This window comes from Plecotus auritus, assembly GCF_963455305.1.
Source record: "Plecotus auritus genome assembly, chromosome: 8".
In the NCBI taxonomy this organism is placed as follows: Eukaryota; Metazoa; Chordata; class Mammalia; order Chiroptera; family Vespertilionidae; genus Plecotus; species Plecotus auritus.
This window is the reverse complement of record NC_137782.1, coordinates 71,454,203-71,526,291: the sequence shown is the minus strand read 5'-3', so window position 1 is coordinate 71,526,291 and position 72,089 is coordinate 71,454,203. Positions and strand designations below refer to the sequence as shown.

General features: G+C 40.3%; 1 protein-coding gene across 1 annotated transcript; it reads left to right on the top strand.

Moving 5' to 3' along the window:
- The first annotated feature begins 16,806 nt into the window (after positions 1-16,806).
- Positions 16,807-63,011, top strand: TMX4 (thioredoxin related transmembrane protein 4). Its single transcript, XM_080685588.1, has 8 exons — positions 16,807-17,177; positions 31,068-31,183; positions 38,867-38,912; positions 40,481-40,609; positions 42,833-42,878; positions 54,776-54,877; positions 57,953-58,016; positions 60,898-63,011. Exons 1-8 carry the CDS (start codon positions 16,990-16,992, stop codon positions 61,248-61,250), a joined length of 1,044 nt encoding a protein of 347 aa, XP_080541714.1. The 5' UTR covers positions 16,807-16,989; the 3' UTR covers positions 61,251-63,011.
- Positions 63,012-72,089: the final 9,078 nt, after the last annotated feature.

Here is a 72,089-nt window from a genome sequence, read left to right as displayed (position 1 = left end):
GGTGTTTCCTCAAAATTTGAAAATGGAACTGCCCTTTGACCCACTTCTGGGAATAGATCCTAAGACTCTGGAAATACCAATCAGAAAGAATATATGCACACCTATGTTCATAGCGATATTGTTTACAATAGCTAAGATCTGGAAGCAGCCAAGTGCCCATCAGTAGTAGAGTGGATAAAAAAGCTGTGTACAAAGTGGAATACTATGCAGCTGTGAAAAAGAAGGAATACTTACCCATTGCAACAGCATGGATGGACCTGGAGATTATTATGCTAAGATAAGTAAGCCAGTCAGAGAAAGACAAATACTTTATAATCTCACTTAGATGTAGAATTTAATGAGCAAAATAAACTGACAAGGAAAATAGAACCTGAAACATGGAGCATTAGAACAGATTGAAGGATGTCAGAAGGGAGGAGGGTGGGAGGGACTGGATAAAAGAAGCTGAAGAGATTAGCCAAATAACATACATGCATGCATAGCCCATGGTCATAGAAAACAGTGTGTTGAAGGCCAGGGGAGGGGGTGCACAGGGGCTGGGAGTAGGTGGGCAAGGGGGTGAATGGGAGACATCTGTAATAGAGTCAACAATAAAAATAATGTTTTTAAAAGCAATAGCAAATATTGGAGAAGATGTCATCCAACAGGGAATTTCATAAACTGCTAATAGAAATAAAAATTTTTATAACCATTTTGGAAAAGAATTTAGTACTATCTAGTAAGTTAAAAAATACACATACCCTTGGATTTGGTATTATAAGCCTATGCTTAGATAAACTGGTAGACATGTGACCAGAAGTTAATGTACAAGATTGGTCATAGCAGCATTGCCTGGGGTAGTCTCAAGCTAGAACAGTGGAAATACTGACCTACATTAGGTTGGCTAATTAAGTCATGTTTTGTTCATACAATGTAATAGTATATAGCAAGTTAAAGGAAGAGACCACAGCTACCTTACACAAAATGCATAAACTTCATAGACATAATGTTCGATAAGAGAAGTAAAATGTAGAAGAATACCTAATGAAGGTACAAAATTCATATAAAAATTGTATTCCTATAAAATTCAAAACAAGCCAAACTCATCTCTAATGTTTAGTGATACATATGTAGATAGGAAAACAATAATGCTAGACAAGAAAATAAATGCCGCATAAGTTGAGATAGAAGTTACCACTGGAGGGCATTGGGGTGTCATGATTGGGGATGGGCATGTTGGGGGTTTCAGTGGTGCTGATGTTCCATTTCTTCACCCGTGTGCATTTACATGTCTATAAATGTTTGGGTATAGTGAAAGGTTTCCATGGACATTTTGGGTGTTTATCATGGGAGGCTGGCCTGTGCATTGTAGATTTAGCAGCATCCCTGATCTCTACCCACTATGCAAGTAACATCCTCCCAAGAGGTGAGGACCAAAATGTCTCCAGACGTTGCCAAATGTCACCTGGAGAACAAAGTCACCCCCCATCCTCTATCAAGAACCACTGATAACATAATTTTCTAATGAAAATCGCCACTATTACAAGAATGGTGGTTACATTTTCATGATGGCCACCAGATTTTCACTTGAGCCTACCACCTTTTTAATGTAAGTAAAAAATGGTGAGTGTCTTTCCCATGAGGAATGTTTTCTGTTGCTCATCCTAATCCTGAGTTTGAGATTGCTTCTATTTTCTACTTTCTTTATCCTGTGAGAGTTGCAGGGGACAGCATTTTTTAGAGAGGACTTTTAAATTATCTTCAAGGATGTGATGAAAACTCTTTTGTGTGGCACAGAATAAGGTTAATGGAGAAAGTGCTTATCCTTTAAAATTAAACATCGGAAAATAAAACTAGGCTAATATTTCTGGCCCTTTATGTGTGAAAAACAACTGTTTTTAAAGTATTACTTAGACTTATTTTCATTTTTACTGGTTAAAAAAATGATAGAAGGTGAAAACTTGACAACACTGCATGCTTTGTGTTACAGGTGTTTTAAAGTACGGTTTATTTTATTTTAAGTGCATGTTGAGAAAGAAACTAGTGTTGTAATTCATTAGGTTTTAGGCAGTGTAAGAATCTGTTGCGGGATGCAGGAAAAGTGTCATTTAGTTATGTTGGGAAGGGGAGTATTGCTACAGCCCAGCCACCTGTACTAAATTGAGTCACTTAAAAACTCAAGGGTGTGTGCCTATGCACGTGCACTCACCCACAGACACAAGCAGTAACTCTACAGCGGTTACATTTACATCTAAAAATGCACTTAAAATACATGTTTTCTTTGGTCATGGTTAAACAAACTTTGAAAGAAATTAAATTAATGCCTAAAAGCATAGGATTGAATTAAGTAAGCATTTTAACTTTATTAAGGTGCAAAGCAGATATACACACACACATATATTCATACATTTTTAAAAGTATTTTGTTTTGTTTTTTTTTTACATGTTTTTATCGATTTTAAATATATATATATATATATATATATATATAGAGAGAGAGAGAGAGAGAGAGAGAGAGAGAGAGAGATTGGTTGCCCCCCAAACGTGCCCTGACTGGGGCGATCTGGGTATGTGCCCTGACCAGGAATTGAACCTGAAATCTTTTGGTGCATTGGATGATGCTCCAACCAACTAAGCCACACTGGCCAGGGTTTAGAGGTGTTAAATCCACTTGTTTAGTATTTGGAATAATAAGGAAAGAGTGAGCATATTATTAGTGGTAGTATAGTATTATCAGTGCTTGCAGTGTGATGCTGGAGTCATCTTGCACCAGATTGTAAGAGCCAATTGAGAAATTTTCAGGAATCTGGCTAGTATGTGGACATCAAGTTGGTAGTTAGAAATCAGATGTGGTGGGATTACTTAAAGCACAGAAATCAAACAAACTCAACAAATCAGAATTCTCGGCCTCAGGGATGTGCGTTGTTAAATGTTTACCAGTATGCTGCTGATTGTTGGGCTACATGGTGTTAAATACAATCGATCCTACTACATTTATATTTTTCAATTACTATTTTATGCTTTAGTAGCCAATTGTAGTACTGATTTATGTGAACTATGGACTTTTGTTTTGGTTACGTTTTAGTTATGTTTTCTCTTACAGAGCATACCTTAACTCTCCCAGCTTCTACCAGGGAACATAAAACTTCCTGCCAGGCAATTACCCCAAAGTATTTTCTTAGGTAAAATACAAGAAGTTGAATTCTTGGCCTGCATTATCTAATATTTTAATGCTTCTCTGTACCTAATTTTGGATTTCAAAATTTTATTTTATTTTTTTTAAAAAAGTCTTTTTTAAAATTGATTTTAGAGAGAGGGAGAGAGAAATAGAAACGTTGATGAGAGAGAGCTACATCCCATTGAACCTGCAACCTGGCAACCTGGGTATGCATCCTGACCCAGAATCGAATTGGTGACCTTTTGGTGCATGGGATGACCCACAACCAACTAAGCCACACTGGCCAGAGCAGGATTTCAAAGTTTTCTTTGATGACAAAGGGAGAGAAGCTTGAAATAAGGACAAAGATTATAATTAAGTGTCTTAAATTTTATATTTGTAACTTTTATAAGTGTATTAAATTTTTATAAGTGAAAAATTGTTTTCTACTTTCACTGAAATGTAAACAAAACAATTTAAAAAAATATATTTTATTGATTTTTTACAGAGAGGAAGGGAGAGGGATAGAGAGTTAGAAACACCGATGAGAGAGAAACATCGATCAGCTGCCTCCTGCACACCCCCTACTGGGGATGTGCCCACAACCAAGGTACATGCCCTTGACAGGAATCGAACCTGGGACCGTTCAGTCCACAGGCCAACACTCTACCACTGAGCCAAACCGGTTAGGGCAACAAAACAAATTTTAATGCAGATTGTAAGTATCTTGAGAAATATTTGGTTCAAATATCAAGGATATTTACTAAAATGAACGCTGTAAGTTCCTCTGTAGAACTGATATTTTAGTTACTTGTTTTATTTCCTTAGAGCAAAGTAATAAACTCAATGGACATCTTTGTTCCTTTCCAGTTTCTTCTCCACAATATAAAAATAAATCATGATTAAAAGTATTACGTGCACAACAACAGTTCCTGATTTCCCATCCTTCAAATTCCAAAAGACAACAAATACTTGTTAATAATAAATGTAGTTTCATTCTTGTTTTAAGGTTAAGAGCTACACTTAGAGATTCTTATAGTTTTATGTTATCTTGTCACTTTGTCTGGAATTTTCTCTGTCCCTCTTCTTCATCTATTCTCTTCCTACCTTCATGTCAGAGTTGATCTAAAGTTCAGTATTTTCCATGGCATACTCTCAGCCTCCCTATTCTGAAATGCTCTTGACCATCACTTAACTTTTATTATTTAATGCATTGTCAATTAATGCCTTGCTCATGAAGAACAGATACGCATGCTTCTGTGGCTCTACAGAATCTAAGACAAAATCTGCACACACTATACAGAATAGGCTCTATAAAATGTGCTGAAGGAAGTGAAGACACCAGTTGGTATGCTCAACTATCCAAGGCCTGTTATTTACTAGAGATCACCAAACATTATAGGCAATTTTTATACTTGGATTCATTGAAGTAGTTTTTCTCTTCATTATGCACAATTTTCCAGATTTGAGACACACAATTGTTATAGAATAAAATTTGTGACTTCCTCATTTCCAGTTTCCATTTAATTCTACTTTAAAATTGACACACAAAGACAAGGTTCCCAAATATCATGTAATCGGAGAATATAATAAAAAAGCACTAGGGGCAAGAAATTATAGAAGGGGAACTTGAGGATTTTGTAATATTGGGGTGATTTGTCCTAATAATGGTTGGTTAAACATAGGAAATCATCAAATTAACTGTACAGTATCCCGTATCCCCCCTTATCTATGGGAGATATGTTCCAAGACCTCCAGTGGATGCCTGAAACCCTGAATAGTACCAAACACTTTATATACTACTAGAGGCCCGGTGTACGAAATTCATGTACTCGGGGGGGGGGGGGGTCCCTCAGCCCAGCCTGTGCCCTTTCACATCTTGGAGGATGTCCAACTGATGGCTTAGGCCCGCTCCCCACAGGAGAGCGGGCCTAAGCCGGCAGTCAGACATCCTTAGTGCTGCCACACAGGCGGGAGAGGCTCTGAGCCTAGCTGTGAGCCTAGCTTCTGGCTGAGGGGCACTCCCCCTGTGGGAGCTCACTGACCCCCTGGGGGAAGCTCTGGTGTTGAGCGTCTGCCCCCTGGTGGTCAGTGCGTGTCATAGTGACTGGTCATTCCACCATCAGGCTGAAACTGGCTCTCCAACATCCCCCATGGGGTCCCAGATTGTGAGAGAGTGCAGGCCAGGCTGAGGGACTCCACCAGTGCACAGTTGGGGCCAGGGAGGGACGCAGGAGGTTGGCCAGCCAGGGAGAGACTGCGGGAGGGCTCCAGGGCATGTCCAGCGCATCTTGCTTAGTCCCGATCAGCCGAACCCAAGCAGCAAGCTAACCTACTGGTTGGAGTGTCTGCCCCCTGGTGGTCAGTGCACGTCATAGAGAGGAGTTGAGTGGCCTTAGCATATCATTAACATATTACACATTGATTGGTTGAACGGCCAACGGGACAACCAGACACTTAACATATTAGGCTTTTATTATATAGGACTAGTGGCCTGGTGCACAGATTTGTGCACATTGAAAGGAAATTAATTAGAAGGTGGCTGGCAGGGTGGGACTGGGCAAGATTGGCCAGACATGCCCTGGAGTCAACCTCCCATGGTCCTTCTTCGGCCTGCTGCACCTCGGGCGACTCCGCGGCTTGAAGGGTGTCTGCGGAATGAGCAGCGTCCCTCTGGCAAGTGGGGTCCCTCAGCCTGGCCTATGGGGATCAGGCTGAAACTGGATCTCTGACATCCCCCAAGGGATTCCAGAGTGCAAGAGGACACTCTGCAAAGTTGCTGTCACTTAGCAGCTCCTGTGTTGAGCATCTGCCCCCTGGTGGTCAGTGTGTGTCATACCTACTGGTCTGCTGGTTGCTTAACCTTTTATATATATATAGATGCTTTTCCTTTACATTCATACCTATGTTAAAGTTTAATTACTAAATTAGACACGAGAGATTAACAATAACTAATAATAAAATGAAATTATTATAACCATACACTGTAATAAAAGTTGTGTAAATGTGGTCTCTCTCTCTCAAAACATTCTACTGTACTGTCTGTACTCACCTTTTCACTTAAAAAAAAGGAGGTGTTGTACGTCTTCTCTTTGGCATATCTGAATCACCAGCGTCACTACTCATGCACATTGGGCCATTGTTAAGTAAAATAAGGGTTATTTGAACACAATCACTGTGATATGTGATACTCTATCTGATAACCAAGATGGCTACTAAGTGACTAACAGGTGGAGGGGTATATACAACATGGAAATGCTGGACAAAGGGATGATGCATGTCCTGGGCAGGGCCCTGTGAGATTTCATCATGCTACTCAGAAGGACTTGCAATTTAAGAGTTGAGTTGTTTATTTCTGAATTTTTTCCATTTAATATTTTCGGCTTGTGCCTGACTTCACATAACTGAAATCTCAGAGAGCAAAACTGCAGCATTGGAGGGAGTACAATATTAGCAACTATAAAATGTATTTTTTCCTTTCTTTAAAATTATTTTATTGTTATTATTTTTAACTTTTTCAATTACAGTTTACATTTAATATTATTTTGTATTAGTTTTAGGTGTACAACATAGTGGTGGCTAGAGAGGCAGGGGTTTGGGGGGCTGGTTGAAAAAGGCGAAGAAATTGAGAAGTATGGATTGGTAGTTATAAAATAGTCATGGAGTGTAAAGTAAAACATAAGAAATATAGTCAATAATCCTATATAATAAAGAGCTAATATGCTACTTAGACTGAACAGCAGAATGACTGTCTGGACGACCTTCTGGACGAAGCCGGGCCTGTGAGCCCCAGCTAAGGCTGGGAGGTGCTGTGAGGGCTGGCTGGGGCTGTGAGGGCTGAGCCCCTCACAGAATTTCATCCACTGGGCCTCTAGTATATATATAAAAGCCTAATATGCAAATTGTCCCCTTGGGAGTTTGACTGAGAGACCCAGAGTTCGATCCCTTGCTATGATGTATGCTAACCACCAGGGGGTGGCGTGAAATGAAGGGCCGGGTCGGCCCTGATTGCTGGCCAGAGTTAGGGACCCTACCCGTGCACTGGGCCTCTAGTATTGTAAGAACTAAGTATGGTGCCAGTCAGATACTGGAAGTATCAGGGGAACACTTCGTAAAGTATATTATTGTCCAACCACTAAAAAGTACTTTATTGATCAGCAGTGTGCACAAGCAACTTTTTATATTCTGCTGCCATTTGCATTTCTTCTTCTATGGTTATTTATAATCTTTTCTATTTTCCTATTGGGTTGTATGTCTATTTATTAATTATTTGTAGGACTTTTTAAATTTCAGACATATTAAACCTTTGTCTTGTGTATATTTCAGATCATTTTGCTGGGCTTGGCTTTACTTAGAAATCAAAGTATATATAGATATATTTTTTTTCTTGATATAAAGGAAATTGCCCTAACACTACGGTGAATTAGTGCAATTTCTCCCACTGACTTGATATACCATCATGGATGCTATTACTACACATCAGAATTAAGTTCCCATGGACAAACACCCTTCCTATAAGTTAGGCAGTCTTATTAGTTCTAGCTAGCGGACTATGAGCTGTGTGTGCTGCTTCTGGACTAAGAAAGCCAAAGTTCATTTTACTTTCTCCTTCCACGTGATGATCGCGGAGGAGGCTTCACATTGAGCTGGTAGATCTACAGGATTGAAGCAGCTATATTGTGAAGATCCTGCCCCACTCTCAGCTCCCCGGAGAGTCTCTGAGATCCAAGGTAATTATTGCACGTAGAGAAGTGAGCTCTGTGAGTCAGACCTCTGAGATTTTGTGGGCTGTTTAACTGCAGCCTAAGTCTACTTTACCCTAACACATCTACCACCTTTGACATAGGTAAATATCCATATAGTTTTGTTTCTTGAGTCTTTACTCTAATCCATTTACCTATTTGCTTCTTACATGAATACTCGTTTTATTGTAACTTGATAGCAAAGTTTAATATTTGAGAGGGCAAGACCTATATCATTGTTCTTTTTCAAAATCCAGTTGGCTGGTCTTTTTTTAATTGAATTTATTGGGGTGACATTTGTTAATAAAATGATACTGGTTTCAGATATACAGTTCTACAATATATCATCTGTATATTGTCTTGTGTGTTTACCACCCCAAGTCAAGTCTCCTTACATCATCATTTATCCCCTCTTTACCTTCTTCTACCTCCCCCCACCTCCCTTCCCTCTGGCAATTATCATATTGTTGTCTGTGTCCAAGAATCTTTCTTTTTTTTTCTTTGCTCAATCTTCTCACCCTTCTGCCAACCCCTCCTCTCTGACAGCTGTCAGTCTGTTCTCTATCTGTTGGCTAGTCTTAAGCATTACTTTTTACGATAGATTTTTGGAATTCTATAAAATTCAACTTTGCTGGAATTTTAAATCATATTGCATCAGATTTACAGATTTAGAAAAATTGATATATCTATCACATAAAGTCTTTTAGCTGTTGTTTTTTTCATATGTTTTGCTTGTTTCTTTAGGGTTTTTTTTTTAAAAATAGGTTTTGCTGCTCTTGATGAGATATTTGCCAACATTACATTTTTAAAATTAATTCTTACTGATATATAGGAAGAGAATTGTATATATTTTTCTTATATTCAGCTTTTCCTGAGCTCACTTATTAGTTTTGAGAAAAAATTAGTGATTCTCTTTAATCAAGAGGTGGTCACAGGGTTGCTGTTTCTTAGAAACTTATCAAGGCTCCTTCTGGATTTGTTTCTAGTCACTAGCCCGAGACAGTTCAGTGCATTTTCATCCTTATGGTTTCTCCTACCATCTGTTCTAGGAAATGTCCTATTTAAATTCCCTCTCCATCTTTTGTTCCTGTAAGGCATTTAGCAAATCTGTTTGTGTAATTAAATTCCTGTACTATTATTACTTGTGAACTAATTTAAAGCATTGTGTAGCTTATTTAACATTTCTATACCTCTTTCACCATCCTCAATAGGAAAACAATTGTTTATTATTTCTATACTTTATTATTACGGAGTTTGTAATCTTAATACAATCCTTTTATCTCTCATTGATTATCCTCTTACTATCAAGTTCTAAGTTACCAATTTTATCAAGGTCTATTTTTGTTACTATATTATATTAAAAGTTTCTACCATGGGAATATATGCTCTTATCTGACTTGGCAAATCATTTTCTCACATCCATTATTCAATGTTTAAAAAGGGTTCAGGATGCAAAAGAATGATATTTTATCCATATGAGTCTATTTATACAAATCTTACCAAATTCTTTTGGGTCTTATTGGAAGAAGTGTAACAAAAATCCTGTGAAGTCCTATGAGTACCTACATACCATGATGCCAAGCATGTGACTGCCCAAAGGCTTGAAAACCATTCTTCCCAATACATTTTGGCCAAACGGGCACCTCACGGGGGAGAGGGGGGAGTGCCCACAAAAGATAAAAGGGGAGAGGTAGTTCCTATTCTGCTTTCTGGAAATATCACTCATATCCACAAACTTCCCTAAGCTACTCATGACTAAGTCATCCAAGGAAGATAGTGAGTTAATCAGAACAGTGTAGGTCATGCTTCAGTGGCAAACAATTCCAACTTCTCAGAGTGGCTTTTTTAATAGGTGAAAGATGGATACAATTTATTTTGCTGCTTCTTCTTAAGGATTAAAGTCTAATTCCCCTTCCCTTTAATCTGGACTGGCCATTAGTGATTTGACCAATAGAATGTGGTAGAAGTGACGCTCTTAGATTTCTGAAGCAAGATCTTAAGAAACACTGCAGCTTCCTCCAGGGCCTCTGGGAATTCTTGCTCAAGAGAAAGGAAGTCGGACAGCCCTCCAACTGCCATGCTGAAGGAAGCCCAAGTAGCCACATGGAGAGGCTGCTTGGATAAGAGAGGTGTTTCATCAGTGCCCAGCTGTTCCAGCCATCCTGTATCAGGTGCTAGACACGTGAGCACAAAAGACTTCAAATAACTCTAGTCTTAGTTTCAAGTGTCTGACACCCTATGAAGGAATTCAGGGGAAAACAGCCCCGCTGAGCCTATCAATTCCCAGAACCATGAGATATAATATTGGGGTGATTAGCTATGAAGCAATAACAAAGTAAGTAAGCTTACCATAATGAAAACTTATTTCTTGCCAATTCAGAGTTCATTAAGAATAATGATTTTTTTTTTTAAAGAATACAGTTCATTAAGAATGCAGCTGCATGCCCTAGCCAGTTTGGCTCAGTGGATAGAGCGTCGGCCTGTGGACTGAAGGGTCCCAGGTTTGATTCCGGCCAAGGGCACATGCCTGGCTTGCGGACTTGATCCCCAGTAGAGGGTGTGCAGGAGGCAGCTGATTGATGTTTCTAACTCTCTATCCCTCTCCCTTCCTCTCTGTAAAAAAAAAAAAAAAAAAAAAAATCAATAAAATATATTTAAAAAAAAAGAATGCAGCTGCAAAAAAGAAGGATCTCTTACCATTTGAGACAGCATGGAGGGACCTGGAGAATATTATGTTAAGTGAAATAAGCCAGTCAGAGAAAGACAAGTGTCACATGATCTCACTCATATGTGGAATCTAATGAACAAAATAAACTGATGAACAAAATAGGTCCAGAGACATAGAAGCATGCAATAGACTGACAAATCTCAAAGGGAAGGCAGGGGTTAGGGGTGGGGGCTGGGAAGTGGAGATTAACCAAATAATTTATATATATATATATATATATATATATATATATATATATATATATATATATAGAACTTACATGTAAGGGTTATGACCCATCTCAAAAATTCAGGCTTCTCTGGTCTTGTAGACTCCTAGATCATGATCCTTCCTCTAAAAGTTCCACAGCAGGAGAAGGGAACACTAGTGCAAGTGATACATTCACATCCCTCTTGCTTGCCGACCATTGGCTAAAACTGTTACAATGGTAGGCCTAACTTCAAAGAGGGTGTGGAAGCAGACTGCTCTGCAGGCTGGGAAAGAGAAGAGAATTAAATACACTGAGTGGCCAGATTATTATGATCTCTGAATGCATAATAATCTGGCCACTCAGTGTATATCCTATATAATAAAAGGCTAATATGTAAATTGTCCCCTCGACCAGGAGTTCGACCAGCAGGCGGGCCGGCCAACTGCCCATGTCCCCTCCCCCTGGCCAGGCTGGCTGGACCCCACCCATGCATGAATTCATGCACCGGGCCTCTAATACACACACACACACACACACACACACACACACACACTGAGTGGCCAGATTATTATGCGTTCAGAGATCATAATAATCTGGCCACTCAGTGTATACATCCACCACATTCTTCCTCTCTTTCCTGTCAGTCCATCAGCTCATCAGAGAACAAGGTATTTTTTGCTACCAATGGAAACTACATACTCTAGGGACAAAAGCTCTTTCTCCCAGTACCAGGTATCAATCTTCTTAAAACTGTAATTCCCTTCTTTAAACGCTTTCCATTCTTTAAATGCTTTCCATCCTTTAAACACATAAAGGATTGAGCCCTGACCTATTTACCTGCATAACAAATTACCCCAAATCTTAGTGGCTTAAAGCAACATTTAATGTTTCACAGTTTCTATTGGTTAGAGCCGTGGTCGGCAAACTGCGGCTCGCGAGCCACATGTGGCTCTTTGGCCCCTTGAGTGTGGCTCTTCCACAAAATACCATGGCCTGGGCGAGCCTATTTTGAAGAAGTGGCGTTAGAAGAAGTTTAAGTTTAAAAAATTTGGCTCTCAAAAGAAATTTCAATCGTTGTACTGTTGATATTTGGCTCTGTTGACTAATGAGTTTGCCGACCACTGGGTTAGAGGACCTACTTAAGGTTTACCCTCTGGCTCTAGATCACTCTTAAGGAAGGCCCGTCATCTCAGGAGTGGGGGAATGATCTGCTTCTAGGTTACTTTTGTGGTTGTTCAAGGGACTCAGGTTTTCAGAGCTGTTGGACTGCGGCCTCCATTTCTGATGTGTTTGGGGAGTAAGGAGTAACTTTGTATTACTGGAGCATGGGGGACTGTAGGAATGGTGGACTGTAAGGTGGGCAAAACTGAAGCTAGATTGTGAAGGACTTTGTGAACTATAAGTGAATTCGACTTTAATTTAGGAAAAATAGAGAGCCCTAGAAGCATTATAGCTTGCCGTCCATTGCCTCCAAATGATAGTACATAACCTTTATTGAATCATACTATGAGTTAGGCATTATATTTATCTCACTCAGTCTTCACAGCCATCATATGCAGCATGTTCTATTATTAGCAGCATTTAAATAAAACCTTGGAGTCAAGTAGTTTTAGCCCCAAGTCCCATTGGTAGGAAGTGTCAGCCAGAGATGTCAATCATGGTTTGACAGCAGTTGCCTCCCTGACCCTGGTCTGTGCCACCCCACATTCTTGCTATATTCTTTCCTACTCACCTTAGTTGGAAGGCCAAGAAATGCAATTTTTGAACCTACATTTTGTGTTATATATAGGAAAAACTTCAGCAATGGTTTCTTTTATTTTTAAAAAATTTTTTTTTATCATATATTGGTTTCGGGTGTACAGCTTAGTGGTTAGATAATCATATAATTTACATAGCATTCCCCTTGGTATTTCCAGTACCCCAAATGGCTCTATACATAGTTATCACTATATTATTGACTACATTTTCTATGCTTTACTTACTTCCCCATGACTATTTTGTAACTACCAATTTGTACTTCTTTTTTTTTTTTTTTTTTAAATATATTTTACTGATTTTTCACAGAGAGGAAGGAAGAGTGACAGATAGTCAGAAACATCGATGAGAGAGAAACATCGATTAGCTGCCTCCTGCACACCTCCCACTGGGGATGTGCCCGCAACCAAGATACATGCCCTTGACCGGAATCGAACCCGGGACCCTTCAGTCCGCAGGCTGACGCTCTATCCACTGAGCCAAACCGGTTTTGGCCAATTTGTACTTCTTAGTCCCTTCACCTCTTTCACCCAGTGCCCCAACACCCTCTCCCTTCTGGCAACCCCCAGTTCTCTTTCTGTATCTATGAGTCTGTTTCAATTTTTTTTGTTCATTTATTTTGTCCTTTAGATTTCACATGTAAGTGAAACCATATGATATTTGTCTTTCTCTGACTGACTTATTTCACTGAGCATAATATCCACTAGGCCCATCCATGTCATCATAAGCAATAATTTCTTTTGTGTCTCAGATATGCTCTCTCTTTATAATTTTGAAAAAATCTCCAACATACACAAAAATAGAAGAGCAAAAATGAGCTTAGCTTCAATATTAATTGATATTGTGCCACTTTGACTTCATCCATCTTCCCTCCACCCTCCAAATTTTACTTCTGGAGTTTTAAAAAGTGGACTCTAATACAGCATATTATTTTAACCATAAATATTTCATTATCTGTAACCAATCAAAATTTAAAAATACGTAGTCATAACACCATTATCACAACCAATAAACTAACAGTAATGCCTCAATATGAGATCCTATTTTTAAGAACATTTTTCTTTTTTAACAAATAACATATACACAAAAGCTGCACTGAATAGAATGGTAGGATTCACATGAATGAGTCCTTGTTTTTATAAGTAAAATAAAATGTTTTCAACTGAGTTTATAGGATTGATCTTGTTAGAAAGGACAAATGTCTCAAGGTCTGGGCAGATCTTACTAAAGGCTATTCTTGTTGAATTTTAAAATGCAGCACAGTATTTTGCAGATGCAGCTGTAACAAGATGAGCTTGACAGGAACCCAACCTGGTAAGTGAGTGTCACTAGCCATTTTAAAAGAAGAATCAATATGTAATTGACCACATAGTGTTAATAAGCAATGGCTAAGCTTCCTTTAGGCTTTGGATATAAGTTCATATGCAAAGTTAATAAAACTGCCTTACAACAACTTTCTTGAATAGAGCACCCAAGCTTTAAAACCCTTGAGTTTGATAACAATCTGTGTACAATAACAGTGACTTTTAGTAAGATTTATTGCAGGAACATTTTCCAAATTTATGATAGTTTAAATTTGAGTCATATTTTGATAAGAGCAGGGTCCACATAGAATTTAGCTACTACAAATTAACACCTAATGCAGGTAAGACCTTCTCTGGAGGCAAATTAATCTTTCTTTCCTATAAGTAGGGATTGTAGATTCATGTCATATGTCCTGTAATAATCATCGTTTATACTTACCTATGTGTTCAGAAATCAGTTTTCATGATATGTTGATCACTGTCAACTGATGGTCATTGGTGCCAATTCAATGCCAACAGGAATCCCCAATTTGGGGTGCAGTGAAGAAGGAAACTTTATTCAGTGCAAAACAGCTCAATTGTGATACAGCATGGCTGTGGAACAGCCTGGGGCCAGGCTGTTCTGTAGCTCAGCGCATAACTGGGGAAACACAACCCTCAGCCTTCTTTGGAAAGGGACAGTGCACTCTCAGAGCCTGAAGGGAGCTGGCTTATCTATACTAATAAGAGAGAAATATGGTAATTGACCATCACTCCACGATGCCCACAGCCAATCAGGAAGGAATATTCAGATTAGCTGGACAAAGATGGCAGTGGCCACTGAGCCAGCTGGAGCGGGCGGGAGGCTTGAGTCGCCCCCGGTGAGGGAGGAATCCAAGCTTCCTGCCTGCCTGGGCTGGCCGTTGAAGGAGGGGTTTGTGGGCAGCGGCCATGGAGCCAGTCTGAGCGCACAGGAGGCTTGGGTTGCCCGGGCCGGTCGCCGAGGGAGGGGCCTGCAAATGGCCCTCAGCCCTTCACCCAGGCTGGCCATGCCCCCCCAGCGGGGACCCTCACCCCATGGGGGTGTGGCTGGCCTGCAAACTGCCCCAGCCCCTTGCCCAGGCCATCCCGCCCCCCAAGGGAACCCCTCCCTGGTCCAGGACACCCTTCAGGGCAAACCAGCCGGCCCCCACCCATGCACCAGGCCTCTATCTATACTAATAAAAGGGTAATATGCTAATTAGACTGGGAGACCTTCCAGGAGACCTTCCAGACGTTCTTCTAGACCAGCCGTGGGCAAACTACGGCCCGTGGGCCGGATCCGGCCCGTTCGGCTGTTCTATCCGGCCCACGGAGCTGAAAGAGCGGAAGGTTCTCTTGCTCTCCCCTCCGCTCCTTTACTTTGAATTTATATTAGTTCACACAAACACTCCATCCATGCTTTTGTTCCGGCCCTCTGGTCCAGTTTAAGAACCCATTGTGTCCCTCGAGTCAAAAAGTTTGCCCACCCCTGTTCTAGACAAAGCCATGGTGGCGGGGCCGAGGTACAGGCGGTTAGGGGCCAAGATGGGAGGGCAGTTGTGGGTGATCAGGCCGGTGGAAAGGCCATTGGGGGTGATCAGGCCAGTGGGGGGGTGCAGTTTGGGGGCAATCAGGCCAGGGGGTCAGTTGGGGGTGAGCAGGCTGGCGGGGGGGGGGCAGTTGGAGGTGAGCAGGCCAGTAGGCAGAGTGGTTAGGGGCAATCAGGCAGGAAGGCAGATGAGCGGTTAGGAGCCAGCAGTCCTGGATTGTGAGAGGGATCCCAGATTGGAGAGGGTGTAGGCTGGGCTGAGGGACACCCCCGTACACAAATTTTGTGCACCGGGCCACTAGGATAGACAGAAGTAGCTGCCCCTGGTTCCTGATTGGTCTGGCCTCATGCAAATGAAGACTCCAAATCTTCAAAGTTTGATTGGCCCCAAAGGCACTGTCCTGATTGGTCAGAATAGAGCCACTCTGGTTGTTTGGAGATGCAAAGCTCTGACTAGATGGGGAAAGCTTCAGTCCTATTGGTTAAAGTAGGATTCCAGGAACTGCTTTATAAAAGCTAATTCAGACAGCAGCAACACAATACAGACAAATAGTTCAGTGCAGAGGCAGGTAGTTCAGTTAAGCTTCTCCCTGAAGTGGAGAAGTCCTCGTGTAGAAATGGCTGCCAGGCTTATTATTATTGTTATTTTATTTGTTGTTGTTTTTTAACTTTAGCCCATTAGCCAACTTCTTAGTGTCTTCATTCTCCTCCGAGTTCACATCAGGTTGCTCAGTTTCATCCTTTGAACACCTAATGATTCTTATAAAGCACACTTCAAGAAGCTCACCACCCTCTAATTGTATTTCAGTCACACCCAAGAGTGTGGTGACCTCTAGGTACTGATGCTGTGTATCTGGAAAGAAGTTTGGAAATATTTAAGGCTACTTTCATTTATATCTGACCAAAATAAATGAGGTGCATTTCATTGCAACTGGCAATAGTCTTATCAACTGACTCTTTTGATCTACTAGTACCCACGTTTTAAAGTTTTTATAAAATTAAATTGTTTTTGTAAAAAATTACAACCGTATAGTTTCACAATTACCTCCATTTAGGCAATATACACACGCAGAGCGTACTTGAATTTTCCTTGCCCTTTCAGCCAGAGATGCCCACTATGTCCCTCCATTTTTCATTAAACAGGTTTACTTTGCAGTCCATTGTTCTTTTTGCTACCATTTGAGGAGGGGATGCATTTTTTAAATTAGTGGCCATGTTTCTCTTTAGAAAAACCCACACGCGCCAACTGCCTTTCCTAGGGTAGCCTGGGCACACGGGTGCCTGTTCTTACTTAGGCAACAGCAAGTCATCTGTTTCTTTTCAGCTTGGTGGTCAGGCAGAAAGGGAGGCCATCGCCTAGGCAACCGACGCCCCGGGCCACGCAGCAAGTCCGAGCGGGAGGGGGCGTGGCCTCAGCGCGCTGAGGCGGTTAAGAGGCGGTGCCCGTCCCCCGCCTCCAGCAGGGCCTGTCCCCGCGGCCCGGTGCAGGCCTGGGTAGCTGGAGCCCTCTCCGACCGCCTGGGAAGGTCCAGAGTGCAGCGAGCAAGGCCGCGGATCAGCCTCTCCCTTTCGCTCTGCGCCCCACTATGGCGGGCGGGCGCTGCGGCCCGCTGCTCACGGCGCTCCTGGCCGCCTGGGTCGCGGTGGCGGCGGCCATGGAGGAGGAGGAGGCCGGGCCCGAGCACGCTGCGCTGCCGGCCGAGCAGAGCATGGTGCTTCCCATGACTGCCTCCAACTGGACGCTGGTGATGGAGGGCGAGTGGATGCTGAAATTGTGAGTGTGCCCGCCCAACCCGCACGCCACACTGTCCGCCCTCCCAGCGCCCCGCAGGCCGCCCGCGATGCCGCACCACCCGCGGGGCTGGACCTCAGGCCCCCGGCGAGCTGTGCTACCACCGGCTGCTCGCGCTGCGCATGCGCCGGCCCTCCTTGGTGACAGCCGAAGGGGAAGCGCGATCCCCTCTGCTCCCGCGCCTTGCTTGCCCCCTGCTTTAGGGAAAAGTGTTTTAGGGATGGGGTGGCTGAGCAACTTCCCACCAAGAAGTCAGGGGGAGGGGGAACGGAGAAAATCTGCAAGAAAATAGCATGCTTTTGATGTAGGTGTGTAGGTAGAGGAGAAAGGGCGGTCATTCAATGACAATTCTGTGCAGTACAAATACGCAGCGTGAGCTAGGCAATGTATTCGTTGAATGAATAATTGCAGCACTGGGAAGGGCAGGCCAGTTTGTCTAAACTATCTTAGTATTCATTTTGAAAATCTGAGATGTGAAAAAATAAAACAGATTTTGAAATTTTAAAATCAAATGTTGATATTTGTAATTTTCAGGGTTAGGACTTTCTGGGTAATTATAACTTAATTGTGCTAGTGTCATAAAGAAAAGGTATTAATAAATTGCCCCCCTTTGAACAATAGAAAGTAAATCATGGTTCGTGCCTTTGCTTGATGGCAAAATACAGTTTTGGGTTAGGAGCAGGCAAGGGACTGTTTATTATAGATTAAATTAATTTATACTAGGAAGAAAGGTTTCAAGTAGACAGGGGGCAGATGTTTGGATAATCTTGAGAGACCATTCATGGTGGGCCTGTAGAGAAAATGAAGGATGGAGAACAGATCACTGTCACAGCTCATTGACCTGTGGTTTCAGCAATGTACATACTTGATCATTACTCTTTGACACCTAATTTTTCATTGAGGATATATACACTCACATAATTGAATCTTTCTTTTATTTGTCCCAGACTAAATTTTAAATCTATTTAGATGCAAGCAGAAGCCTATGAAATGAAAAAATCCTTGTGAGATCAGGGCCAAAAGTTATATCACTTATCATTCAAAGAACAGAATGCACGTTGCCCCTTAAACATAAATTTACCCTCTAGACCTCAAAGTAAGTGCTTTGGTATCATGATAAATCAATGAAATTATTAAAGAGATCTGTTGACATGAAGCTTTTATTAAAATAAACCACTTAACTATGAATGGAGGTGAGGAGGTCATTTTCCTTTTGAGAGAGAAACTTTTAAGCAAAATGGAACTTGACTCAGGGACTGCCATGTTTGTAAGAGGTGGAAGAGTGTCAGAGAGGCTGCATTTCATCAGAAAGCAGTACAGGCAGTTCTTTTTTCAGGAAGTACTTACACAATGGAGTTTTTCTAGGTGTCTGTTTTTCAATTAAAACAATTTGTGTATGACATGAAAGTCAAAGCAGAAAGGCCTCAACTATTTCATAGTTACTTTTGAAATAGTGCTTTTTTTATTTTTTTAAGTAAAAGAACTAAGAACACTAAAGCTGAGGTAAGTGTAAGCCAAGTTAAGCTTATAAAGAGGCAACATCCAATAGCTCCTATGCTTGGCCATGTTGACAGTTCAAATTTTACTTCTTCATACATGTACAAGCCTAGATGTAGTAATCGGTTGCTCTACACTTGTCATGTGTCCTTTGCATGGAATGCGTTTGGGCTGTGTGATGCATGGTGAGACTTGTAACCCGGAAGTAAGCTGTATAGACATGAGATCATTTTGGTAGTTCTTTTCAGAACAGAAACAAGGCTGAAGAGGATTTCAACCACTGCATCCAACTTTCTACATACTGAGCCTAGGTGCTTGACTAAAGATATATTGTGTGTCTTGTCTATTTGTGACACTCCTCAAAAATGTAAAATTCATTATATTCTCACTACCTATATACTAAGAATTCACCCTAACAGCCAATAAGTTAGACTTTTTTCATGATATACAAGGTGTCCCTCCAAAAAAAATGTATACACAGTTTAATAGCTGATAGCTCCATTTTGAAAATGAAATGTATTTTAACAACACTGACTTTATAATTTTCAAAGTGTATGTATACTTTTTTTGGACACCCTATATACAACAGAGAAAAACAAAATGTGTTAATACTAGTTTTCATGTTAACACTTTATTCAGCTGAACTGGTCATAATACATGGAAATTGTTAGATGCTATATTTAACTTCTCTAAAGAATCAAGTTAGGCTTTCTGACAGTATTAAAAATTTGACATTACTTTGAATGACAGTTCTTTATTTGTTCATCTGCTTATATGCTTCCTCTCTTCTGGGAATTTTTTTCTTTTATATTCCACTTTATACAAAGCTACTATAATGCAATTCCTGGTTATATTGGTATCAATAATTTAATTATTTTTAAAGGATCTAACAGTGTTTGTCTGCTTTAAGACATAAAAAGCTTTTACTATAAAATTTAATCCGTACTACTTTCAGTCAATTTTTTTTGGATCCTTGCAACTGAATATCAGTTTTTAAAAAGCACTCTTTGCTGAGGAGAAATATCACTTAAAAATATATTCCCAATTCTGGAACCTTTTTCAAGATCTGAGAAATTCGTCCATTACTACATATTTACATTTTCTTTAACGCTGTGAACTTATATATTCAGTTTTTATCTTATGTTTTGCCTTCATATATGGTTCTATGATTTCTACGCGCATTTCTTCCATGTCTCTATAATTGGCTTTCTGTGCTTTTTTTCATCAACTGCTGATGGAAAATTTGCTCTTTCTCAAGGTTGGGAAAGATTACCTAATCTTTAAAATGCCTTCTAATGTTTTATTTCCATTGTTTCACACTATCTTTTATTCAGCTGCTTTGTAACCTTTTGCTTTTTTAAACACTTTCTTGGCTCCCATTATTCAGTCTTTGAGAAAATGGCTTTTGTTCTTTTGAAACAAAAGTATGCAATTTAATACATTCTGTATACTGTTCTGGTACCTGTTTCCTCCAAAAGAAATATGAATATATCCAAATAGCTTAAGAGTGACCCACTGACGTTTAAACTGATATACAGAGGAAAACTATGTCTTTGGGTTAAAATTCCTCAGGAAAGCATGCAGATCTTTATAAAGCACTACTCTTTCTGACTTCGTTCTTGGGATAATCATGTTTCAGAATTGCAGTTAGTCATCTGGTGGTGGAGGAAAGCCTCATTTACTTCCCTAGGACCTCTAGGTTTTAGTGTTGTTTCCTCCATATCCTTATTATATCCTTATTATAACACTAGAGGCCTGGTGCACCACATTCGTGCACTCGGGGCGGGGGGGGGGGGGGTGAGGGGGAGTCCCTCAGCCGGTCTGCACCCTTTCGCAGTCCGGAGCCCTCGGGGGATGTCCGGCTGACGGGAGCGGGCCTAAGCCAGCAGTCAGCCATCCTTAGTGCTGCGCCGCTGCCCCTGCTCTCACCAGCAAAGAGCTGTGCTGCCCCTGTGGGATTGCACTAACCACCAGGGCAGCTCCTGCATTGAGCGTCTGCCCCCTGGTGGTCATTGTGCATCATAGCCACTGGTTGTTCTGCCATTAGGTCGATTTGCATATTACCCTTTTATTATATAGGATTATTCCCTTATCTTACCCATATCAAATAGTTATAATTTTTTGCAGTGTAATAGATTGTTTTGATTTGGTGATTGTGTTTTTGAGATAGTCATTGCTTATCATGTGTCAGCTTCAGAGTTGGGGATCTGGTAAGATGAAAATGAATGAGTCACATTCCTTGATTTCAAGGGACTGGCAGTCTACTGTGCTCTGAAGGAAATAACTATTATATGTAACATTCATTTATTTAGAAAATATTTACTAAATATTTCTTATCTGTCAAGCATCTAACAGTGTTTCTTACCAGAGCATTTTGGTTTGGACAGTTCTTTGATGTGTGGGGATGGTTCACACATGACAGAACCTTTGGCATCCCTGGTTATTACATTCTAGGAATCAAGTGACATCAAAATAATTTAACAACCTCCATCCCCTGTGCACATGTCCAAATACCTCTGAGAGAAAACCACTGCCCTAGGTACTGTTATGGTTATTTAACAACATGCAAAAGAGGAATTCATACGCTAACAAAGAAGTATTTGATTTCAGAATGTTTCTACAAAGGGTATTCATCTACATCATTATTGTCATTGTCATTTCAGTCACAGTGAACAGTTATATCGTTTACATCACAGTTTCTTAATGCTCTCTTATTTGATCATCCCGCAGTCAGATACAGAATTATCATTCTCAGTCTCATTCACTGGAGGAGATGGAAACTTGGGAAGATGAAAGCTTTGACTAAGGCTGGATCCTTAGTAAGTTGTGGGCAAGGCCAGAACTAGAATGCAGACCTGAGCTTGGTAGTCTTTGATCAAGCCAGGGAGCATAGCTGGGTAGTGGGGGAGCCTGAAGGGAGGCAAAGAGTTGGGCTGATTTGTGCTTAGGCTCGAAGCTAGCCAGCACCTAGGCCAGCCGTGGGCAAACTACGGCCGGATCCGGCCCGTTCGGCTGTTCTATCCGGCCCGCGGAGCCGAAAGAGCGGAGGGTTCTCTTGCTCTCCCCTCCGCTCCTTCACCAGCAGCAGTGTTAACATGGCAACGCCGGGAAACACGGCCGCAGCTCCTTCTTCTGAGTGGGCGGATTTATATCCGCCCATTCAGTAGAAGGAACAACCTCTCAATCTTCCAGAGGCTCCTTGTAATGCCCGCAGACACGTCCCCCGGCATCACCCTGGGAATGCGTAGACACGTTATCGTGGTGATGTAGGGAGACACGCCCCTGGAGAGCACAGTATCAGAGCCTTTCTGAGGTAAGATTAAGAGCTCTACTCAAACACAATTTTTTCCTGTTCCCACATTCTGTACATCACAATGACTTGTTAATAAAACAACAAAGACTTTCAGCTTTTAGGGCTTGTATCCACTGCAGTTTTTTTTCCCACTGCGGACGCGCACAGCAGGGAAAAAGACACACAGAGGACATGTCACACTAGCCATGCTGCGGCTGCATTTTTTTGCTGATATGGATGCGGTATCAGTAACGCTACCGTGGCCACTAACCACATGTGTTAGCGGCAAAACAAATGCATTTTGCACTGCGTTTGCTTCTCCCCCTTGCGCCTGTAAAAATGCGTGCTACAGGGCATTTGTGTTAACATGCACCACTGCACATTAGCATCAACGCAAACATGATGGAAACCTGTGTACCCTGCATTAACCCTAGCTGCGCTGCATTGCAGTACTGCACCACACTGCAACGGCAGCACGGCTAGTGTGAACAAACCCTAATTCAGTGGGTTGAACAAAAAGATTGTATAGAAATGTGATGAACTAAAGATTTTATTACAAAATTGCTTAATTTCAGGGTTTCAGAAGTAATTGGACAAATGAAAAACTGAAAATCAAATGTTCATATCTAATACTTGGATGAAACCCTTTCCTGGTAATGAGAGCCTGAAGTCTTGTACTTATGGACATCACCAGATGCTGGGTTTTCTCCTTTGTAATGCTCTGCCAGGCTGTCACAGTAGGGGTATATATATAAATATCCTGCCATTTCCAGCTTTTAATAAGAAAAACTGTTGCAGTGGGCATTTAAAAGTGGCACTTGGTTGTTTTTATTGAGTCCAGTGGATGCAATCTGACATTGATAATGGGCTCTTTCAGCACTGCGGCTGTTTTTTGCCAGTAACGGAAGTGCTAGTGGTAACTACTGGTTACCCATGTTTTGCACTGCCCTAGCACCTCCCATACTAGTGTGTCTGGAAGACACAGCAATGTGCAGCTATGTGTGTTACCATAAACAAAGGGCCTGTGTGAAAGATACACAGGTTTCCTATGGAGGAAAGGGGTTGTTCTCTATGGTCAGGGTGTGCCTCTGTCCCATGTCTGAACTTTTTCAGATGATTTTGTTATATATATATATTTTTGGAAGACCAAAAATGTTATAGTAGAGCAAATTTAATCACTTGTTTTTATACTTTACTGTCTTATTTTAGTAAAGAATTTAATAAGAGAATGGTACTGTTGGTTTTAGCCCAATATTAAACATGAGTGGACCAAAGAAAAGGAAAGTGGACAGTGAATGCCGAGTGTTTAAGAGGGAGTGGACAACAAAATATTTTTTCACTGAAGTCCGATCAATGCCGGTATGTCTGATATGCCAGGAAACACTTGCAGTCTTCAAAGAGTACAATCTCAGCTGTCACTTTGCCACAAAGCATGGCAACTATGCTAGCAAGCAGTCACCTCAAGAATGGGAGGCTACTGCACAGAGGTTGATGGCTAAATTACAGGCTCAGCAAAATGTCTTTTACAGACAAACTGCAATTCAAGAGACAACTACCAAAGCAAGTTTTATGCTATCATTCAAATTAGCAAAAGCTAGCAAACCTCTCTCTGAAGGCGAGTTTTTGAAAGAATGTATGATAGAGACAGCAGGTCTCTTGTGTCCAGAGAGCAAAGGCAAGTTTGAAAAACTCAGCTTATCGCGCAGGACAGTGACTCGTCGAGTGGAACTGATTGATGAAGACTTGGCCAGCAAGTTAAATAGTAAGGCAGAGTTCTTTAAGTTTTATTCACTAGCATTGGATGAAAGTAATGACGTAAAGGACACTGCTTAGCTCTTAATTTTTATCCGAGGGATTAGTGACAATTTTGAAATTACGGAGGAGTTTTTAGCCATGGAGCCACTGAAAGGAAAAACATGGGGAGAGGACTTGTATGACCGGGTGTCTGCTGTCATCGAGAAAATGAAGCTACCATGGAGTAAACTTGCTAATGTCACGACAGATGGATCTCCAAATTTAACTGATGGATCTCCAAATTTAACTGGAAAAAATGTTGGACTGCTAAAAAGAATTCAGGATAAAGTGAAAGAGGACAACCCTAACCAAGATGTTATTTTTCTTCACTGTATTATTCACCAGGAATCATTGTGCAAGTCTATATTACAACTTAATCATGTTGTTAATCCAGTCGTAAAGCTTGTTAATTTCATTTGAGCAAAGGGACTTCAGCACCGTCAGTTTATTAAGTTTCTGGAGGAAACTGATGCGGATCACCACGACTTACTTTACCACTCTCGTGTCCGCTGGTTGAGTTTGGGCAAAGTTTTCCAACGAGTGTGGGAGCTCAAAGAAGAGATTGGTGCATTTTTGAAATTAAAGGGGAAGTCTGACGAATTTACTGAGCTGAGTGACAAGAATTGGCTGTGTGACTTTGCATTTGCTGTAGATATATTTTCACATTTGAATGAGCTAAATGTGAAGCTACAGGGAAAAGATCAGTATGTACATGACATGTACACTAATGTGAAAGCCTTTAAATCGAAGCTGATTTTCTTTTCCAGACAAATTTCAGACAAAGTCTTCACTCATTTTGCCACACTAGCCACACAGAAGGAGACCATCCAAAACGTGAAGAAATACAGCAAATCGCTGGATGACCTGCATGCAGAATTCTGTCGTCGGTTTTCTGATGTTGAAAAAATTGACCAGTCACTTCAACTGGTGGCCTGTCCTTTGTCACAAAACCCTGAAACAGCACCAGAAGAGGTGCAACTGGAACTCATTGATCTTCAGTCTGACTTTGTCCTAAAAGAGAAATTCAGCTCTCTTGAACTAAGAGACTTTTATGCTTCACTTAATGAAGCCACTTTTCCAAACATCCGGAGGATGGCACAGAAGATACTGGTGCTGTTTGGGTCAACCTATGTTTGTGAGCAGACATTTAGCGTCATGAACATCAACAAAGCCCCTCACAGATCCAGCTTAACTGATGAACACCTCAGATTTATCCTGAGAATAGCCACAACAAAACTAACTCCAGACTTTGATGCATTAGCTAAAAAAGGAGACCAACAACACTGTTCCCACTGAAGTTGATGTTTTAAAGACCAAAAACCTTTCAACCCAGTCTACATTGCCATCTACATCTACGTCCCGGGCATAATTTGGAAGTTGCACTAAAGAAAATGTTTAATTTACTGTTTACACATTTTGTTCTTTTCTATTTGTTTTAGTTTTAAATTATTTTATTATATTTAAGTTTAATTTGAAAGGCTTTTGTACCTTTCCTTTGTTAGGCAATTTTATTTTGCCTTTGCCATCTTCAATATAAGGTATGTTATTGTGCTATGATTCCTCCATTTTTTGAAGTTTCAAATTATAATAATTAGTGTTTACATTCTTCTTGTTAAAATGTTTGAAATGAATAAAACTATTGAAATAAAAAAAAAAGACCGTACCCTTTTATGTAATGATGTTTACTTTGAATTTATATTAGTTCACACAAACACTCCATCCATGCTTTTGTTCCGGCCCTCTGGTCCAGTTTAAGAACCCATTGTGGCCCTCGAGTCAAAAAGTTTGCCCACCCCTGACCTAGGCCCACATAAGGGGAGCCCTTTTCCCTATGGGATTCAGTGGCCTATCAATGGTCTTACCATCTTTCTAGTTTCTGCAAATGAAGGGTATTATTGCTATACTAGAGACCAGTGCACGACATTCATGCACTCACAGGGGGAGGGTCCCTCTGCTCGGCCTGCGCTTTTTCTTAGTCCGGGAGCCCTTGGGGGATGTCCAACTGAAGGCCTGTGCTGCTACTCTCCCCAGCCATCAGCCCGGCTTGTGGCTGAGTGTCTGCCCCTTGGTGGTCAGAGCACGTCATAGCGACCAGTCATAGCTCATCATACCGACCAGTCGATTTGCATATTACCCTTTTATTATATAGGAACCTCACCACTCAAACAGGTGCTCTGACTTCCCAACTTCCCGGGAAAATTCTTTTCCACTGTGTCTTATTTGTATCTAGGAGGGCCCATATCACACCTTATAATTATAAGTTAATTTATAAGCTTTGGTACTGAGTTTTTGTCTGAGTCCTCCTCTAGATGATAAGCTTTTAAGAAAAGGAACTAAGTTTTTCTTCTTCCTGTTTATCTCAAGAGCCTTAGTAACTATCAAGTATTGATATAAATACTTTTTGACTAAGTGAATGTAAAAGTAGTAGACTTTATTTGTTCCTCTAGTGAAGAGCTTCCTCAAATATATCATTGAAGGAAACACCTGTATATATTTTCTTAGGTACTAAGGATAATCACTCTCATCTACCTTTTGTTCATTAATGTAATAAACATTTATTATGACATAGGATCTGCCAGGCTCTGTTTAGGTACAAACAATGCACCAGTCACCGCCTTCCTGGAGTGAAGTAAAAGCAGTGAATTCCAGTAAAAGTAGTGAATTCCATTTTCTCTTGCAAGTGTAATGGTTTTCATAGAGGTGTCAATGATTATTTTTCCTCTGCATTTTTTGAGAACATTTCCTAGAAGTGATCTTCTAAAGAAATATATTTGAGCATACAATTAAAAAAATTATCTTCATGTTGAAAATATTATTATAGATGTCCCCCTTTTTTCCCCTTTCTCCCCACTCCCATTCCCTCCTCAGGCCTTCATCACTATTGTCTGTGTCCATGGGTTATGCATATATGCACCTAAGTTCTTTGGTTGATCTCAGATTTTCAACTCTTGGATCATTAAGACATTTTCCAAAATGAAGGATAGCACTTGATGTAGAGATGGCATCACTTGTTGGCATTTTGATTTAGATTCATTTATTAAATCATAGAAAGATGAATCTAATATACCTCTTTCATCTTCATTGTTACAGATTCTTCTGAGCATTTTGGTCACAGTAAGTTCTAAGTGAATATTAATTGTATCTGTCGTTGCCCATCTCACTTCTGCAAGGATAAGAAAAGAGAATGTCCTGGGAAACACGTGAAATTCACACCAAGACAGAAGAAAAATTTTCCATTATTGGAGAATAAAAATATATTTTTAGTAAAATTTTATTTCAAGGAAATATAATTAAGTAACTCCTTCCCTGAAGTGTTTAGTACACTTAATGAAATCTCATACCAAATTGAGTTATGCAGTTAAAGAATTGAGGGCTTTCAACTATTTCATACAACAGAACTTAAATGTAATTTGTACATGAATATGAATGGATAACAAAAGCATGTTGTTGAATTTTGTTTTCCAAAAATGGTTATTAACAGTGGACTGATATCCAAGTTATAATTTTTAAAAATTTATTTTTATTGAGGGAGAGAGAGATTGAAACATCAGTGAATAGAGAGAATCATTGATTGGCTGCTTCCTGCATGCCACCTTCTGGGGATCGAGTCCACAACCCAGGAATTGAACCCAGGACCCTTCTATCCATTGAGCCAAACCGGATAGGGTCCAAGTTATAATTTAACAGTGTTTTGGCTATCTGGAATATGTTTCAAATGCCTTTATGAAGCTTACTAACTTTATATGCCATTGTCATCTGTAAAAAAGTTAAATAGGAAAAATACTTTTTTACAGTTTTCATGAATATAAAGGTATTAATTTCTCTTGGAGGTTCTTAGATTGAAGGAAGATTATCTATATGTAAAAGAAAAATTTGGACAAATCCGTTCTTTATCATAATTAGGAGAAGACTGCCACTTGGAACTAGTTTTAAGTAATATAAATGAATATTGCATTCAGTCCTTTCTGATGAGTTTTATTCATGCATATGTATATAAATAAATTACATATATACATGTGTGTATATATATATAGAGAGAAAGAAGAGCAAGAAAGTCACATACGTGACATACATGACTTTCCTCTGGCCCCTGGAGGTATTTTACTTATAGTAGTTCTAATTACTGCCTAAATGACTTTCCTTTAAATATGGAAGAATACTAATAATTTAAAATGCTTCTACAACAAAAGACCAATTTCCACACCTGAGACTTGAAGCTGGCTTATCTCCACCAAAAGAACACACTAGGTGAATGAATGATATTGGTGGATTCCAACACAATAAGCTCAGATTAAATCTCAGAGAGAATGGCATTAACAGTGCTGCAGACCAGTGGGTAGCAGCTACATAGAAAATGGAATATCTAAAATTACTTAAATGGCATTTGTATATCTGAGAGTCAATATTACCAAAAAAAACCAATTTATATAGTAGCCTCTCTAGAGATTAGGGACTTTTTAAATGATGAAATTTGCATGATTTAATAATTATTGAGGTAGCAAATGTGTCCATGAGTTATGTGCAAAAGCAAGCGTTCAGGGAAACAAAGCAAAGAGGATCTAGAGATCTAGAGTTCATTGAACTGCACTTCAAGATTTCTTTCTTATTTCTTATTCTTTCTCTTTCTTTCCTCCTTCTTTCTCTCCTCCTTCTTTCTCTCCCTCTGTCCCCCTTCCTGTCCCCTATTCTCTCTTTCTTCCTCTCTCCCTCCATTTCCCTCTCTGTTGATATTAGCCATTATTTTCCTCAGAGATTTTTATCACATAAATACCTCCATCTGGGTTTTTGTTCTGTGTGGTTTTAGGTGACCTTAAAGAAGTCTTTCTAAACTTGTCTGACAGCGATGCTGTAAGGTTCAGATGAGATGATGTGTCAGGAAAGTGCCTTGAAGATGTTAAATAGAAAACCTCAGGAACAAAGTGGCATCACTGGCGCTAAAGGCCCATGATACAACTTAGCTTTAATTCCTGACCTAATTGCAGTTTCAGCCTCTCCCAGAAACATAATCTCAATCAACCAGTCTGGAACTTTCTAGTGGAGTCCGCTTAAGGTAATCTGTCCAATACCTGCCCTGTCCCTCCAAGAAGAGGCAATCTGCATAATTAAAAACCCTTCCAACTCACTCAGGTTCTCTTTCCTCAAAAAAAAAAGATATCCTGGTTTAAAAAAACATTCTTTTCTTTTGTTAATAGCTCCTTTGTCCCACCCTCCTTCTTATAAAAACTTTCATTTTGTGCAGCCCACAGAGCACCCTTCTTGTTGGTAGATGGGGTGCGGCCCAATTCATGAATAGCTTAATAAAGTAAAGCAGATCTCTAAATTTACTCAGTTGAATTTTGTAAAAAACAGAAACCAAGTAGTATATTACAAACGTAATTTGTATTAATGATTGTTCTTGATATGTGCCTGCTTTATATGTGTCATCTAATCTCCCAATGACCTTAAAAGATAGCTGCTGTTAATTCATTTTACAGTTGAGGAAACTGAGGCATGGAGTGATTATTACCCTGCCCAAATGTAACCTTGTAATTAGCTAGTTTATTATATTAATAATAGGAAGAGAGCAAAGGAGAGACCAGACTTTATAAGCATGTTCATCTGGGAAGCTCCAACTTTAAGCTCCCCGGGTAACCATGGATCCATTCCCTGCACATTCCTGGGGGAAGGGATCAGACAATGGGGGAGATGGGCATCTGTGCAGTGAAGCCCAAGTGACCTTAGGGAAGGTCCTTACCTGTCAGTCTAGCCTGGGGAACAGTGATTTGACTAGAAGGGTGGAGCCACTGCAAGTGCAAGGAATCTCGGAAGTTTAAAGTCCCAGACAAGGAGTTCTTTCTCTCTTGCTTCCTTCTTGCCCCCTTGTTTCTCTCTTGCTCCATGACCCACACTTGGCCTATTCCCTTGTCTCCTAAGCCGAATTAGGTGATGTTCACTGGTACTTGTATGTATCTTTTTAGAGGATACTATTCGATCCACTATACTTTCTAAACAGCAAACTTGTCTGGATTTCCATTTTATATCTGCAGGTGAAATCCTGGACCACTTTAGAGCTTTGTGGTGTGTTTGTGATATTTTCCAGGATGTGGGAAAGCATTGTAAGGCCATAGCATATTGCCAGGAGGAGGCCCAGGCTTCCAGTTCTTCCCATGACTTCCACCTTAAACTTCCCTGATCCATTATTCACAAGCTGCCCAGTTATTTTCTAAAAATATAAATCTGATCATAATTCTCTTACTCTTTAGGGTTTATCATGGAGCTTCAAATTCAGTCCTAACTCTTTATACAGTTTTTTCAAAGGTTGTGGATGTTGTCTTAACCCTCCTCTCTCATTACTCTGAGCTTCATACATATTGTTCTTTTTATTTAGAAGAGAACATTCTTTGACCCCTCTCGGCTTACCCTCCTACTTTAGAACTTAGCACAGATACATGTTCCCCTGTGGGCCCGTCTGAGACCACCCAGCTCCTGCGTGTCTACACAGCATCTGTTCCATACTCTCAGTCATGGCATTTGCCACCAGGTTTAATTATCCCTGTGCTTGTCAGTGTTCACCTCTGGATTGTATCTACAAGGAGAGGGAGGCGGTACCACATCTGTCTTGTTCACAGTTGTAGCCTCAGCTTCAGCATTGTGTGCAATTCAGGTTTATGGAATAAAATGAATAAATGTAAAAACCAGGGTTCAGATTGAAGTCCCACTTATTTCTAACTCCTCTTCTATTTAAGAAAGTGTTGGGTAAAGCTGGTTTAGCCCATAGCTTCTACTTTCTTTTCTTGGACTGGTTCAGAACTGCCACAGATCTTTGGAAATGACTCGCATAAATATTTTGGAACCCACTAGTAACAGATGTTCTGGTCTCTGCTCATCAGCTCTGTAGTTTTGATGGACCTGGAACTGGTTTGGCTACTTTAGGGATGCACTTGTGAAAATTGTCCTTCTTTAATGGGGCAGTCAAAATAGTATTCTCCCTCAAAAATCAGAAGCTATCTAGAAAGTGACTAAATTTGGGTTGATTGTAAGAAAAACTTTGAAATAAAATATTTTATGTATTATGGTAGTTTGTGAAAATCTTCTAAAACTTTGGCTAATTTCTTCCCAGTGAATTAATATTCATACATTAAATTCTAGGGAGATATGTTTTTGTTTTTCTATATCAAATGACTTGGGAAAAATTTGCTTTTATGCTTCATTTTAGACAGATATTTATTTTTTTTAACAGGTAATTTGTCTATTTTGTTTTACAGATATTTTCCATGTTTTTATATTGATTAGCTATTCTTCTTTTATAGTTATGCCCCTTGGTGTCCATCCTGCCAGCAGACTGATTTGGAATGGGAGACATTTGCAAAGAATGGTGAACTCCTTCATATCAGTGTGGGGAAGGTAGATGTCATTCAAGAACCAGGTACTGTAAATGTAGAACATTAAAGGCAAAAGTTTGTTACTTTTTAGTTTGAATTTTTTTTCAAGTATATAGAAAAGTTGTGATACTCATGAACTGACCATCGAGAATCAACGGATAACATTTTGGCATATCTGGGTCTGTCTATGTATGTGTGTGTTTAAACATATATATTAATATTTTTATTATTTCCTTTTGCTGAGTCGTTTGAAAATAAGTTGCAACATCATGATTTTACCTTCAATACTTTGGCATATTAAAATCTCCCTAATAATTTCCCACATGTCTTTTTATAGTTTTTGGAACCAGGAACTAAACAAGGTTCACCATTTATATTTGGTTGTTACGTGTTTTCAATCGCCCTTAGTTTTAATAATCCTCTGATATTCAGCCTGATCGACACCTAACTGCTCCCCTGTTGGCCCGATTGCCCCTAACTGCCCTTCCCTGCTGGCCTGGTCACTCCTAACTGCCCTCCCCTGCAGGCCTGGTTCCCCCCAACTACCCTCCCCTGCAGGCCTGGCCTGGTCCCCCCCAACTGCCCTCCCCTGCAGGCCTGGCCTGGTCCCCCCCCAACTGCCCTCCCCTGCAGGCCTGGTCCCTCCCAATTACCCTCCCCTGCCGACCCGGTCACCCCTAACTGCCTTCCCCTGCCTGCCCAGTCACCCCCAACTGCCCTCCCCTGCAGGCCTGGGTCCCCCCCAACTGTCCTCCCCTGAAGGCCTGGGTCCCCCCGCAACTGTCCTCCCCTGCAGACCTGGGTCCCCCCCAACTGTCCTCCCCTGCAGGCCTGGTCTTCCCCAACTGTCCTTCCTTGCAGGTCTGGTCACCCCTAACTGCCTTCCCCTGCAGGCTTGGGTCCCCCACAACTGCCCTTCCCTGCAGGCCCAGTGGCCCCCAACTTCCCTCCTGTGCCGGTCTGGTCACCCCTAACTGCCCTCCCCTGCAGGCTTGATCGCCTCCAACTGCCCTCCCTTGCAGGCCTGGTCCCTCCCAACTGCCCTCCCTTGCAGGCCTGGTCCCTCCCAACTGCCCTCCCCTGCTGGCCTTATCTCCCCCAACTGCCCTCCCCTGCCGGCCCAGTCACCCTAACTGCCCTCCCCTGCTGGCCTGATTGCCCACAACTGCCCTCCCCTGCAGGCCATCTTGTGGCGGCCATCTTGTGTCCACATGGGGGCAGCCATCTTTGACCACATGGGGGCGGCCATCTTGTGTGTTGGAGTGACGGTCAATCTGCATATTACTCTTTTATTAGAGAGGATATACCATCAGAAGACATGTACTGTCACTGTTAGTGATGTTCAGTTTGAGCACTTGGTTAAGGTGATGACACTAAACATCTCAATTATAAAGAAAAGATACCACTTTGTCATTAGCAGGTAATCTGTGGGGTGATACTTTGGGGTCTTGAGATACATAATGATCTTACCTGAATCAAATATTTCATTGTTAGTTCCAGAATGATGAATTTCTAATTCTGTTGTGTCAGCTATATTTATTATCTGTTAAATGGTGTAATTTTCAGAAGAAAGAGGAGGAGGCTAGAGGAATCTTTTAAATTCTTAAAAATATATACACAATTTGTATTTGTAGTGTTTACATATTTGTATATGTAAAAATAACTGTAAATAAAAGTTGGGTGTTTATGATTCCAGTTTCAAATTTGACTATTTTCAAACTTTATTAGACATTTTTTCCTATTTACATTTATTTTCTATTGTGTTCCTTTACAAGGATAAAAACAAAGTAGGTATGAAAATGTAGCTGTTACCTTTCTGTAATAATTGTGAGTTCAAAAAGACCTTAGAGGGAGGGTAAGGGTGGCTGGGGAGTGGGGGAGGCGGCGGTAAGAGATCAACCAAAGGACTTATATGCATGCGTATAAGTATAACCAATGGACACAGATAGTAGGGGCCTGAGGGCCTGTGCTAGGGGGTGGGAATGGGTGGGGAGAGGTCAATGAGGGGAAAAGGAGACTTACGTAATACTTTAAACAATAAAGAATTAAAAAAAAAAAGAGCACTAAATAAGTAGTTACTTGGACAACAAAATTGACCATGTCTGTTAAGATCCTTGTGTTGGCAAACCCATGTAGAGAGGTTTCTATTAAAAGCCGTTAGTCCCGTCCTAACCGGTTTGGCTCAGTGGATAGAGCATCAGCCTGCGGACTGAAGGGTCCTGGGTTCGATTCCGGTCAAGGGTATGTACCTTGGTTGCGGGCACATCCCCAGTGGGGGGTGTGCAGAAAGCAGCTGATCGATGTTTCTCTCTTATCGATGTTTCTAACTCTCTATCCCTCTCCCTTCCTCTCTCTAAAAAATCAATAAAAAAATAAAATAAATAAAAGCCGTTAGTCCTCAGGCCTTCATTCACCTTTTTAAGCATTGGAATCAAAGCCACTTTTGCACATCTGCTATTTAGAGATGGAAAATTATAGTTATTAGTTTATGGTTTTGGCTATTATAATGAATTATTCTGTTTAGAGGTCAAATCATTGCAATTGCACTTTTGCTGTGCACTTGTTTTTATCTTTTAGTAGTTTGATTCCAGAAGTCAGGTGTAAGTCTTATTCATTAGTGGGCATAAGACACATTTTTTGAGGAGTTTCTTGAAAACACAGCTGGCCTATACACATTTCAGTCATTTGGTATACCTGTTGTGAACTCACACATGATTTGAAATAAAAGAATTTAACAGCTTTGTGATGGATTCACAAATCTAAAATCTAATTGAATATAGTCTTTTCATTTAAAATGTTGACTTACTTTATCTATTGTGGATTGATTTGTGCATTTTTTATAATGAGGTAACAGAAAATATGATGAAATATTTTAAAAACAAATTTATTATTGACTCATGCTATTTATGTAAATATAAGCAATATATATTTGAAATATTTATCAAAGAAGAAGGAACAAAAGGCCTTTGGTCTTATGTAGTATTAATTCACTGGCAAGCCTCTCGGGTGCTTGTCCCTATTTTTGGAAGCTATTTGAGTATTTATTTTATTTTTACAGAATCTAACGTCCTGAACAAACAGTGGGAAGTCATTGAAATATTCCTATTTTCCTCACAGTTGAGCACTTTACTGGATATTTCTGTGTACAGATTCATATTTGGTTATAGGTCTCTATTAGCATATTCTTTCATCAGGGTTGCTAGTAAAGGATAATTTCATTTCTTTTCTCTGCAAAATTTAAAAAAAAGGGAAAGGATGAATTTTTGAAGTATTCATGCATAACTCTATAGTTATTCCTGTAACTATTCCATTGGCATATTTAATAAGAAATTTTTTTTAGGATTTCAGAATTATAAAGCCTGGGGATTATAAATACATTATATTTTTACAGTTGAGCTGTAGAAGTCAAGGGAAGGACAGACCTTAGATTAGACAACATTACATTGCCTGTTTAATATTGCAGAGACCAGATGATGTTTCAGTTGCTGACTTTGGGAAATTAAATTTAATAAGTATGAATATATACTTGAATCTTCTGTTCCATGCATATGAGCTTAGTTGTCAAGGACAGGAAAACAGTAGCTGCTCATAGAGTACCTATGGGTGATGGCTATTTCACTAGATTAGAGGAAAACCAGACCCTCACAACAGCCAAGAAAGAGTAAACTTTGTGATTAAAACCATTAATTAATTTCAGAAGCCAGTTTAGTTTATTGCACTTCAGTTAGTGTTAATATTTTAATTTTATAATTATAAAACTGACTTTTTCATTTTATTTATTGCCCACTTTATTTCAATCTCAAAGATAAGGTTTGATCTACTTTTTGTTCATTGTTTTCCCTTTGCTTCTTTCTTTAGTACTAATTAATACTTAGTTAAACATTTACTTCAGCCTCTCAGTGTGTTAAGCACTTATATACATTTCCGTTTCATAACAGCCCCAGGAAGAACAAACTGTTTCTCTCTGTACTCTTTAGAAAACTAAGGCTCAGAGAGGTCAAGTCACATGTCCAAATAAAACAGCTAATAAATGGTGAAGGACAAGCTAGTAGCTATCCCTATTTTCTTAATCTAGAACTCAAGTAATTTCTATTTGTTCTTTTGCCTATCAAAATATAGTCCCCTGTCATAATTTTCTCTCCAGTCTTTTAACACTTCTTTTTATTTTGCTACGTATGTTTAAGATAAAGTTGCTAATGAAAGTTTTTTTCTGCATTTTGGATTAATGCCTCTTTTATGTTGCAATATAGTCTTCATTTTAAGATGGTAGTTGACCTTTAGAGTAAAAAGGGAGGCATGTAGGAATTTTGGAAGGCCTTGTGGTCAAACGTTCTCTCTCTTACTTGAAGGTTTAAGAGTGCACTTGTTTCTTCCCCACTTACTGATGTCTGTTGCAGTGAACCATTACGCAAACCTTAAAAGAAGCTGCCCCCATGTTGTTATATTCCTTAAGATCCACACTCAACTTGTTTTTAAACCCTGAGGCCACAACCTAAGATTGTGCTTCCCTGTTCCAAGTAGATCATGTTTTAACTTTTAAGGTAATGAACGTCTCCCTTGAGACTTCAGAACATCAGTGTTAAAGGGTAGAAGACATTTTTGGAGCACTGGCATGTGACTCAGAGCTTTCTGACATCTTTCAGCCTTTCAGACGTGACATTTATTTGAGGTCAGTTTCCTATGGTGTCAGATATTTAAGGGCTTAGTAGTTGTCATAATCCAAGGACTACTTTGGTTGCTCTAGATTTTGTTATTGATTTTACTGAATACATCTTCAGTGACAATATATTATTCCAGATAACAAACAGAACTCATATTTGAGTTAGATGCTGTAACCTTGTATCCCACATGGGTTGTCATTTGAAAAAATATTAACAAACATAAATTAAAGCAATCTTGAGGTGCAACCATTTATTAATAATGGTCATTATTTTCACTGAAGCTTAATTAACAGTTTTGTATATTGATATCATCATTACCAAAAAACAACATAGCAATTCATATTATAAAAGCCATACATTTTTATACCCTTTAACCTGGCAATTTTGGGAACGTGAATCCTATACCTTCTAGCCTAAAACAAAAATCTGAGACCATCTGTCACTGTGTTTCTCTTATTTTCTCTGTACTCATTGATTTCCATTAGCACATTTATTAGTGAAAATATGTTATATTATCCAAAATAATGTACAATTTCCAAAGCACTTAACAATAAATTAGTTTGTATTTGTTATAACCTTTCATTTTACTCCAACTTTGAATCAGAGGTTTAAAAATATGAAATAACAACTAGTATTTATTTAGTACTTATATCAGGTACTGTTTTCTATGTCTTTATAAATATAAAATCATTTAATACTAAAATAGTATGAGAAATCATGATGCTTATTTGTAATAAGAAAACCTAAGCCCAGACAGATTTAATGTCTGTGGTTAAAATCAAATAAGAGGCAGAAGTAGGGTTTGACCCCAGGTAAGCTGGCCTGTGACACTGGAAATACTATTTCGTATATTATATAATTTGCTGCATTTCATGAAATATTTTATATATTTATTGTTTACTTTTTAACTTATTGTCATGGCCAGTGATGACCAAGAACATTTGCAGGATTTTAAAGAACAGGTTAAAAATATTGTCTTCACTGATAACATTTATTAGAAATCCTATCTATGTAATTTAATAAAAGTAAGACCTAAATAGAAACTTGAAGAAGTGGTGACATGCAATTTGTTCATTAAATTTTAAAAGATCATCTAAAGAAAGCATAATTTGCTAACATTGTCACTTTCTTACCTAAAAACTTGGGTGGTCATAGGAATCTCTAGCTAGTAAAGAAGTGAGCTATGAAATTGTTTATAATAATTATTTTAAGCATATAGTAATTTTTAAGCCCTTAGGATTACCAACACTTTTTCCCCTGGCAGTTTAGAATTTAAAATAAATGAAAAGATACCCATGTTCCCTGCTAGGGTGGAATTCCAAGCAGTGTTAGAGGTGAAAATGCCCTGCAGACAGAGGTGCTTGTTAACAATCTCAGTTGACTTCTCAGGTCACTTGTGGTTTTGTTACTGCCAGTACAACCAGTTAAAAAAGATGTACAGTGGTAAATGTATGTAGTAAATGTTTCTTTTTGTAACATTGACTTTTACTGCCTTCATAGTACTGTGTTTTCTTTTAAGTGCCATAGGGCTATTTTAGAGTCTGCTTGGTTTGATATGAGGGAAAAAAAAAGCAATTTCTTCTTTGGGAAGACTCATCACTAATCAATATATTATTATGCTGAATAAAATTTAATTTATAAGATGGGTATAAGCAACTTTTGTGTGTTATTCAAAGTAAACCTTCAGCATTTCAAATTGCAAATAACCACAAAGCTGTGACATTTGACCTACTTTATTTGAATAGATTTTGATTTTGTCCAAATTGTTCTTCAGTGGGAAAGTCAGAAGTGATGAGAAATGTGAAAATGATGTCTCTGTCATTTTCCCATGCTGGCCAGGAATATCCTTTCCCTCTCCTTCTCTTAGCCAGTACCAGGCGTGCTCATTCTTGGTGCCCACGGAAATATTTTGTTTGTAAACATATAAAGAGCAGGGATTTGTTCTTTACTCCTAGTCTCGTTCAGGCTTTGGTTGCATGCCCCTTTCTTGATATCATCTATCTGTTTAGAGTTATGATTGTAAGTATCAAGGTCTTTCCCTCTGCCACTAAATAGACTGTAAGCTCTGTGAGAACCAAGACTGGACATGTTTTTACTTATCTTAGTGTCTTGAGCAGTTATGACAGTCCCTGGAACAAAGAAGGTAATTAGTAAATATTTGCTGACTTATTAAGGGTTTTATTTGTCTTTGTTTTCACATGTACTTCGAATAGCATTCAGGGTCTAGTTAGTGCTCGGTAAAGATTTGCTTTACTGAAGAATTGAGAAAATCAGTTTAATGTACTAGTACTGTCACTGGACAGTACTTGCAAATTGTATAAATATGCAAAGATTATATATGATCTTATTATTTCAGATTCTTTATTATTTTAAAACCTACATCTGATCTAATACCTATAATTTATTGATTGAGTACTATGTGCTAAGTACTTAATATACTGAGCTAGTCTAACTTCAGAACAATTCAGTTAGGCTTTAATATACCCATTTTCTAGATGAGGTCACTGAGACTAGAAAGGTTAAGCAATTTATCTAAGGTGAGAAAGGTTAAGTAATTTATCTAAGGTCATATAGTCATTACATGACTATAACCTGTTCTGTCAGCCACCATAAAATTCTAAGTGATGCACAAGCCAGAAAACTCCTATGTAACATCAGAATAAGCAAGTTGTATGTCACTGACTGGTAAGTATTAGGTAATGAAAATGGGTAAAAATGAAATTTCTTTAAGTCAAAAAATAAATAGTATACGTGATTTAATTCTGTGGTATAAAAGCAAGCTCACCTGGCCTGTGGGTGGTTGAGCATTGACCTATGAACCAGGAGGTCATGGTTCAATTCCTGGTCAGGGCACATGCCAAGGTTGCGGGCTCAATCCCCAGTGTGGGGTGTGCAGGAGGCAGCCGATCATTATTTCTCATCATTGATGTTTCTATCTCTGTCTCCCTCTCCATTCCTCTCTGATATATACAAGCCAGCTTAGGCTGCTTGTTCTTATAAATTAAGTTAGATGCTTGGGTTAGTCAGAGTTTGACTTGTAACTTTTTTTGTTTATGCTTCTTGTAGGTTTGAGTGGCCGCTTCTTTGTCACCACTCTCCCAGCATTTTTTCAGTAAGTTGAAATAATTATCTGGACTGGTAAATACTATAAATCGGTAGATGTGTACCAAGAATTCTGAGTTGTTTTCCATAACCATTACACATTCAGCTTAACATTTGGAGAAGAAAGACAGCTCTGTGGGAATGATAGCTATTAGAAGAGAGGGATGCCCAGAGTGCTGCAAGCAGCTAATTGGGGGTGGGGGGTGGCGGGGCCAAAGAAGATTTTTCTAATGACATAAAAGGTGGGATGGTTCTTAAAGGATAAGTCAGAATTGGTTAAATAGACAAGGTAGAGAAGGCCTTTCCAGATAGAGGAGATGCCATGGAAAAGCCCAGAAGAAAATGAGCTACCTTCTGAGAACTGTAATGAGTTCTGTATGGCTGGCCCAGAGGGCATATTTGGATCATCCTGGGTGATGTGAAGTTAGGGAGGCTCAGGTAGTGAGAGGGAGAAGAGAAAGGAAGGGATGGGTTCTGGAGATGCTTAGGAGGTGGGATCATTGGGACTTGGTGACCAATTAGCCACAAGGAAGGAAAAACCTGCGATGACTACCAATAGGCCATGGGTCACTAGTAAAAGCTATTGAGGAGCTATTAGAATAAGATGAGGTTTGGAGGATAGAGGCCAAAATGGAGAAGATAGTGTGAAGTGACTCTGCTAATTTCAAATAGAAAAGTTAAGGTGATAGTCTGATTTGAGGATCTAAAACTCAAAAGAAAGATTTAGACTGGAGATACATATTGGGAATTTCTCAGAACCAAGATAAGAGTTAAAATATATTTAGAGAGAATGTATGCGACAGGAATAGAAGTAGGTCATGGATAAAACTTGGGGTTGACCAGCCTTAGGGCAGGGAGTAAGGAACGAGGAGGAGTAGTCAGAATAGGAGGAAGAAGTCCAGAGAGCTCAAAAGCCAAGGGAGAGAGGGAGGAAGGCGTGTTCAGTAGTGGGCAGTGCCAGTGACAGACAAAAGAAAAGTGCTTCCTGGATGTGGCGCTTCAGTGGGGACTCTCCCGCATATGAACAGTTTCCATGGAGTCGTGAAGCGTAACCCTAAGTCGCATGGATTGTGAATGAGTAATATCTGAGGAGCAAATGGTGAGTGTAGACTCTGCTCTTAGGAAGCTTGACTGGGGAGAAAGCAGGAGCCGGGGAAGACTGAAGAGGCATGTGAAAGGGAGGTGTTTTGTTCATTTTCAAGGAGGGACTTAAATGACAAAAGTTGGAAATGTAGATACAGTTTTTAAAACTTAATAACAACTGCTGTTTTGCTGTTATAAGAGAAACATTGAAATACTTGGTAGCAAAAATAATAAAAAGTAACTTGTCAAGAACTTTGTTTATGCTCGTGAATTTTGCAGTGATAAATTAGAAAGTTTAATGCTTTCTCAATTTCTCATTTGTAATAGATTAATACTTATGTGTGCTTTCTTATTTATGCCTAGTTATAATTTTTTCTTTATTTAAGCCAAGTTAAAATTCAGAGTGTAGTTCACATGTAAAACCAATAGTTATTTTTATCTGCAACACTTGTTAGTTTAATTTGTTGGTTTTCTATTTGTTTTTATAATTTATAGTGCAAAGGATGGGATATTCCGTCGTTACCGTGGCCCAGGAATCTACGAAGACCTGCAGAATTATATCTTAGAGAAGAAGTGGCAATCAGTTGAGCCTCTGACTGGCTGGAAATACCCGGCTTCTTTAACGTAACTAGTAATTTTATTTAATGGGGTCTTACTAATGAAACAAGCGGTATCAAATGAACAAACAGTTCATAGACCTTGAAAGTCTACGTTTTTCTTCATATTCACTTCTGTTTACCCAGGCTACATATGACCATGCTTAGACCATGCTGTGTTTTGGGTTTTATGGCCCACATGTGTTTCAGCTAGTTGTTAGTATACTGGGAAGTAAGTGTCCAGCTTCAGGTGGGTTTCAGAAAGTCACCCCTAACTTTTTCACTAAGCATGCCAACTGTTTTCTCTCTCTTTTTAAAAGAAATATATATTTTATTGATTCTTCACAGAGAGGAAGGGAGAGGGATAGAGAGTAAGAATCATTGATGAGAGAGAAACATCGATCGGCTGCCTCCTGCACACCCCCTACTGGGGATGTGCCCGCAACCAAGGTACATGTCCTTGACCGGAATCGAACCTGGGACCCTTCAGTCCGCAGGCCGACGCTCTATCCACTGAGCCAAACTGGCCAGGGCCAACTGTTTTCTCTTTACAAAATATGGTATTGAACACAATTACCATTCTTTCTTCCTTTTAAATTATTGATAAGATATGGGAGTGACTCTTTCTTGAGTAGTATATATACATATAAGCCGAGAAAGAGGGGCAGGCAGAAGCCAGCTCATGCAGGCCTTTGATTGCATTGAGGAACCTGGATGCTATCAGTGCATGCAATGACAAGGTGGCTCTTCAGAGAAGAGACTGGGGTAAGAATGGATGAGGTCAAACAGCTAGGAGGCTGTTGCCCTGTCTAGCCTAGGGATGATGCTAGTGTATAGCAGGGTGGCAGCAGTGAGATGGAGAGAATCGGTGGATTTAAAATACTTTGCAGGTAGACTTGGCTAAGGTGAAGGAGAGGGAAGATTCACAAAAAAATATTTTTGATTTCTGGTTTGAATCTTATTGGTTTGAGTAAGAGAAAAACAAGGGTTCAGTGTTAAAGGTGTTAAGTTTGAGATGCAGATTTCTTTGTAGAGCTGTCAAGTTGGATATATGGAGATGGGTCCTTGGAGAATTCAAGAGCACAAATACAAAACATATAGATGGTATTTAAAGCCTTGCTTGGGAGGGAGGAGATCACCTAAAGAGAGAAAAGTGATTGGGACCTAGCCACAAGACACCCACAATTAAGAAGTTGGGTCGAGAAGGAGTCAGTAAAAGGAGTCAAGAAACGAAAAATGAGTGCCAGTGAGTCAGGAGGACAAGCAGGGGTATGCAGTTTCCCAGAAGCCAAGTAAATTAGGTGCTCAAGCATGTAGAGTAGGCACTGTGTTCTGTGTTACCAAGAGGTGAAAGAAGATCAAGTCTGATACATGGACATTGAATGCAGCAATTGCAGGGTCATTGTGGCTTTCACAACTAGTGATACTGCAGTAGTGAGGGCAGGAGCAGATTTGAATGGGCTAAAGGTACAGTAAGGAAGAAGAAACAGCAAGTGTGGACTACTCCTTGGAGAAGAGAAGCTGGAGGGTCCAAGGATGCTCTTTTTAAAAGATGGAGAGGGTAGAGCATGTTTTCATGCCGATGAGAATGGCTCAGCAGAAAGGAAGAAATTGCTAATGCAGGCAGAGGGGCTGACAAAAAGAACCAAGACATTAATAAGCCAAAGGGATGGGATCCAAGGCCCATGAGGAGGAATTAGACTGTGGGAGGGCAGACAGACTTTCTCTGTGGAAACAAGAGAAGGTGCATGCAGGTGAACGCCAGGCTCAGATTGTGTGGTGAGAAGATAAGGGAGATCACATAGTGGCTTCTGGTTTCGCAGTGACATGTGAGGAGTGTTTGTTAGCTGAGAGTGCATGGGGAGAGGAGGGTGGAAGGATATGAAGAAAGGGAAAAGCACAGGAGCTGTCCTGTCAGGTAGAGCCTGAAAGTGCAGTACTGAGGCACAAAGTGAGGTTTGTGACTGAAGGGAGAACCGTCAGCTGATTTTTCCCCAGAGACATGCAGCTGCCCACAGCTGGGGTTTTGCCAGGTATGTACAGTGGAGAGAGAAGGGGCCAGGGGATTTGAATGTATTTACAGCAGTGACTTAAATGATGGCTGTGGAGCTGAAGCTCTATATGAACACAAGTAAATCCAGAAGAGAGGACAATGTATTGCAAAGAATGGAAGGGCAGATCCTTGTGACCTGAGTTTTTGTTTTTTTCATAGTATGCATCACCAATGGTTCTCCTTCTCTCTATTTTTTAGGATGTCTGGAATGGCTGGCCTTTTTAGCATCTCTGGCAAGATATGGGTAAGTAATCTTAAATATACCCTTTGTGATTATCTTTGCAGAGGGTTTTTAAAGAGTAATAATATAACTTTTAAGCCATAGGAAAATAAACATTGTGAATACTTTTATAATTTCACTTTTCTTATTAAGTCACACAACTACTCTCACAAGGGTCCCCAGTGGAAATGTGTCTTTGTGTAAAAAGGCATAAATTGAACAATGACCAGTGACTGTTGTGTCAAAGTCATACTTTCTTAGATCAGAGATGAATCTCTTTATCAAAGCTGAATCAGGCTTATGTGGTTTTACTTCATTTTATATTCCCATTGTCATAATCTCCTATAGATCAATGATTAAGCCTGAAAGTGAATTTGTATGTCAGCAATCAGCAAACTATAGCTTGTGGGCTGGCCACCTGTTTTTGAAACATAGCCATGTTCATTCATTACCTGTTGCTTTCACTCTACAGTGTTAAAGTTGAGTAGCTGTGACAGAGACCATGTGGCCCACAAGCCTAAAATATTTGCTCTCTACCCCTTCAGGAAAAAGTTTGGACACTCTTGCTATATGTGATTGTATAATTTCACTGAGTCATTTCAGTGAATTCAAACTATTATTTAGTTAAAAGTTTGGACAATTATATAATTTTGAATGTGTCACAAAATCTTGTGCTCCCCTTTATGTGTAGAGTGAGCTAAATCCTGCCAGATTTAGCACAATTGCTGTGGAATTATATATATATTCTTAAACTATTCTAAGTCTTTAAAATGAGTTCCTATATTTGTCTTTCTAAGCTTTGTGTAGGTCACGGTGTCATATTTAGAACTTAATATTCAAGGAGCTCAAGAAGACTCTCTGTATTTCTGATGCACATCGAGATATGTTGAGGGCAGCATCTGATTTCACCTGCAGTAGTTCAGGTCCTAGAGGGATTGCTGGCCTCCTTGGGGAGGGAGGGCTCTGCCTCTGATCTGTGAATGTTTTGGCTTGGCTCCATTGCTTAAATTCATCTGGCCACTGGTTGGAATGTTTTTATATATTCTACTCTAATGGTATCTTCATTCAGTCTTCTTACTCAAAACTGTATGTAACCCAAAATTGGCTCTAAATCAGTCATCAATAATAAGATGTCAGGCCCATCAGACAACATGTTTGTGTATTTTAAGGAAACAGTAGAATGCTTCCCACTAATGAACACACACAACAAAAATAAGTATTTTCCTCAAGTGAAAACTCATTGCCTGGCAGTTAAAGAAACAGAAACACAGAAATTTAAAACTGAATTTGATAAATTTTAATCAGTAATTCCCTGGAAACGTCTTGTGTAATAAAAGCCTAATATGCTAAGTGCCCTGTCATCCATTTGGCTGTTCAGCCAATCAAAGTGTAATATGCTAATGATATGCTAAGGCCACTCAACTGCTCACTATGATGTGCACTCACCACAAGGGGGCAGACAGTCGAATGGTCGACCAGTTGCTATGACTTGCACTGACCACCAGAGGGCAGACGCTCCAACTGGTAGGTTAGCTTGCTGCTGGGGTCTGGCCTATTGGAACTGGGCAAGATGGGCAGGACATGCCCTGGAGCTCTTCTTCTTCTTTTTTTTTTTTCTGGAGCTCTTCTGTATGGGGTCCCTCGGCCTGGCCTGCGTCCTCTCACAATCTGGGACCCCTTGGGGGACGTCAGAGAGCCAGTTTCAGCCCAATCCCACAGGCCAGGCCAAGGGACCCCACTGGTGCATGAATTTGTGCACTGGGCCTCTAGTATATATATAAAAACTTTAAGTAACTAGAACTAAGTACCTTAACACTCAGGTGCTCTAAAACCATTGGCAGATAAAGTAAACAGATAAAGGTTTATGTCTGCAGCTGGGAAAACAAAACTTGATTAATGAGACTTTAGTAGTAATCACCTAAAAGACCACATTCTACCAGCGCTCTGTCAGGATTTCTCTAAGAAGCTCAAATAAATCCTCCAAAGTATCAGCAGATAGAAGAACATTGAAGTGGAGCTTATTAAAATAAGCAGATATTTTGAATGTGCTAAGAAATGTGTGACTCAGAATGCAGTGACACAAAGGCAAATGATTTACTGCATTCTAGAAAATAGAAAGGTTCTGAGGGTTACTTTAATCATTTATTTTGCAGAAAGGGCATACGGTGCTGTCTAGAAGGATTTATAACTGCACATTACTCATTCCAACCATATGAGTAAGGCAAATGGGCAGATATTTTTTATAGAGTAAGTTTCAGAATACTTACGTCCATAGGTCAGCTCAAAGGCAGACTGGCTTTCTCTATCTTCTAATTCTTTGGCACATTTCAGGGATTAATCCTGATCACCTCACTGAGTCACCAAGAAAAGTATTAACTATGTTAAATACATAGAATTTTTTAAAGTAGGAACCTGTGCAGTATTTAGAACTTCCATTGAAAAGGATTTGACTAAAACAACATTTGAAATCCCAAAACTTCTTTTGCTGCTGGATTCCAGAATGCTGGATTATTCTGAATAAACAATTGCCTTGGCTGAAGACAGAATAATGACCAGTGTAGACAACAGAGTTACAGATGACAGTGTTACAAATCCAGATTATTTGCATTTGCTATGAATAGTTTAAGGATTTGCCAGTACCTTTAACTTACTTAACAAATACTTTTTACATGGATCAGTGTTTAAAGTACTTGCTGAGTCTTTATATCTATCTCTTCAACTGAATAAGAGATTGGAGGGAAGAGATCTCAGATTATTCTAGATTAATTGAACAAGCTTTTTTGTTTGTTTATCATTCAGATTTAAGCCAAAATAAAGCATATTATTTAATTGCATTGACATTTATAAACTGAGAAACCAATGGAAGATACTTGAGTAATTTAGATTTTGAGAAATATTAAATTAAAATGGAAACTTGGACTAGTTTTTAGTAATTGCATCTGTTCTAGGCAAGTCATTCACTTGCTATCTCTGCCTGCTGATGACATTTAGCTTGGAGCCATTTTTTTCTTTTTTCTTTTTTATTGTTTAAAGTATTACATGTAGTAGTACATATATCTCCTTCCCCCCACCCCCATTGACCTTCTCCCAGCCTCCTCTACCCCCTGTCGCATGCCCTCATCCCACCCCCCGCCCCCCAGTGTCTTGTGTTCATTTGTTGTGCTTATATGCATGCATACAAGTCCTTTGGTTGATCTCTTTCCCGCCCTCCCCAACAATCCCCAGCCTTCCCACTGTAATTTGACAGTCTGTTCAGTGCTTTACTGCCTCTGTATTTATCTTTTTGTTTATCAGGTTATAATGTTCTTTATTTTTCATAAATGAGTGAGATCATGTGGTATTTTTCTTTCATTGCCTGGCTTATTTCACTTAACATAATGCCACTGTGGAGAATAGCAGTGTAGTATTCCATTGTGTAGATGTACCATAGTTTTCTAATCCACTCATCTGCTGTTGGGCATTTGGGCTGTTTCCAAATCTTAGCTATGGTGAATTGTGCTGCTGTGAACATAGGGGTGCATATATCCTTTCTGATTGGTGTTTCTAGTTTCTTGGGATATATTCCTAGAAGTGGGATTACTGGGTCAAATGGGAGTTCCATTTTTAGTTTTTTGAGGAAACTCCATACTATTCTCCACAGTGGCTGCACAGTCTGCATTCCCACCAGCAGTGCATGAGGGTTCCTTTTTCTCCACATCCTTGCCAGCACTTGTCGTTTGTTGATTTGTTGATGATAGCCATTCTGACAGGTGTGAGATGGTATCGCATTGTGGTTTTGATTTGCATCTCTCGGGTAATTAGTGAATTTGAGCATGTTTTCATATGTCTCTTGGCCTTCCTTCTGTCTTCTTTCGAAAAGACTCTATTTAGGTCCGTTGCCCATTTTTTTATTGGATCATTTATCTTCCTTTTATTAAGTTGTATAAGTTCCCTGTAGATGTTGGAGATTAAATCTTTATCAGTGATAACATTTGCAAATATGTTCTTCCATACAGTGGGCTTTCTTGTTGTTTTGTTGATGGTTTCTTTTGCTGTACAAAAGCTTTTTATTTTGATGTAGTCCCATTTGTTTATTTTCTCTTTAGTTTCCATTGCCCTAGGAGCGGTAACGGTGAAGAAAATGCTTCGGCATATGTCTGAGATTTCTCTGCCTGTGGATTCCTCTAGTATTTTTATGGTTTCCCGTCTTATATTTAAGTCCTGTATCCATTTTGAGTTTATTTTGTGTATGGTGTAAGTTGGTGGTCTAGTTTCATTTTTTTGCATGTATCTGTCCAATTTTCCCAACACCATTTATTGAAGAGACTGTCTTGACTCCATTGTATGTTCATGCCTCCTTTGTCAAATATTAATTGTGCATAGTGGTTTGGGTCGATATCTGGATTCTCTATTCTATTCCATTGATCTATATGTCTGTTCTTGTGCCAGTACCAGGCTGTTTTGAGGACAGTGGCTTTGTAATACAGCTTGAAATCTGGTATTGAGATCCCTCCTACTTTATTCTTCTTTCTCAGGATTGCTGTGGCTATTTGGGGTCTTTTTTAATTCCAGATGAATTTTTGGAGAGTTCTTTCTAGGTCTGTGAAATATGCCGTTGGTATTTTAATGGGGAGTGCATTGAATCTATAGATTGCTTTGGGTAGTATGGACATTTTAATGATGTTGATTCAACCAATCCATGAATATGGTATGTTCTTCCATCTGTTTATGTCTTCCTCTATCTATTTTTTCAGTGTCCTGTAGTTTTCCGCTTATAGGTCTTTTACCTCCTTAGTTAAGTTTATTCCTAGGTATCTTAATTTTTTTGGTGCATTGGTAAATGGGATTGCTTTTTTAGTCTCTCTTTCTGTATGTTCACTATTGGTGTATAGAAATGCCATAGATTTCTTGGCGTTAATTTTGTATCCTGCTACATTGCCGAATTCATTTATTAAGTCTATTCGTTTTTTTATGGAGTCTTTCGGGTTTTTTATGTACAATATCATGTCATCTGCAAATAAGAACAGCTTTACTTCTTCTTTTCCAATTTGAATGCCTTTTATTTCTTCTTCTTATCTGATTGCAATGGCTAATACTTCCAGTACTATGTCAAACAGGAGTGGTGAGAGTGGGCATCCCTGTCTTGTTCCTGTTCTTAGGGGAAATAGTTTTAGTTTTTGCCCATTGAGTATGATGGTTAGCTGTGGGTTTATCATATATGGCTTTTATTATGTTGAGGTCTGATCCTTCTATTCCCACCTTGTTGAGAGTTTTTATCAAGAAAGGGTGTTGGATTTTGTCAAATGCTTTTTATGCATCAATTGATATGACTATGTGATTTTTATCTCTCAATTTGTTTATGTGATGTATTACGTTTTATTGATTTGCGGATATTGTATCATACTTGCATTCCTGGGATAAATCCTACTTGGTCATGGTGTATGATCTTTCTGATGTAGTGCTGGATCCTATTTGCTAGGATTTTGTTGAGGATTTTGGCATTTATGTTCATGAGGGATGTTGGCCAGTAATTCTCTTTCATTGTGTTGTCTTTATCTGGTTTTGGTATTAGGGTGATGCTTGCTTCATAGAAGAAGCTTGGAAGTGATCCTTCCTCTTGAATTTTTTGGAATAGTCTGAGGAGGATAGGTTTTAGTTCTTCCTTGAATGTTTGGTAAAACTCTCCTGTGAAGACATCTGGCCCCGGGCTTTTCTTTGCTGGAAGCTTTTTGATGACTGCTTCAATTTCTTCCATAGTTATTGGCCTATTGAGATGTTTAGATACTTCCTGATTGAGTTTTGGAAGTTATATTTTTGTAGAAATATGTCCATTTCCTCCAGGTTGTCCAGTTTGTTGGAATAGAGTTGTTCATAGTATTTTTTAACAATCCTTTGTATTTTGGCGGGGTCTGTTGTTATTTCACCTCTTTCATTTCTGATTTTGTTTATTTGGGTCCTCTCTCTTTGCTTCTTGGTGAGCCTGGCTAGAGGTTCATCAATCTTGTTTATTTTTTCAAAGAACCAGCTCTTGGTTTTGTTGACCTTTTGTATTCTTTCTTTGGTCTCTATATCGTTTATCTCCGCTCTGATCTTTATTATTTCCTTCCTTCTGCTTACACTGGGCTTTTCTTGTTGCTCTCTTTCTAACTCTTTGAGTTGTAGGGTTAGGTAATTTATTACCATTGTTTCTTGTTTTTTTGCAGTAGGCTTGTAGAGCTATGAACTTCCCTCTCAAGACTGCTTTCGCTGTGTCCCATAGATTTTGGATTGTTGTGTTTTCATCATCGTTTGTTGCCATGATGTTTTTTATTTCTTCTTTGATCTCTCTGGTAACCCAGTCATTGTTTAATAGCATGTGTTTAGTCTCCATGTGTTTGCTTTTTTTGGATTGTTTTTATTGTAGTTGATTTCCAGTTTTTTTTTTTAATAAATCTTTATTATTCAGATTATTACAGGTGTTCCTCTTTTTTTCCCCCTAGCTCCCCTCCACCTGATTCCCCACCCCACCCCATGCCCTTACCCCCCGCCACTGTCTTCATCCATAGGTGTAAGCTTTTTGTCCAGTCTCTTCCCGCACCCCTCACACCCCCTCCCCCCTAAGAATTGTCAGTCCACTCCCTTTCTATGTCCCTGATTCTATTATATTCACCAGTCCATTCTGTTCTTCAGATTTTTTATTCACTTGATTTTTAGATTCACTTGTTGGTAGGTATGTATTTGATGTCATTTTGTTGTTCATAATTTTTATCTTTACCTTTTTCTTCTTCCTTTTCTTAAAGAACACCCTTCAGCATTTCATGTAATCCTGGTTTGGTGGTGATGAACTCCTTTAGCTTTTTCTTGTCTGTGAAGCTCTTTATCTGACCTTCAACTCTGAATGATAGCTTTGCTGGGTAGAGTAATCTTGGTTGTAGGTTCTTGCTGTTCATCACTTTGAATATTTCTTGCCACTCCCTTCTGGCCTGCATAGTTTCTGCTGAGAAATCAGCTGACAGTCATATGGGTGCTCCCTTGTAGGTAACTAACCGTTTTTCTCTTGCTGCTTTCAAGATTCTCTCTTTGTCTTTTGCCTTTGGCATTTTAATTATGATGTGTCTTGGTGTGGTCCTCTTTGGATTCCTCTTGTATGGGGTTCTGTGTGCTTCCTGAACTTGTAAGTCTATTTCTTTCACCAGGTAGGGAAAGTTTTCTGTCATTATTTCTTCTAATAGGTTTTCAATATTTTGCTCTTTCTCTTCTTCTGGCACCCCAAAAATTCAGATGTTGGTACGCTTAAAGTTGTCCCAGAGGCTCCTTACACTATCTTCATATTTTTGGATTTTTTCTTTTTGTTTTTCTGGTTGGGTGTTTTTTGTTTCCTCATATTTCAGATCTTTGGTTTGATTCTTGGGGTACGTTGATCTACAGTTGAGTTTCTGTATATTCTTTATTTCAGACAGTGTATGCTTAATTTCTGATTGGTCCTTTTCCATTTTTTTGGCATTCTCATTAAGGTCCTTGAAGGTCTCACTAAGCTCCTCGGAGGTCTCATCAAGTTTCTCGGCGGTTTTTAGAAGATTCTTGAGTAACCTTATAAATGTGGTTCTGAACTCTATGTCGTCCATTAGTTTGCTTTCCTCCATTTCTCTCATTCGTGACATGTTTCTTTGTCTCCGCATTTTGCTGCTTCCTTATGTTGATGGAGTGGCTTTGTGTGGTAGGTGAACTATAGGGGCCAGTAGCTCAGCCTCCCCAATCACCTGAGGTGGATGCCTTTGGTACACCCCTTTGTGGGCTGAGTGCAAAGTCTTGGTGTAGTTAAGCCTTGATTGCTGTTGGTACACTGGGAGGAATTGACCTCCAGGCCAATTGGCTATGAGGACCCGCTGTGTCTATAATGGAAGAACTGTTGCGCTGGAGACACGCTTATGGTGCAGGACTTGTTTCAGTGGGGCTTTGGTGCTCACTGAGTCTGCCTCTTGAATGTATCACTTATGGTTGTGAGGAGTTGAAATCTGGTGTCTCACACTGACCACTAGGTACACTGGCTTCTGGATCTCCAATGGGGTGCAGGTCAGCTACTGTCTGAGGCCACCCAGCAGGAGCTACAGCAAGAACTAAAGTTTTCTCCTCTTTGCTTGGAGTTTGGAGGTTTTGGAGCTGTCTGACCTGGGCTGCAAGTTTGCTAGGTTAAGCTGCAATAGGGCAGACCATTCATATGCTAAAGCCGCTGCTTGGAGCTTGGGTGGGTTTGTAGATTGTGCAGGGCGGGGTCTCAGGGCGTGACTAGGCTAGGGCGTGGCAAACAGCGATGGCTGCCAGTAAGCCGGCTCTGTGGCTCTGAGTCTCCGACTGTGTCCCCGTGTCCCGTGCCCCAGCACAATAAACAATTGTTCCTGCGCACAGACCTGCAAGCAGGCCTCCCTCACTTTCCGACCCCACAGCAGACAGTCCAGCTTCTCCCCGTAGGAGTTTGGGTTCCCCGTGTCTTCCCAGAAATGAGTTCGGAGTAATCGGGAGCTTATCTCCCTTCGGGTTGAAAACAGCAGTGCTTTCAGTCACCCGTCGCCAGCCCGATTCGCGCGTCTCCGTACCTCAGCTTTTCAGCATTTGTGCATCCCTCAATGCTGTTTGCTCTTTCCTTCTAGTTGTAGAACTTCCACTCAGCCAGCTTTCCCGTGGTTCTGGGTGATAGACGTTCTGTCTTTTAGTTGTAGTTCTGAAATTGTTGTGCGAGGCAGCAGTTTAGGTGCTTACCTATGCCGCCATCTTGGTTTCTCTCCCTGATTTCCAGTTTTATGCCACTGTGATCTGAGAAGATGCTTGATATGATTTCTATCTTCTTGAATTTGATGAGACTTTGCCTATTACCTGATATATGGTCTAACTTTGAAAATGACCCATGTGCACTTGAGAAGAATGTATATTCTTTGGCTTTGGGGTGAAATGTTGTGAAGATGTCAATTAATTCCATCTGGTCTAGTGAGTCATTTAGGATTGATGTTTCTTTGTTGATTTTTTGTTTAGAGGATTTGTCCAATGGTGATAGTGGGGTATTAAAGTCTCCTACTATGATTGTGTTGCTGTCAATCTCTCTCTTGATATTCTCCAGGAGTTTTATTTATGTTTTTGGGTGCTCCTGTATTGGGTGTATATATGTTTACCAGAGTTATTTCTTCTTGTTGGATTTCTCCCTTTAGTATTATGAAGTGGCCTTCCTTATCTCTTCTTATGTCCTTCACTTTGAGATCTAATTTGTCAGATATAAGTATTGCTACCCCAGCTTTTTTTTCATTTCCATTCGCCTGAAAAACCTTTTTCCATCCCTTCACCCTCAGTCTGTGTGCATCTTTTTTTCTGAGGTGGGTTTCTTGTAGACAGCTGATAATATGGGTCATGTTTTCTTATCCAACTGTTATCCTATGTCTTTTGATTGAGGCATTTAATCCATTTACATTTAAAGTTATTATTGATAGGTACTTATTTGTCGCCATTTTTATTCTTTACCCCTCTGTTCCTTCTTCACTTCCTATTTCTTTTTTTTACAGCAGACCCTTTAGCATTTCTTGCATTGCTGGTTTGGTGGTAATAAATTCCCTTAGTCCTTTTTTGTTTGTGAAGCTCCTAATTTCACCTTCTATTTTGATTGATAGCCTTGCTGGATTGATAGTATTCTTGGATTCAGGCCCTTCCTTTGCATGACTCTGTATATTTCATTCCATTCCCTTCTGGCCTGAGGAGTTTCTGTTGAGAAATCAGTCACTAGTCTGATGGGGGTTCCTTTGTAGGTAACTTTCTGTCTCTCTCTGGCCGCTTTTAAGATACTTACTTTGTCATTGGTGTTTGCCAATTTAATTATAATGTGCCTTGGCGTCGGTCTTTTGAGGTTCATTCTGCTTCGGACTCTGTGAGCTTCTTGGATTTGTGTGGGTTTTTTCTTCCCTATATCAGGGAAGTTTTCTGTCATTATTTATTCAAACAGGTTTTCTATTCCTTGTTCAGTTTCCTCTCCTTTTGGGACCCTTATTATGCGGATATTGTTTTGTTTGGTGTTGTCCCAAAGTTCCCTTAAGGCTCTCCTCCTGCTTTTTAATTTTTTTTTTTCTAGAAGCTGCTCTACTTGGGTATTTTTTCCTACCTTGTCTTAGAGCTCACTGATGCGGTCCTCTGCTTCTTCTAGTCTACTCTTGATGCTTTCTGTTGGGTTCTTTACAGCAGCGATGTCATTTTTTCTTGGTTCTTCTTCATTTCCTTTGCTTCTTACACATATTGTCGAATTTGTCTTCCATTTTTTTCATACACCTATGACCATTTCTCTGAATTCTTTCTCTGACAGGTTGCTTGCCTCCATTTCGTTTACTTCCTTTTCTGGTGATGCCTGCTTTTCTTTCATATGCGGGCTCTTTCTTTGTCTCCCCATGGTCTCTCTTCTCCAGGTGTCTGGTTATGTAGTTCTCTCTCTCCTTATCCTAGACAACATCTGACCTTTCCGTGGTGGAGTGTAGAGCTCCTCTGAATCCGTGTGTTTGCGCCAATTGGGGACCGGCGTTCTGGGGTTCGCAGCTGTTCGGTGGGTGCCGTAGTTGTAGATTCTCTGGTTCCCGACAACATCCACTTTTCTCTTCAAGGTGGCACGGTCTCCGCGTCCAAGCTGGTAGCTCCGCGAGGGAACCCAGCAGCAGTGGGGGCTGCCTGGTCAGGGGAACCCCGTCCAGCAGTCTCCCAGTCTCCTCGAGTATAGCTGTCCCTCAACTCACCAACAAACACTCCCGGTGCGACCACACACTCTCTCTTTGTTTTCTCACTCACACACTATCTTGCAGTCTGCCTTCCCTTCGGCAGCCATCTTCCTTTCCTGCCACTGGTATTGTGAACTCATCGCTTGGAGCCATTTTATTGTGTGCCCAGTACATTGTGAATGGCTGTTCTTGAAGCTGAAATGGCCTGAAACCTATGATCACTAAACCTTCATGAGGAAGCATGGCTCCTGCAAGTCCCCATCTAAGTGGGTATTGATTCCAAACTACCAGTTCATATCTGTAATTTCTGTGTGATTTTAGCATGGAAATAATTTCCAGTTCAGATTTTATCTCTCTCTCTCTTTCTCTTTTTTTTTACTCTTTGGTATCAAATAGAGTTCTGGGGAATAGTAAAAATAAAGGATGTGCACTCTACTCAAAGCCTCATGAAATCTCATTTCCTCATAATGGATTAACTTGGAAAACGTTCTTCTGTCTAATATCACATTTTAGGTTTTATGGTGATTTAGAAAAGTTGCTAAGGATGGGTAGAGGTAGAGAAATGAGAGTCTGATTAGAAGGAGGAAGTGAAGACATTTAAAATGATTGATGTTTTCTAAGTAGTATTTAGTTCTACTTAACAATTGGTCAAGGCCGAAGAAGTTTAATTTTTATGGATTCCATATTACAAGTAAATATTGAAGTATATATAATTATTAGTAGAGAGTGACCAAAAAATCTCTCATTGTGGAAGAAGGGACTAGAACAGGGGTGGGCAAACTTTTTGACTCAAGGGACACAATGGGTTCTTAAACTGACCGGAGGGCCGGAACAAAAGCATGGATGGAGTGTTTGTGTAAACTAATATAAATTCAAAGTAAAGGAGCGGAGGGGAGAGCAAGAGAACCGGATAGAACAGCCGGATCTGGCCCACGGGCCATAGTTTGCCCAAGGCTGGACTAGAAAAACAATTCTACCAGAGTTCTATCAGATCATGAACTCCAAAGAACAATCACTCTTACCAGATATAACCTTGAGTATACTCTCAGATTCCTGATATTGTAAAGCTTGACTTGTTCTGAGGAATTGCAGATGCATAAACCACTGCATGACCTTTATGGGATCTCCTCTATGTGGAAACAATTTGCAGACTTGTGTTATAGCTGGAGAGCTAGATTTAAACATTTTGGTCCTCATTATAAATAATTTTTCTTTTGATTACAGCATCTTCACAACTACTTTACAGTGACCCTTGGAATGCCTGCTTGGTGTTCTTATGTCCTTTTCGTCATAGCAACCTTGGTTTTTGGCCTTCTCATGGGTCTGGTAAGAGATAATGCCAATCTTTTTCCCTGTCCTTAAAGCCTAATAGGTTTCATGCAAAACTACAAAGCAGCCAAAAAAGAAAAAAAAAAAAACAAAACAAAAATTATTTTGTGTGTAATCTAAGCAGTTAAATAGCATTTGCTTGTTTGATATTGCTTACAATGCTAATTTGAGAAATAATGAAAAATTCATTAAATCTTTATCTTTTAATTCTATCCTTTCTATTTTATGAAGATGTGTACTGCCCAAAATATAGGCAGTGATGAACGGAAAAGTTGAGACCATACTTGAAATGATAGTTTGCAAGACAACCCCTTCAGCAGTGATTTCACACATTGCCTACTTGATTAGAACTCTGTGGTGATAAGGCCAATGCTATGGATCTGTTCCTCCAGTGAACGAGATGATTTTTTTTCTTGTTCATATCCTCCAATTAAACCTCTAATCCCGGCTAGCTGCTTACACATACACTCTCTTTTTTCCAAGGTAGATTTTATAAGATAATGTTGATAAAAAACAGTCAATATTGTGGAAAAAAAATCAGATGCAAAGCACATTTAGTGCTTACATATCTAGTAGGTATCTGTGCATTTTCTCCCTAGATGTTTTAGGTAAGAGTTGGAATAATAAATTTATTTATTTAACTATATAGGCAGCTATAAGTGTTGTGGCATGCTTTATTCTTTGATATAATTTATTAATTTTTCTCTTTACATACATTTGATCAATTTGATTGAGCTTTAAACTAATTAAATTCTTAAAAGCCCTTACAATATATATGAACCACATAGCGCCTAACTACTATATGATAGGAATAAGTGATGATTACTAAAAATTTATATAAAAAGACAAACTTTTAGTTAAGATTATCTTAAAAGTCTGTCCTTACATTTTATTAAATTGTGGCTCTTTAACAAAGTCTTTTTTTTTTAAATCCTCACCTCAGGATATGCTTTTATTAATTTTTAAACAGAGTAAGGGAGAGAGAAACATCACTTAGTTGCCTCCTGTATGTGCCCGACGGGATTGAACCCACAACCTAGGTATGTGCCCTGACCAGGGCTAGCAAAAACTTTTTAAAATAAGCTTAAAATATTAGCAGTTGTTTTATAGCAAGTCATAAGTTAGTACAACAAAGTCTTATTCCAGGGAGCCAATTGTATTTTGCCATGAGCATGATTCCTTCGTACTATGGTTTTTATTTGAGATTTGACTAAATGTTAACCTCACGGGTGGGGATAGAACTTAGATATGTCATTAATTAGGTCCTAGGTGTGTTCCATTCTGATGCACTAATCATACTGCTATTAACGTGCCCCTAATGCTCTGCCCTAAAAGGGTTTGACTTTGAATATAAATTTGACCTTTGATGTAAATGTACTTCTCCCATCTACCGTCTAGTCCTAGATTTTTCTGGTAGTATATTCTGGAGCCACAGGAGCATGAGGTTCTTGTAGAGGAAACAATATGAGATCCCTGAAGACTAAGGTAGAGCTATGGAGAATGTAGGTTGAATGTGAGCCTAATGCAAGACCACTGGAAAGTCTTCTCAGCATAAAGTTTTAGAGTTTTATCTTTGAGGTTGACTTTTAAACCCAAGAAGTCATGTCAGATGTTTCTATGTCCTAAATTCATTTGGAAACAGATTTAAATAATCAGTGAAGGAAGGTTATTAGAGGCTTGACCCAAAGAAAGAAGAGAGTTGATTCAAGACAGTTCAAGCGATTAAGTGACATGTTATTCCTTTATAAGAAGTTGGGTCTCCTCAGGCTGGCATTAATAGCTTTCTCTGGACCTAAGCGCCCCCATGACCCATTTTGGTGTAGCTTAAAGGAGCTATATTGTAACTATTTTCTCTCTTTTCCGCATCCAGCGCGGCTAGAGAGCGGGTCCAATTCCTGAGTAGAGGTAGCTGGGGATTGAGAAATAAAAGAAAGAGACAAGACACAGAGACAGAAAGAAAAGCTGGGGCCGGGTGGACCGCTGCCCTCTTCTGATGGAGAGACAGTGACCCAGAGCCGATGCAGCATGTTTATTTTATACCCCCAAATACCAGGAAGTTTCACCAAAAGGTCAAGACAAAAGGAGATTATTTACATTCTTGAGTAGGCCCTGAGCATTCCTGGTGCTAGGCTGGATTTAGATATCAAAACCCACTTCCCCACACCATGGGCTGAAATGAAGGTCAAGCTGACAACACCCTTGCCCTTTTGACAAGGCGTGTTTCCAGGGTGTGGCTTTGCTGATGCCACTGGGTTCAGCTGACAATAATTAAAGAATGCCCATGTGCCTTCCCAGGGGGCCCTCTACACTAGACCTCTGCTGCCACCCAGCTCTTCCTGATTATGCTCAGGGCCTTAAATGTGCCTTCTTCAAATGCATCATTCTTGATCCTTCCCAACGGTTGTAATCTCTGTATCTCTTAAGTATCTATCAAAGTGCTTTATTCATTTTTCTTATGAAGCTCAATTGTTCTATATTGATTTATAATTAAACTGCCATTTTTTCTCTTTTTGAATCTTGCCCCAGATGTTAATAAACCAAATATTGAGTAAATTAATAAATTAAAATACAGGTGGTAATAATTCTGAACAAAATGTAGGATACTCATTTGACATTTATAAAATTGAATCAAAAGGACTATGACTTTGAGTTCTTTAAAATTTTAGAATACCATTAAGACACTGGTATAGGAAGTACTATTACTGTTTATGGTGAGGGGCAGCCCATGTACAGACCAGTTCGGTTTGTCCAGAAGAGTGTTTTTTAAAGGCCAGTTTAGACTCGACTGATAGTGTCTATTTTCTTATACCCACTTGATTCATCTATTTTTAGTGGGCTCTCTTAGGCATTTGACTTTGAGACCCCTGTTCTCAAATATTAGCATTTCCCTATACTGTATCACATTTTAAAAACAGGAAATTCTTAAATATACCCTTTTCTGTTTTGAGGACTTTTGACCAACTGCTAATTATTTATGAATATCTGGTTGTAGAAACAAGGCTTAATTTTAAGGTTCTTTGGAAATAAATGTCCTACCTACTCACTATAAAATCACATTTTTTCCCCCTCCAGGTTTTGGTGTTAATATCAGAATGTTTCTATTTGCCATTTCCAAGGCATGTATCTGAACATCCCGGTAAGTGTGATAAACTCATGTAAATAAGATTATTTTTGGAATTCTGTGTTGTGCCCTTTCGTGCTCATATAGGTGGTGGATTTCCCCTTGATTTGATAGATTACCAAACCACCACCACTAAATTCCTTAAAATATGTTCTCTATGTAGACTTGAACAAAATTCTCTTTTTTCTCTCTTAAATTAAGGAATATTTCATCTAGGCAATTTCTTTTTCCCTTTGTGTATGCCCTTCATTAATCAATTGACACCCTTTTCTTCATTCAAACTGGAATGAAAAGGGAGGAAGGAACTCACATTTATTAGGACTTTATTGTGTGCCTGTAACTATTCTAAGTGCTTTGAAAGAAGTCTCCCTGCCTGGCCAGTGTTGTTCATTGGTGAGCATCCATCTATGAACCAGGAAGTCATGGTTCCATTCCCAATGGTCAGGGCACATGCCTGGGTTGCAGGCTAAATACCCAGAAGGGGGTGTGCAGGAGGCAGCCAATTGATGATTCTCTTTCATCCTTGATGTTTCTATATCTCCCTCTCCCTCTCTTTGAAATCAATTAAAAAAATTTTTTTAATTAAAAAAAAAGGAAGTTTCCCCAAATCTTTGTACTATTTCACGCTGTTGCTGAGATCAAATAGCCCTGGATTTGCATACTTTAAATTCGTTTTTGAAACTTTGCATAAAGACTTTTATGAGACTTTGTTGAATTTTAATTTGGAGTTTAAATAAGCTATATTTCTTTTTAATTTTTGAAGTTTTCAATGCTTTGGGACTTCCATAGATAAAGTCCTGTGCTATGAGATGGATACGTTATGAGAAATGCATCATTAGGTGTGATTTGGTCTTTTATGCAACATCACAGAGTGCACATGCACACACACAGATGATACAATCTTACTTTATACAGCTGGCAGCAGAGTAGGCATTTACACCACCATCACCACAGGCACACAAGAATTACCTTGCTCTGCTACAGGACGACTACAATAGGAATTTTTTAGCCCCATTATAATCTTACTAGAGGCCCAGTGCACGAAATTCATGTGGCGGGGGTTGTCCCTCAGCCCAGCCTGCATCCTCTCCAATCTGGGACCACTCACAATCCAGGACTTCTGGCTCTCAACTGCCCTCCCCTGCAGGCCTGGTCCCCTCCAACTGCCCTCCTCTGCTGGCCTGGTCCCACCCAACTGCCCTCCCCTGCAGGCCTAGTCCCCCCCAACTGCCCTCCTCTGCTGGCCTGGTCCCCCCCAACTGCCCTCCCCTGCTTGCCTGGTCCCCCCACAACTGCCCTCCCCTGCTGGCCTGGTTCCCCCCAACTGCCCTCCCCTGCAGGCTTGGGTCCCCCCCCCCAACTGTCCTCCCCTGCAGGCCTTGTCCCCCCCCCCCCCCAACTGCCCTCCCCTGTAGGCCTGGTCCCCCCTGCCAACTGCCCTCCACTGCTGACCTGGTCTCCCCCAACTGCCCTCCTCTGCTGGCCCAGTCACCCCTAACTGCCCTCCCTGCAGGCTGGGTCCCCCCCAACTGTTCTCCCCTGCAGGCCTTGCCCCCCCAACTGATCTCCCATCCATGTCTGGCCCCCCAACTGCCCTCCCCTGCAGGCCTAGGTCTGCTACAGGACAACTACAATAGGAATTTTTTAGCCCCATTATAATCTTACTAGAGGCCTGATACACAAAATTCGTGCGGGGGTGGGGGGTGTCCCTCAGCCCAGCCTGCATCCTAGTTGGGTGGGACCAGGCCTGCAGGGGAGGGCAGTTGGGAGCCAGCAGTCCTGGATTGTGAGTGGTCCCAGATTGGAGAGGATGCAGGCTGGGCTGAGGGACACCCCCCTCCCCCCGCACGAATTTCGTGCACCGGGCCTCTAGTAAGATTATAATGGGGCTAAAAAATTCCTATTGTAGTCGTCCTGTAGCAGAGCAAGGTAATTCATGTGTGCCTGGTCCCCCACAACTGCCCTCCCCTGCAGGCCTGCCCCCCCCCAACTGCCCTCCTCTGCTGGCCCGGTCACCCCTAACTGCCCTCCCTGATGGCCTGATTGCCCACAACTGCCCTCCCCTGCAGGCCTGGTCCCCCACAACTGCCCTCCCTGCTTGCCTGATTGCCCCCAACTGCCCTCCCTTGCAGGCCTGGTCCCTCCCAACTGCCCTCCCCTGCATGCTTGGTCCCCCTCAACATCCCTTCCCTGCAGGCCTGGGTCCCCACCAACTGCCCTCCCCTGCCGGCCTGGGTTCCCCCCAACTGCCCTCCCTTGCTGGCCTGGTCACCCCCAACTGCCCTCCTCTGCTGGCCTGGTCACCCCTAACTTCCCACAACTGCCCTCCTCTGCAGGCCATCATGTGGTGGCCATCTTGTGTCCACATGGGGGCAACCATCTTTGACCACATGGGGGTGGCCATCTTGTGTCTTGGTGTGATGGTCAATTTGCATATTACTCTTTTATTAGATAGGATGGGACTGCTGTGGTATATGCAGTATGTCCTTGATTGAAACATTATAATGCTGCATATGACTAATTAGAAGGTATATTATGTTCCTTAGAATTCTTAGAAGTAACAGAAAGCCAATTTAAAGCAATTTTTGGGAAAAGGAAAATGTATTTAACACACTCTGATTGGCTCAGCTTGTCATATGGTGAATAAGTTACCATGGCTAGTGAGTGGGTCACTGAGCCAGATTCTACAAGGTACAAAATACAAAGCCTGGGGGAACCTTTGCCTTCCTGGGCTGGGCAAGGACGCCAACCAGAGATCTGTCCTGGGTATAACAGCTTCAAGGTGGAGAAAACTGTCGTGTGCCTCCCTTTCTTTATTTCACAGCCAAACACAGTTATTTGATTGCTGAGTGACTATTGTTTATTCAGAGGCTGTTCCCCTCTCTTCCCTCCACAGAGCAGAGTCGGAAGTCAGAGGAGGCTCATAGGGCTGAACAGTTGCAGGATGCAGAAGACGAAAAAGATGACTCAAATGAAGAAGAAAACAAGGACAGCCTTGTAGATGACGAGGAAGAGAAAGAAGACTTTGGTGATGAGGACGAACCAGAGGAAGAAGAGGAGGAGGACCACCTGGCTGCTGGTGCGGATGAGGAGACTACTGATACCCAGGACCAGGGGCCCCCGAAGGAACCCCTGGAGGAAAGAGGACCCAGTGAGACTGAGGAAGATGCCCCTGGACAGCCCCGTCCATCTGACACGGAAGACACATTGAGGCAGCGCAAAAGTCAGCATGCTGATAAGGGACCTTAGGTTCACAGACTGTTTCCAAGAACATAGAGGAGAGGAGTATGCCGGCTTCCCTCTGTCTGCAGTCTAAACCAAATTCCTCATTGTTTCCCGAGCAAGCTTCTCTTAAAAAACCATCTTAGTCAAGTAGTCTCGGCATTAAGCCTAACTTGTATTAATGAGAATCCTTCAGGCATGACAATCAGATGCGTGGTGTTAGGATATGCTTGGGGATTTGGGATGGGCACACGTGCATCTACTTGGGGCGGGAGAGTTTTGACCAGAGGTAGCGATGCCCAGCCCTCGTGAGGACTGTTCATTGACAAGGCTGCAGGCCCCATAAAGTGAAAGCAAAGCAGCCTGAGCATCCTCATGTGTAGCAGAAGTCTTGCTTCTCCTTGTGTTAATAAGTTACTTTTGTCAAACTATAAGAAACATCAGGCACCATAGTACTGAGCCCCTTTTTTTAGAGAGAAATGGAGAGGGCCCTGGATTATTGTAGTAAAGAGCTTGGCAGTTGTCTTGACTCTAAATCTCCATTGTTATGTCTTATTTCTTACCTATCCCATTTCCAGCTGTCCTGCCAAGGGCCTGCAGGCTCCCCACACTTCACATCGCTTCCTAGTGAGAGGGCCAGACAGCAGCCAGGTTGACATCAGCTGCGTTGAGTGGATTTAAGGGTTTAGGTAATCAAAAACTGCAGCCCATGAAGTCGGACTGCCAAGCACTCGAATGCAGTATTGTAACCTTTGGGGATTCAAAAAGTAGTAGGGATTTTACAGGAGACAATTTTGTTGTTTTTTGCCAAAATGTAGTAATTTTTTTTTCAAAAAGTCCCTTCAGCAATATTCTTTCCCAACCCAGAAGTCTCCTAAGTCTTGCCAGTACAAGGTAATCTTGTGAAGAAAACTTGAATACTGTGTTGTTTTGTTTTCATCTCAAGGGGTTCCCTGACTTGAACTACTTTAATAATAACTGAACATTTCTGGTTCTCCTTCAGTGATGTGCTTTTGGTGAAAGAATTAATGAAAGTGAGTATCTGGAAATGAAAGATTTGGTTTCATTTCCTTCTTTCTTAATCTTGTAAAGAATTTTATCCCTGTAAATCTCTCAGTGCTCAAATCTACTAAAAGTACCCAGGAGGCCCAGTTTCTTTTAAAAAAATCCATCCATCTACTTCTGCCTTACCTCTGATTTATGTTTTAGAATAAATTCATAAAATTAGATTCCAAGCTTATGAAAGATGACTAAAGTTGATTCTACACCCCTTGGGTCCAGACAGAATAATAAGTAGTGCAGGCTTATGAAATTTAAAAGTTTCTGTCATTTTAAAAAAAGAAATATGCAGTGTACTCTTATCTGGCTGTTTAGATAACCCTTTTCTTCCATTAACTTTGAACACGGGATCACTGGCGGGAGGGAGCGGTTCTGAAACTTGCTGTCTTTCTGTGCTTGAATGAGCCGGTTGCAAACTCACACAAAGGGGTTTTTTATTCTGCCAGAATCTAATTTTTAGAGATGGTTATTTTTCATCTTTCCAATTCAGTTACCTGACAGCCTCATCCTGCAGCATGAGAGTCACCAGATTTTTTGCCCTAGCCGGTTTGGCTCAGTGGATAGAGTGTCAGCCCATAGACTGATGGGTCACAGGTTCAATTCTGGTCAAGGGCCTGTACCTCGGTTGTAGGCTCCTTAGTCACGGCTCTTGCGGGAGGCAACCAACTGATGTGTCTCTCACATGGATGTATTTCTCTCTTTCTGTCTCTCCCCCTCCCCATTCTTTCTAAAAATCAATAGAAAAATATCCTCAGGTGAGGATTACCCCCAAAATAAGAAAGAGTCACCAGCTTTTGGCGGCTATGAAGCTGGGGAAATCCTGACCAGACCAAGGACATTGGATCTCATTGTCCTCCCAGCCCTTCAACCCTCTCCCAAAGACCCTCAGTAAGATGGTTTGACAACCCTCCCTGCTCCCCAAAACAAGAGTCACCAATAATAGTTTTTCTCTTCAGACCGCAACACAACCTCAAGTTAGAGGCCACCAGAGAACTGAGGAGCTAGGAAAATCTTGAATTTGCTCATTTTCTTTCCTTCCGTAAGGTAGTTCTCTGACACATCTTAACCCAAAGTGCGGTCGTTCTGATGGTTGCAGCTCCATCTCTCCCTGATTCTGGGAAGCTTTTCTGGATCATTGCTGAGTTGGGCGTGCCCTCCCGGCACTGGATTGCTTTCTCTTATAATCAGCTGAATTGAGTTTTCAAAGATCATTAAGCTCAAGTTCAAAGCTATAGACTAAGAAAGGATTCAATTTGGCTTTTCTGTACCAGGTATAAGCTCCCCTCCTTTGTAATAAAATCATTTATTTTTAAAGTGGAATATTTGACTAGAGGGGAGGGAATGAAGAAATCTACTTTGACCTTTTAGAAATGTAAGACCAATTTCCAGTTGGACCCCAAATAGTATAATTATATATATATTTTAAAAAATGTATTTTCTTTCTCAGCAATACTTTTAAAAAATGAAGTGAGCAAAGAAAAGCATATTGGAGAAGAAAATTCATTAGAAGTTTAAAAGTCTGGCTATGAGAACCATTTTTTTTTCCTGTTTTTCCTGTTTTTCAATATCTTGGCAAAAGATGGGGTTTTTACCAAGTGGTCTGATAAATACTCAACTAATTTCATTTCTTTCCACCTGAGGCCCTTAAGTTGTTTTCAGTATGACTGAATGTAAAACTAAAGGAAAAAAGTCAACCTAAAATAATTTGAAATTAACATTTCAGTAGGATTTTAAGGATATTATATTTATTCCAGGAGTCAAGTGCATGGAAACATGATTTTCATTTAGAAAGTAAACATTAACCTTGCTTTCCTATATTGTAATATCAGTTATTTACTTATGCAATAGTATTTTGTATAAATCAAAATTAGGTGAATTAAAAGTAACTGAGTAGTTGGAGCAGATGCCTTTTCATCGATGAGGCACCTTCTACCTACCTTTTTCTTAGTTTCCTTTATTACATATCTTGCTAGGTCTGTTACACTACCCAACTTGCTTAGCGATCTTATGTTGAGGTAGCAAACAAGCATTGACCAGCTTGGCTTTTGACACTGGAGAAAGCCACGTTTTTATTTATTTATGGCCCAAACTCATTGAAAGCTCTGGAGTTGCTACATGATTTGGGTATATGTAAGCCTGCAGAGCCTGCATCCTGTAACAACTTTGGAGTAGATAATAAAAATGTCTTTCAGGACAAGTACTTACTGTATTACTGAATCAAGAGTGAAGGATGGGAAACATTAAAGAGTCAATAAAAGGTAGACAAGCTAGGGTACACCTGAGATTTCAGCACCTTAAATTGGCATGAAGTGAGAGAAAGAAAGGAGATTAGTGCTTTTGCTAATGTATCAATATCTGTCTGTCCTTTATTTCCGCGTCGAAGTGTTATTTCTGCCAGTGTTACAAATGTGTGGTAGACCCATCCTGTTAAATATAACAACATTTTGGAAAGTATTCACATCCTTTGTGCCAACAGAAAAGTTCTTTGTTTAGTATCTCTTTACCTCAGTCCTACGTTTTGGTTCTCCTAAGGTTACAGCTTGTCTTGCAAAACCAATGTGGAGTCATCAAGTCTGATGAAACTCCAACAGCTTGTGAACAGCTTTCCTGAACCAGGAGGTTCAGTGGAAAGGCTGTGACAGCTTCAGACCAGGACTTGGCCTTCAGGTGATGGCTTATTCTCAGTAAAGTTTCATGTGAACTGTGACATTGTGCTAGTCTATGTGAGACATACAGCTTTGACATGTTTCCAATATAGTGTAATTGTATTTGTTACTGAATAGCTTCTTTGTGCAAATGCAGTTTTTATACTGAAAATACTTATTTGTATTGCAATACATTATAAATTTATTATTTATATTCCTTGTAATAGTCTTGATTACTTAGCCCACGGTACTAAATTATTTTCCTCTTCATCGATGTGTTTACTCTTTGCCTCCTCAAATAGTATCTGCAGCAACTGGAACCAAGATAGGAGTTTCTAGCAGAACGTTGCCTGAATTGCAAAGCACCTTAATCACAGAATTGTACATAATCCTTGATCCAGTGTGTTTTCATTTTATGTAAATTTCCATTTGCCTCAAAACCTATGATAGTGCTAAGTAAAAACAAAACCATCTATTGCTTTCATGTAACTGTTTTCACAAGAGTTATTTGCCTAGGCAGCGAAAAAGATTACTGTGTTAGAAATTTTCTCCTCTGTGTCCATCCCCCATCCAGTCTGTTCATTTTTCCTCTTTATCCCCTTCTCCTTGAAACCCACACCATGTGCCTTTAGCTGCTCTGGAAGGTGCACAAAACAAAGGAGGGGCCGTTAAAGGGCTCCTTGTCACAGCCCATTGTGTTGTCTATAGGATCTCACTGCATTCGCCTCCCTGGTCTCCTTCTGTGCTGAGGTCTGGGGGTGGCCAGGCTGGAGCAGATGGCAGTGAGATGACTGGTCTGCACCCCAACCTTCCCGGCACTATGGCAGTGGAAAGCACAAAGGAGGAGAGGTGACACTTACAAAAACCCCTGGGGACTAAAACAATGGAGATTAAAATGCTCACTTTTGAAAAACAGTAGAGGGATGTATAGTAAAAAGAACATGATTAAATTTCCATACCACTGAGCTTCCCTCCCCCAGAGAAGCTGGCTCAGAATACACACTGGCCTCTATAGTAAAAAATACCCATTTTGCAATGTCTCAGCCTACCTGAACTTGGTCTGCACATCCTTGGTGGGAGCAAAACCTGTAGCTTTTGAAGCCAATGACACAGAGTTACAATGCAACTCCCTGCTTTATCCCAGTCTTGAAGGCTCTTTGGAACATATTCCATAGTAACTGGAGTTCTTTCTTAGGACATGTGAACTCAAGGTTGATAACTGTATCAGCCTAGTGTAGGCTGTGTTAACAGACCCCCAAATGTCAGGGCCTTTAAGAACAAGAATTGTATTACCGGGTCACCTAGTCCACCTCAGGCATCCCAGGCAGTAGTGGCTGTGCTTCAGGCAGGTTTTTCTAGGATCTAGGCCAAGGGAGGCTTTGTTCTCTGTGGTTCCTAAGGTGACTGTGGTCACCTTCATCCCAACCAGTCAGAAGGGGATAGTGCATGGAGGAGTACTCCTCAGAGATGTTATGGGTAGGCTACCAAGAGGCACACACACACTATTTCTGGTCACATTTCCTATGAGAGGACTTAGTCACAGGGTCACACCTAACTGAAAGAGAGGCTGGGATATGTCATCTCAGCCACAGTGACATCATCACAAGGTTAAGCTCCTGAGAAATAGCCGTACAAATGCCCACGTGGGCTAGACCATTACTGGTGTCTGCAGGATACCAGAGTTTTCAAATTGTGAATGCTATGCTCCCATAGAATTTATATTTTACTTGGGAAGAGGGACATTAATAAGTGGGATAAGAGTTCCAACTGGAAAACTTAAGAGATGCTATGTGAGTTTATAAAAGTCCTGATCTAGACTGAGGTTTTGGTGGTAACATGTGACCAGAGGGCAAGATTAGGAATTGTGGAGGCAGAGATGGATTGGGATCCACACAAGCAGCCTTTAAGATGCACATGTGGAGAAATAGGACTAGCATTCATCTCAATGGAAAGTTCTTTGTGGAGCCATCAGGGTAGATTCTGAGCTTCATTTTCCTTTTGTATAGGGGAGTGATGGAGGCATAGTTTCCATTTAATCTTTGCATGAGCTCTACCTCCCATTTTAATATCTTTGAGATCAGTATATATTGAAGTCAGTAATTGATAGGCTCCATAAATCTCCCTAAGTGTGATTCTAGTTAATAGACATCTGATTAATCATGCTAATCTAAAAATTACCCTTTGGAAAGATTTATACCAACAGAATTCTTTGTGTTCTGTTGTTAGTGGTAGGGCATATAATTCCTAAAATTATTTATTATAATTAATACTGGAGTAGAGAAAATAGGATAAACACAGAGCACATTTGTGCCCCAACTGCTAGGCTCACTAAATTATGGAGTTGTAATGCTATGGGATTGTTTTTCAAACTCTAGCTCTCTGTGTAGTAAATTCTACGCATGAATCTTAATCTAAGAAATAGCATTAGAAACAAGCATATTATGGGTTGACCATTAACTGTTAACTATTTTGTCTAATAATATTGTACAGAGTATTCTAAGACTTCAAGTTGTTGACTACTTCATGAATAGGAAACAGCTGTGGGCAAAGCCACATGGTTAAACTATAGCATCAAGTCATTTGAGCCTTCTTCAGAGTGTTTATTCTACTGACTGGAAGAGTAACTGTTACCTCCTAAAAGAGCAAATGTCCCTTTAAAATATATATATATATATTTATTATTGATTTTTTACAGAGAGGAAAGGAGAGAGATAGTTAGAAACATTGATAAGAGAGAAACATCAATCAGCTGCTTCTTGCACACCTCCTGCTGGGGATGTGCTCGAAACCAAGGTACATACCCTTGACCAGAATCGAACCTGGAACCTTTCAGTCCGCAGGCCAATGCTTTATCCACTGAGCCAAACCGGTTAGGGCTAATGTCCTTTTAAATGGCACAAAATAGGGTGATTTCTTTTCCTTCTATGCTTTTTAAGACATATGAATAGTATTGGCATTTGTTTTAAAAGTGAAGGCCTACTCTCATGCTGTAGCAGAAAGATAAGCCCCCTGTCCTGTGAATACAACACAATCCTAGCGACAGGTTAAAGTAGCGGCTTCAGGCAACAGCTAAGCTCCTGACTATTCTTGAGCAAGGAGAACTGCCTAATTCTTAATATGCAAACAAAATAGTGATTTAGGGTAAATCCAAGTCAGGAGAGATCTCAATGTAGATTGTTCCAACAAGGGTTAAATTGTTGGCCTTTCAGTAGGCTGATGACATGAACCTTCAAGAAGGACTTTAGCATTTCTAAAATTTATTTAACAAATATTGTGGAGCAGAAAAATTGAAAACCCTCCCACTACAAACACTAGAAATGTTGGCTAAAGTGTAACTGACATTTTTTTAAGGCGAAGCTGACCTTAAAAGAAAAAAAAAATCACAGGAGCCAACAACCATGAGGCAAATAAACAGCCCTGGTCCTGGGCCTGCCCTTGTAGAAGTAGTGGAGAGCTGCTGCCCGAGAGAGCCAGGGAGTGTATGTTTTATTGGCCACACAGGTGTGGGATGCAAAGTCTTGATTGTAGCAAGGTGGGAGAATGGAGCTGAAATTGCATAAAATTCCCAGCTACATCCTTAGTGAAACAAACAAACAAAAAAAATGGCTTACTAGCACATGGAAATTACAAGAAAGCTCCTCTGTCTTGGCCTGGTCTTTGTGTTGAAAAATAGGAGACTTCCCTGAGAAATCATATGGGCCTGACCTTACACAAATTGCATTTTGAATTTACACTAGCTTCATTGCCTCCAAACCAAGAAATACTCATAAAAATGCTAACAGAGGAGGGGAGAATATTAGCAGAAGCAAGCACAGAACTATCTGCTATTGAAAACACTGTCAATCTGGCATAAAAATTCCTATAAAGCCCCACTAAGATGAACTCGCAATCCAAAGTCACCAATTACACACAGAAATTATCCATCAGAGATCAAGATTAGACTTGCCCCACACCTTGGACTAATATTGTCAGATAAAAACTTTAAACTTAAAATGTATTAAAACTGCCCTAACTGATTTGGCTCAGTGGATAGAGCGTTGGCCTGCGGACTGAAGGGTCCCAGGTTCAATTCCGGTCAAGAGCATCTAACTTGGTTGAGGGCATATCCCCAGTAGGGGGTGTGCAGGAGGCAGCTGATTGATGTTTCTCTGTCATGGATGTTTCTAACTCTCTGTCCCTCTCCCTTTCTGTAAAAAAATCAATAAAATATATTTTAAAAAATGTATTAAAACCATGAAAGAGGGACCATAAAACACGGTACTTCTTTAATAAATAAGGTACTTCTTTCCTCACAGTAATGTATTTCAGGTTCATCCATGCTGCATGAATCATAGTTCAATCCTTTCTAATGGTGTGTAGAATTTCACTTAATGAATATTTATCACATTGTTTATTCACTCTACAGAATGAATTGACAGACATGTAGAGTGTTTCCAGTTCTTGGCTAGCCCTTTAAATCCTCTGATTATGAGACATTCCAAGGACTACTTTACTAATAATAATATTTGAAGGAAATCCTGAAATGTTAGAAATATAATCCTTAGGATTTCCCAAGATTTGTTCTTGCATCACCAGAGAGAAACATATATCACCCTTACAAAGGGAAGATGCTTGAGAAACAGATATTAGCCCAGGTCTTCCTGGGATTGAATCCCGGGTCCCCCATTTGCCCGTTAGTGGTAAGTGGTAAGTTAGTCAAGGTACCTAATTTCTCTGTGACTCATCTTTACAGTGGGAGTAGTAAGGGAAATCCACATCCATTAATGAAGTTCTTAAAGGCATCAGAGATGAAAAGATAATGGATTCCCAGGTTGCCAGGCCAGGATCTAGAGTTGGAAAGATCAGGAATATGGTCCTGGTGTTTGGGACTGCCTTTCTCCTGAAGGCATCTGCTGCTTCTAGGAGGAGAGGTGGACAGTGTGTTACAGAGCCTGAGTGATGCTTTTGAGAGCTTTGGCTGAAAGGACAAGGATTGGCTAAGGATGGGAGGGCATGTGAAAACTCTTCGGTTGAGTTAGATCTCTGAAAGGACTCACACTATGAACAAAGATGAGCCAGAAGTAACCAGGCCCCCACAGCTCAGCCTCAGTCTACCCAGCTTCTAGAAGAAGGATGATGTGATCCTGAGAGCAAGCATAAATGCTGGGAGGAAGTAAATTGGTAATGAGGGTTGAATAAACTGAGTTCTTAAATTGAGTGGTGGGTTCTCTTGATTTTTTACTTTGCTATGAGGTAGGATTCCGTGGTAATAAATCTTGGAGCTCCTATAGCCCTGTCTTAGTGGATTGTTGCATTCAAAGGACCATAATCTAACATTCAAAAGGAAACATTAATTTCCTTGTATTCCTTTCACTCTCAGTCTCTTTTAGTACTTAATGCCATCCCTTTATCAAGCCAGCATTATCCCCCCATTTATTCTTCAGTCTATCCCTGAAATACTTTCTTTAGCAGTCCCAAAGTGTGAGCATTAATTGTTCTGTTTCCCCCTGTAGTTTCCTCTTACCTACCAGCTCTCCACTTTTACCCTTCCTGGAGAAAGATCCTTTCTGATACAGATTTCCCATCTCGGCTTGTAAGGTTCTTCTAACTGCACAGTTATGCCACAGAGCTCCAGGAGAGTAGTAAATACTACAGTGACATTGCCATAATTCTCCTTGATTGATAAGTGAGGTGAGAGGGAGGCCATGAATACCCAGATGTCAAAGAAATTGTGCCTATATGCCTATTACACTTTCCATCTGGTGCCCCCAACCTTCCTAGTTTATTCTGGGAAGATCAAAATCCATGTCAGGTGCAGCTGCCTCTGCCACAATTCATCATTGTCCTTTCCACAAACATTGGAGACAGAGAATGGGAAAACTCCCTGATGGCCAACATGTCAGATTTAGTACTTAATCCCTTCCCCTGCTGAGAATATCCACTCCTCTCCTCTAGTCCCCATTCTTCCTATAATGAAAGATGACATCTGACAGATACCCTTAGGTAGAGGCTACCACCAGATGCTCCTCTTCTCCACAATAGAAGCCAACATTGGCCACGTCCAGGCCTCCAAGTTTGACTAGGCAGCCAAGGTTATCCCTCCCATGGACTCAGCCATGCTGGGTTCTTTCAAATAACATCTCATTACAGGAAACCTACCTGAATTAGAAGCAAATTAGTGCCCAATCTGCCAGAAGAGCTATCTCTTGGAGTCTGACTAAGATTTGGATGCTATTTTTGCTTATCTGAGAAAAGACTTCAATAAAATAGAAGTCCTTGCTATCACTTCCAGTTTCCTAAATCTGCTCAATGCCTCTAGTGTGAGCCCCATTAGCTGGTCCTAAGTCCCTTACAATCCATTCTTCATCCATCTCAGCCCAGATCTTTTCAATCAATAGTAGGAATTCATGAAACTCTTGCTTCAGGATTAAAACCCAGCAAACCTTGGTTTACTCACCTACCTGCTCCAACCAATAGATTTGCCAAGACTTATCACCCTGGTAGACAGTTCACCTTAGGAATTCTTCTAGCCACCTACTTCTGATGGACACATCCACTCAATATCATAACATTAATGACACCTTTTCTAGCTTTGACTTCATAAGTGACACCTGGTGTAGAATGTTAGATGCTGGTATCTTTTTATTTGTTTGCATGGGCAATGTTTAAATCACAACTCAGGGTTTTTTGATTTGGCCTTTCTTTGGCATGGTATTTACTACAAGTTTCTCAAGTTTCTGGGAGCAATTATCCCGTTCCAGTGGTTCCAATGTCTGCTTCTCATTGATTTCGCAGCAGCAGCCAGATCCCCTGGAATGAATCTGTACCCATCAGAGGAGCAAGGCAGCAACTTTGACTGCTCCAAGCAGGGTTGACAGGCCTGCTCATTCCATTGACAATGGGATTTATAAAGAAGTTTGATGGCCATGGAATCTGTCTTAAAATTAATGTGCAGTTTGCAATTTCACAAGGCAATTTTTTAAATTTTATTTTAAAGGCAATCACTAGTGAATATATTATAGTTACTTCATAAGTCTGATTTCCAAATTGGAACTATTTTTCCTTCGCCTTCCAATTACAGTTTTCACTTTAGCAAAGCCTCAACTACATGGCTCTGACTTTCTGGAGTTAATTCAAGAACCCACTCTTTTTTTCATTGTTCCAAGAGTTTGGCCTTTATACC

Bases quoted from the DNA above. Each gene is read 5' to 3' on its own strand.
- TMX4 (XM_080685588.1), top strand. From the start codon at position 16,990: ATGGCGGGCGGGCGCTGCGGCCCGCTGCTCACGGCGCTCCTGGCCGCC. The intron at 54,878-57,952 runs GTAAGAGATAAT...TTCCCCCTCCAG, and splicing joins TTGGCCTTCTCATGGGTCTG to GTTTTGGTGTTAATATCAGA. The intron at 58,017-60,897 runs GTAAGTGTGATA...TTCCCTCCACAG, and splicing joins GCATGTATCTGAACATCCCG to AGCAGAGTCGGAAGTCAGAG.